Source organism: Nicotiana sylvestris, chromosome 6 (assembly GCF_000393655.2).
Source record: "Nicotiana sylvestris chromosome 6, ASM39365v2, whole genome shotgun sequence".
In the NCBI taxonomy this organism is placed as follows: Eukaryota; Viridiplantae; Streptophyta; class Magnoliopsida; order Solanales; family Solanaceae; genus Nicotiana; species Nicotiana sylvestris.
Window position 1 is genome coordinate 208511819 of NC_091062.1, and position 72089 is coordinate 208583907.

The following is a 72089-nucleotide window of genomic DNA, read 5'->3' on the forward strand; positions in this document are numbered from 1 at the left end:
CAGCATTAGGGCTCCAATCCCTGAGTTGAGCATTTTTCCCTTTAGCCAGCATTAGGGCTCCAATCCCTGAGTTGCGCGTCTTTCCTTTAGCCGACATTAGGGCTCCAATCCCTGAGTTGAGCGTTTTTCCTTTAGCCAGCATTAGGGCTCCAACCCCTGAGTTGAGCGACTTTCTTTTAGCCAACATCAGGGCTCCAATCCCTGAGTTGAGCGATTTTCCTTTAGCCAGCATTAGGGCCCCAATCCCTGAGTTGAGCAACCTTCCTTTAGCCGACATTAGGGCTCCAATCCCTGAGTTGTGCATTTTTACCTTTTGCGATATTAGGGCTCCAATCCCTGAGTAGCGCTTTGTAGACTAGAGTTTTTTTTTTACAATCCCCTCATCAGTGCTGTATATTTTCATGACAATTAACTCACGAAATTTGCCTAGTTGAAACTGGGGCAGAAAGTTTCGTTCATTTGTTTTGTTGTCTCAGCAGGTCTGACCTCGAGACGCATGGATCGAGATGACCTACGGGATGAGTCTCAATCCAGAATAAAGAAAAGAAGAAAAGAACAAAAAGAAGATGTTCCCAAATATTGGAACAAACAAAGGGCAGGTCGCTCAAAATTTGATCAAATTCCCGAGCTCCGTCAATCCCCTTTCACTCAATACTGCAGAAATAAACAAGCGCCTACAACTTGCGAGCATCAAGATTCGGATCGAAGTCTACAAGCAGAATCAGCTAAGACCCAAGATCAAGTTGCAAAAGAATTATAGATAGGAATCTTGTAACTAGCGATTGACAGACATAAGTAGTTAGTTCAGTTTCAATTTCCTTTGGTTGTAATAAGGAGGTCAGTAAAGCAGTAGTGGCAACAGCGACAGCAGTAACAGCAAGCATTGCAATCCCATGGTAGTCCCAGCTACCAAAATTTCCCGAACTACATTGACATGATTCCTGTTTAGCCCAGGATATGTAGGAAATCTTTGAAGCAAAGATTCGGTCAAATCTTTCAAAAATGTGATTCACACGGAGTATTCCAACAGGCAAAAATCGCTCATATCCGCTCACTTTATCTTTGCACGAAAACCCTTCGTGTTTTCGAACAAAGAGGGGCAGCTGTGAGCACGTGATTTTTGTTTACACGACAATTACTCCAAAAGAAATCGAAAAAAAATAATAAATTATATTTGTGTATGATTTTGTGAATTTGCGTGGCATTTTGTTAGTTATTTGTAGTTTTTATCTGTGATTGTTTAGTTTTATCAATTAAAAAATACAAAATATATGTCGCGTGTTAAAATTAGGATTTTATTCTACTATTAGGAATTAATTAAATCGTATTTGTTTTTTTTTAAAATGAATGAAAATCACAAAAAATATTATTTTTTGGTAATTTTGTCATTTTATTGTTTAATGGCGTGATTTTATTTTAATTAAATGTTTAATGTGAGTGATAATTGTCATTTAAGTATTAATTAGTATTTATATGGTTTTATTTTGATTTTACAATTTAGTTAGGAATTTTATTTAAATTAAAAATTAAAAGAAGGAAAAGAAATGAGTTAAATTAGATGAAATCGGAATTGGGCCATTTAAATTGGACCCAAAATCAGGCCCAAAAGCACTGCTTTGCCCGGTCCAGATCAGTTGGCCTCAGGGACGTCCAAACGATGTCGTCTTGATCATGTTTGATCTGGGCCGTTGATCTCAGAATGATCAACGGCCAAGATCACATCTCCATACCCACGTTTAAACCCGACCCGTCTCACCCAGAGACCCACCGGTCTCACCTAAACCCATACGGCGTCGTTTCCATTTAAGCTGGTTAATCCAGGCCATCGATTGTTGATGATCTAACGGCCTAGATTAATTTCCCCCCTAACTATATAAGCCCAAACCATTACCACACGCCCCCATCCGAACACCCCCCCTTTCATCATCCCAAACCCAAACCCTAGCCGCTCTTGTGCACTTTCACCGTGAACCCGGCGGTAACGATGTCGGTGACCACCAAAGTAACACCCCTGATGCACCTCACCACCCTGAACACGGATCTGTTACCCCTTTGTCTCGAATCATTCCCCATCGCCTCGAATCTTCGTTTGAAGGTTCGAGCAAAACCCCGATCTACACCAACCCACCTCAGATTCACACCAGCCATTACCCTAGCCTCACTCGTGACCAAACCAAACTTGGTTTGGTCCGAATCTACCCACAAATCCCAAAACGCCAAATCTGACTGTTCGAACCCTAGAACACAAGAATTTTTGGAATCTAGTTAGATTAAACGGAAGGTTGGGGTCTAATAGACCTTAATCGAAGTGTTCTCGGTCGAGAACACCTCGATTAAGATCTGTTCGACCTCAAATGGGCAAATCCAGCTCGGGCCTGGGTCGTCTGTGTTTAATCTTTTCAGAGTAAGTTCACTTTTCCTTTTTTGTTGTTTGTTTTAGTTTAGTTTCGTTTATCGGCATGGTTAATTAGTTTGTTTGCTTATTTCTGGGATTTTGATGTCAGTTGTTCTCCATCTCCATAAGACCTTTTATTCGGTCGATTGTTATTCTGTTTATGGTTGAATACGTATAGTGATATACATATTTCAATTTGATTAATATCGTCGAATCGATAATGCCCGTGGTTTCCCTGTGTCGTGCAAAATTGTCAAAGACAGTTGATGCCCTATTTTGTGTTGTTTGTTTGATCGATTGTTTGTTCTATGTTATAATTAGTATAGTCGATTCGATACATGTCGTCAATTAGTCTCAGCTTGGGATGATAGTAATCTGACTCATGCTGTTTAATTTTACTAAGGCATTGTTTGAGTTAGCTAAGAATTGATTTTAACTGCTCGTGGTCTGTTAGCTGAATCAAAAATCATTTAAGGATTGGTTTATAGCTGCAGTTTAATATGGATTTCAGAGTTTAGTTTGAATTGATGGCATGTTCACTCATTTTAGATCTTGGACAGCATGTGCATTGTAGTTCTTTATTGAATTAAAGCAAATTTGACAGCATGTGCTGTCAGGGCATATTCAGGCTGCCCATACTTGCTAATTAGAATAAGGGACATGCCACTTTAGCAATAAAAAAGGGGGCTGTCAGGGGAATCTCATGGGAATACTTTGCTTTTGAATTTTTTTAGTGGAAAAACAGAAGATTCACATGGGAGGGGATCAATATTTTATTGGACTAGTTGCTCTAACAGCTGGGGGGGAGGTCTGTGTGTAGGTATAAAAGGGAGAGGATCAGGAAAGAGGAGGGGGACTTTTCGAAAACTCAAGAGTCTTTCAACCATCAAAAACCTCCCTAAAAATCTATCTTTTTTTGGAGTTTTCAGAACATAAAGAATCAGAAAAGGAGATAGAATAGGGATATCATTTGAGACTTAAAAGAGTTGGTTTCTTAAAAAAGAATTGGCATCCAAAACAACAGAGAGACTCTTCCATTGAATTTTTCTATTCAGTTTCGAGTTTAGTAGTTGAAGTTGACATCCCAATTTGGTTTTCAATTTGCTGGAACTTCTTCCGAGATCTATTGGTCCAGTTTTGGCATAATTCAAAGTTCAGTTGAGTCTTTTGGGTGTTGATTTTTGCTTTTGGGTTTACAAATCATTTCGGGTCTTGTTGGAGTGTTGTTTCTGTTTTTGGAATTGGTATTGCTTTGGGTTCGTTACTACTGCTGTTGCCGCTGCCATTCTCTTGTTGCTGCTGCTGACTTCTCTGCATTCTTCTTCTTCTTTTGCGTTTCAATATCCAGGTACACACTAGAATTTCGCATTGATGTAACAGTGAAAGCATGAAATGAAAGATGCGAAGGAGTTTAATCATTTGCTGCTGTAATTATAGCTTTATAAATGTTGTTAGATTTGTGTAATTTGTTAGTTTGTAACTCAATAGAGAATACATGAGGTAGCTTGTACTTAATTGAAACCTTAGTTTGTTTACACTGTTGATTTAGTTGTTTGAGTTGACTGTATGACGTAGAGTGCACATGTGTTTAGTATATTGATAGTTAAATCTCATCTCTATTCTTATTTTAAACGCGTAAGGCAGGTTGCTTCTAATTTGGTAAAAGACGCAACATAGTTTTAAATCATTTAAACTAACTCTATCAAATTGGATTTCATTAGGCAGTCTATAGAACCATGTTCGAGTCCCATTAGTAGCAGTTTCTAGTAGTTAATTCCATTAATCTAGTTTAAATAAGTTAGTTTAAATTCAAACTCGAAGAATGTTTAGCGTGAGTTTAGCATTTTATTAATCTTATATACAATTTTCTTTATTAAAATTAGCAAATTAAAAGCATGTTCACCCATGGGATAAGGCACGAAACAATTCCCGCCTCGTAAATAATTAATCAGATAATTAGCAAGAATCCGGAGTCGGCCAAGCATGTAATTTAATTAGCATGTATTTTCTTTCTTCCATTTTTAGAGACGAATATAATAGAAAAATGTAGTCATTATAGGTTTATCCTTTCAAAAATGAGACGAGCCTCGCCAGATACATTTGCAAATTGCGGGGCCCTCAATAACTGGTCACAATAAAATACTTAGAATTTGGGATGGACTGTTTAATGAATTTCACTGCCTTCCCCAAAGACAATAAACGCGTTAGACTCTTTAGGCGCGACTTAAGTAAATTACATTCTTAAATTCGGGTGCGCATTTATGTGACCCAAATTCAAATCTCAACGGAGTCGGAATGTATTAACAACCACGGGTGCGTTGATTGTGACGTGGTTCGAGATTCATTTCCACGACGTTGCAATTCCATAAAAAAAATAATAATAAAAGCGGTTTAAACTTAATAAAAGCATACAAGTTATAACATGTATTAAATCAGATATTTAGCCATTATAACAATTTAAGCGACCGTGCTAGAACCACGGGATTCGAGGGTGCCTAACACCTTCCCTCGGGTCAACAGAATTCCTTAGAATTTCTGGTTCGCAAACTTCATTTGGAAAGTCGAATATTTTCCTCGATTTGGGATTCAAGATAAACTGGTGACTTGGGACACCAAAAGCCAAACCTTTCCCAAGTGGCGACTCTGAATTAAATAAATAATCTCATTTCGAATATTGTCACTTAAATTGGAAAAACTCCCTCGCGCATTTTATCCTTCGGGGCGGGCGCGCAAAAAGGAGGTATGACAAGTACAATATTGGCGGCCATTATTTGCTTCAGAAGTTGGCCAGTTTGGAAAAACTCCAGCACTGCCTTTGCTACATCCTTTCCTACTATACTCTATGCTGCTCTGAAAAAATCACTTCCATAACCATCCGGCCTAGGACCCTTATTGATGTCAATACTAAAGACAACCTTCTTAGCATCCTCTTCAGTGAAAGGCTTGAGTATATTCAATTGATGCTCCTCTGTTAGTATTGGACCATTTCTTAGAAAACCTCTGAAGGCTCTGATTCTTTCCTCATGTTGTTTCCCCAGAAGATCCGTATAATAGTGAACAAACAATCTAGCTATATCAGCTTGTTCTGTTTGCCAGTTGCCTTGATTATCCTTGAGGTGAACTATGGCTTGCTTCAGTTTCCTATGCTTTATCACAGAGTAAAAATAACTGGTATTGTCATCCCCTAGTTTAATCAATTAGCCCTGCTTCTTTGCTGCAAGAACACCTCTGCTAAAAGATTATTGCCTTAGTTTTTGGTGTTTCTCCCTTTCTATCTGCTGCAATATCATGTTCCCAGGATCCTTATTGAGTTGTTCCTGTATAACCTTCAGTGTTGCCCTGTCCTCTTGTGCTTCACTGACTACATTCTTGCAGTATTGTGTATTGAGCTTCCTAAGCTCTCTTTTCAGAAGCTTCATCTTCCTTACAACCTGAAACATTTTATATCCTTCCACCTGTATTTCCCAGCTTGTTTCAATCACTCACAGGAACTGAGTGTGCTTGGACCATACATTACAGTACTTGAAGGTTCTTCTCTGCTTAATATTGTTGTCTTCCATTGTGATCTTTATTGGGCAGTGATCACTAATTCCCTCTGCCAAATATACTACTTTAAATGTAGGCATGCTATGCAGCCATTCATTATTGATAAACATCCAATCTATTTTTGAGTATACCCTTTGACCTTCCCTTTTATCATTCCATATAAATTTCTGGCCATTATGAGCTAACTCCATAAAACCACTCTTATCTACGCAGGTTTTAAAGTCGACTATCTCTGCCCATAGGACTGGGTTCCCTCTCCCACTTTATCTTTACTACTTAATACTGAATTGAAGTCACTAACCATAAGCCAAGCCTTTGTGCTCCTACTGCTTAGTGTTATTATCTCTTGCCAGAGGGTTCTTCTTTCTTCTTTTGTATTGAAAGCATATACAAAGGATATCATATAGGTCAGCCGTGAGGGAATATGTAGCACCTCACAAGTCACTATTTGTGCCTCATCATTGACATGAACTATCTTATAGTAGTTTGGCCTCCAAGCAATCAAAACTCTACCATTATAGTGTGTTTCTAGATTAGTAATATATTTTTACCCTGTAAACATGCTTTTTGTTATTTCTTCAACTTTAATTCTCTTTATTATTATTTTTCTGGCAATCCTACTAGCCCTACATCCTCATTTTTGCAGAGTAGTTTAGCCTCCCTCTGCTTATTTGGGGCATTTAGCCCCCTCACATTCCAGCAGAGTAATCTAACAATTCCCTAAAATGGGAATAGATCAACCACCCTCATTTTCCCTTTGGCCTTTATTTGTACTACTTCCAGTCCTTCGGGGCACTTAAAATGGATTGTTTCCTTCCATTTGCTGTTGTTCTTTGTTCTGTTGCCTCCCTACTCTCATAGGAGTGATCCACCTAGTAGAATGGGGCTGATTCTCTTTATTTTTTCCATCCTGACCTTTGCCTTCTTGTTGTTTACTAGCCTGTGCTTGCACATTCCCCTGCTTCTCCTGTAATATTTCTTTTCCATCAGTTGTTTGCTTTTCTACTGGAACCCCTTTTATGCTTCTCCTGTACTTGTTGACCCCTTTTATCACTTCTCTTCCTGCAATCTGCAATATCGCCAATATTAGTGGTAGAATTTACATAGGGTAGGTCTCCAGTCATATACCACCTTTTGCTCAATCATGTGACCTTTTCCATTCCTAAAGATCACACTGTCAAGCAATTTAGTGTCCAGACCTACCTCCACCAAAAGCCTAGCAAAATTCAATCCAAATTTTTTTTCTGTATTTTGGTCTACCATAAGTGGCTTCCCAACTAAACTTCCTATCTTGCTCAATCCCTTAGGGCTCCAATACTTTAAGTCTAGTCCCGGTAGTTTGATCCATATTGGGACCATTTGTATTTCTTCCTTTGAAAACTCCATATCAGGGTTCCATGCTTTAACAATAAAACGTTTATTGTCAAAATGGAAAATGCTTCCCTGTAATACTTCATTTTTTGCAGCCTTTGTTTCAAACCTTACCAGAATAATGCCATTTTTTAGCATCGTAATTTGGCTTATTCCATATTTTGTCTACACCCTTTGAATGTATCCTTTGATCACTGCAAACGAAGGATGGCCTCCTAACACATAGCACATAACAGCTGCATTCCAATACTAAATTTCTGAGGTTATGTCCTCTAATTCAATTGCAGTGATAGAGGTCTCACCTTGCACAACGGGAGCAACATATTCCAGTTTAAATCCAGCTTTGTTAATCTTTACAACAACAACAACAACAACGTACCAGTATAATCCCACAAGTGGGGTCTGGGCTGTTTCCAGGAGACCCTCAGCTCAAAAAAAGCAACAGGAGCCGATATATTAGTACCAGCTTTGTTAATCTTTGTAATGTCAAATTTATCCTATATGGACTCTTTTGGAAGTCGGGATTGCAGTTCCTCCTCAACTTCATCAGCCCAGTTTCTGACCTTTATCCCCAATTCCAGCTTCAATTTGGTCTCCCCCCTGGCCCCTGCTGATGGAGTAACACCTGAATTCCCAGCAATTTTTCTAAGACTGATTTCTTCAATCTTCGATGTTGATGCAGTCACATTGAGTTGTGATGAAATGCTCTGAACTTCCTTCGCTTTTGACAAATCTAGGGTTACTGTTCCATTGGTTCCTTCCTCTTCTTATTCTCCCTTGCTCGCTCTCCACTAGAACTTTGCATTCCTTTTGATCCACGTTGAGCTATGCCTTTTACCGCATCCGCTTGTGCCATTAGTGCTTTTTGAGATGGAATTCGAGCTCTCTTTCCTATGGCTAGGCGCACGTTAGTTAAACTGCGCCAAGAGAGAAGATACCAACAACAACAACAACCCAGTGTGTACGCAGAACCTTACCCCTACCCTAAGGTAGAGAGTCTGTTTTCAAATAGACTCCCGACCCCTACCCTGACCCTAAGGTAGAGAGGCTGTTTCCAAATAGACCCCCGACCCCTACCCTGAGGCAGAGAGGCTGTTTCCAAATAGACCCCGGTATTCTTCCTTCCAAGAACTTCCCACCGTACTTTTGGGGAGACTCAAACTCACAACCTCTTGTTGAAAGTGGAGGTTGCTTACCATCATCAGAGCAACCCCTCTTGTCAATGTTGAACATACCATCTCCTGCAAAAGGCTCGGTCAATGTTGTAATCGTATTTATATTTATTTTTTATTTACATCAAAGAATTTTTACGAATATCTTAAACATAATTTCATTCTCGAAAATATAATTTTTCCTTTTTAATCGTGTTTAGGTACGTTTTTAGGAGTGAAAGACAAGCTAACTTCTTCTTGAAAATGTATTAAACATTTTTATTTTACACTAGTCTTAGTGTATGCGTGTTACGCGTGTTCTTCGTGTTAATGATAACAAATTTTTTTAAATAACAAATAATATTTATCGGTTACAAAAAGTGAACAATAAAACTAACCGTCTATTTGTGTAAAATCCCTATTTTTTAATCAAAACTATGTTTTACACGCACTTTTTTATGTGCCTTAGCTAAAATAATTGAATTATATTTATTGCGTTCTAATTGAACTATGTTTTTTTTAACGTCCTAACTGTTAACTATAATTGAACTATCGTTAACAATTTAAATAAGAAAATGACTTATGTAAATAAAAAATTTCTTGATTTTGTATTCCTAAATATTAGAAGTTCCTACATAATTTAAATAAGGAAAAAAAATAGTTGATTTCAAAGTCCTAAAAATTAGAAAAATTATTTAATTACGATTTTGTTTAGTGTAAAATCTATTTTAAGACCATTTCAAAGTTTTTGTCTTAGTGTACGCACTTTGCACATGTACCCATAGCAAAATATACAACTTTAAAAAATTACATTATTACTTTATAATAATATATTTAAGTTATAAAATTAAAAGTAAAGAAAAAAGTGTAAGCTCCAAAAGAATTGATAAGTGATTATGTAAAGTTTAAAATTGACTATCGTTGATTTACTACTATTTATAACATATGACTTAATACTTTATAGTTAATCACAAATGAAAAGGAAGAGAAGTAGAAAAGCATACCTAAAAGGGCTGATGGATGTATGTGTTTCAAACGTGATGAATCCTCTTTTAATCCAAACTAATATTACTATCCGCGCGATGCACGGACTTTATTAAAGAATATTAATCATATCAAACATTTATGATCTGATTTGTTTGTATACATTTTAACAAAATTGTAGTTATTCGTCTTATCTCAATGTAAATACCCTTATAATAAAAATATATGTAACTAAATTAAATAAATCATATAATCATCGAATAACTCTTGGATGATACTAAAATATCATACTCCTTTCTTTTCAATTTATCTGGCAGTATTCAAGTTAGTAAAAAATAAGAAAGACTTTTAAAACTTGTGGTCTAAAATAAACCATAAATATTTATATGCCTACAAATCAATTCATTAAGGGGTAAAGTATACATTCTACTAACAAAATTATTTCTAAGTAAGGAAATGTGACATTCTTTTTTAGACTGACTAAAAAGGAAAAAGTGCCGCATAATTAAAACGGGTGAAATAATTATATAGTTTGTGCTCCACATAATCTAAAAATATAACACGATTCTACACAGATTAGAATATATTATAATTTAATGAATCTAAAAAATGCTTGATTTTCTATTTTTATAACTTTATTTGTTATTTGATCATCATTGTCATCATAATCATCGTTAGAACCTTTAATTTTGTCCTCGTAATGAAGATCATAAAGTTTTTCTTTTGTAAAGAGATGTATATTTAGAGCCTTGGGGTTTGCTCCCTTTCAAGGTCTCAAGTTCGAAACTCACTGGGTGTAAATAATTTCTGAGAGCCATCGGACTGAGTAAAACCTGAATTAACTGTGGTGCACTTGCGGGAAACTCCTTGCCGAGGGCCTGTGCACCCCCGGAATTAGTCGGGGCTCGAAGAGACTCGGACACCCGGTGCAAATAAAAAAAAAATAGTCTCATATGAGAAAAATAATGTTATGTCTTTTAATAATTAAAAAATAATGTGAAAATTATTTTTGACTGAATTAGAAGGTATTTTCAACTTATTTTTTTGATAGATTCTTAATTCAGTAACTCGATTTATTGGTCTTACTTATTTAGTTATTTTATGAAATCTTATAGCTCTCAATTAGCTATGTGGATTGTAAACAGTGATGTTATATTCTTACTTTTATGTGTGTGTATATATATATAGATTCAAAAATTTATCTTTGAATACAATTTTAATTTATTACATAGTCTAACATATATTATCTTAAAATTATCAAGTGCCTTTTTATTAGCTTGCCACTTGGCATAATCTCAAACTACTCAATTCAAAATATCTATTAAAAATTCTTAGTAAATTTTGTGCTAATTTCTATTATATTTTATTCTTAATATTATTAGACTTTATCCTAAATCTTATTAGATTTTGTCCTAAAAGTCCCACATGGCTTAATATCGTTGTCAACTACTCTATTTATTGATATATCAACAATATTTTTAAGTATTATTTGTTTACTTAATTTTATCAAATAAATTTAAATTGTGAATATAGTCATATTATATCTATTCTCCTCTTTATAAATTAGCTTATGTTCATCAAAATTTTAATTTTTTTCGCATTTAGTATTTATGTATAATACAAATATTATTGTATTGTTTTTCTAAATGGATGGGCTTGAATTAATTCAAAGAGTAAGCATAGAAGTTGTTTTTATTATTTATTGTATATTATAAATCTACTAATAATCATCATAGTTATTATTTTGTATTATTTTTTATGAGCAATTAAATTAAATTCTCCTTCCCCTTTGTATTCTTATCCTTTTATTATATATCTACACTAAATTTAGAGGGAAAGAATGTCATCTATTTATCAGTTTTATCAATATTATTAGGAAATGACATAAGTTTGCACCGTTGAATTGAAGTAGACTCTTCCTAATGAAGGTCCAATTGGATGAAAATTTTGAGATTGTATTTCTTTTAATTTGTTCCGCAAGTAGAAGTAGTTTCTTAGCAATTAGCGCAATGGTAAAAATAGCAGTGTAGAGGATTTCTGCCAAAGGTCTTGAATGAATTAGCCCAAAGAAGAAAAAGAAGAAGATCCAAAAAAGTTGCTACTATTAAACTCAATAGAATGAGAAGAATAATACCCAAATTGGATTAATAAAGGAAAAATAGGCAAAATAAAACTTACCTTACTACTGAATAAAACTCCTTTGATGTAATAAGGAATCCTGGCGAGTACGGATCAACTATAATAGGAACACTCCGACGTCGAACTCCAATAACAATAGCTAATCGGCTGATTCAAACTTTTCATTCTCTACACTATTTTTTTTTTTTTGAAAACTATATTAGCAAATTGCAGAAAATATGAAGAAGAGAAGATCTGGAAATTTCTCTCAAAGTTCACTGTCTCAAAGAAATTCTTTTCACTCCCAAAAATCAAAATCCCCCCCCCCCCCCAAAAAAAACCTCCTTTTCTCAACGTGATATCTCCCTTTTATAGAGGAGTATATGTGGTGGTATGTGATCATATGCCAAAAGAGTTGGAGTGGGAGAATATGGGATTGAGGGGATATAGCGGTTGGGACGTGGGATAAAAGAGAAAAGTGCAGGTTTGTGCCGTGTGACGTGGGTGAGATCGTGTGTAGTGGAGGTAATTTGTGAAAGAGTAAATTTTTACAAAGTGATGTGATGGAAAGGGAATTGTTAAGGGATGATGGCTGATGTTTTATATATACTAGTATTAGTACTCGCGCGATGCGCGGATAATTAAAAAGAACGATCTACACCATAAAGTTTAATATGTTAGTGTTAATACCATCTTTACAACCAAGCATTAAAAATATTTTAAGACTCCAGTAAAGCTTTCATTCCATCTCCTAATAAATGTTCCATAAAAAATAATGATACTATACAATTTGTTTGATATGAATGTTCCACAAAAAATAATGATGCTATACAATTTGCTTGATATGTAGCACATGCCTAAGGGAACATTTTTATAGCAAATGCTCATTACATATTGCAGTGCATTTTTCAGAAGTTGTCCTCTATATTGAGGTTTATCACTACAAAAAAATATGGGTAAAAACTCAAGAATTTCTGGTAAACCCCTGTCACTAACATTTTGAAAAATTGAAAACCTAATTATGCGTAAGACACTTTACATTTCCTAATGCTTGTATTGAAAGTACGAAAATCCCAATAGTTGCATGAATTCGATCTCCTTAAAATAAAAAATTTGAAAAGAAATTTAAGTTAGTAAGGCGCATAAGTTGAAGAAAATACATCACAACTCAAAAAAAATAACATGTAAAAGAGTATATACCTTTTCATCTTGAATAATTAATTCGATTAAATTAGAATTTTCTAGTTTCTCGCGATCTGGAATGTGTCATAATCTAACAACACGACCCTTTAAATTCCAACTCATTTTGGACATTAATATTTCGCTGATATAGTTATAGTTTGGAGCTATACTTTGCAGAAGTTTGTGTGGAAGCTAAACCCTAAGTAATGTAGAGAAGCCAAACATAAGCAAAAGTTGTTTAAATAAAGATTCCTAAGGAAAGACAATCTAGTAAATCAATTTTTAAGTATATGAAATCCTAATTTTTAAAAAGGTATGTGTAAATCAATTTGTATGAGTGAGTGCGCAAAAAATGATATGGATCTTCATTTTTTAGCTTTTGGCTTATTTTAATTTTCAACATTTTTTTTGTGGTTAATTAAAATTTGTTAACCACCAAGCCTTAATTTTTCTTGTCTTTTTCCTTTGTCCTCTTGTTCATTTTTCAATATTATTTCCTTTAATATAATATAGATGTAAGATACAAAATGTTTATTTAATTATTTATCTCTTAAAAAAGAATACCTACAATAACTGAATTATACACAAAATTTAATTAAAAATATCTATAATAATGTATATTGTTCGTAAATAAGGTTAGATACAAAGCTTGTACTAAATATAGAATTATTATTTCAACTTAAAATTAATGTGTAAGATTCAAAACGAAATTTTAATTGATTCTTTCTAAAAAAAGGATACCTACCATAACTGAATTATACACAAAATTTAATTAAAGATACCTATAATTATAGTATATTGGTCTGCTTAATGAAAATTGTGTCTTTTTTTTGTGTGTACGACCAACAGATTCTACTTTGGTCATTAAAAAGAGAACATTTTAGTTTAATTAATTCTTTCTTAAAATTTTCAGTCTATTTTTAGCATAATATAGACGTAAGACAAAATATTTATTTAATTAATTCTTTCTTGAAAAAGAATACGTACCATAATTGAATTATACACAGAATTTAATTAAAGATACTTATAGTAATGTATATGATACCTATATTAATATATATATTGCTCGCAAATAAAGTCAGATACAAAACTTGTACTAAATATAGATTTATTATTTCAACTTAAAATTAATGTGTAAGATCCAAAATAAAATTATAATTGATTCTTTCTCGAAAAAGGATGTCTACCATAAAAGAAATATTTAATAGTATTAGAAATCGATGATCCTGTAATTTTGTATGGCAAGTGTGAGTAATCATATATTGCCATGTCACAATGATCTTTTTCTTTTACTTATTTTTGGACTTTGGTCCATAACACGTTTTTGGAAAGAATTTTTTCTTTCTATTTTTATGTCAGCAAAATATTTCATACCTTTTTCTCTTACCCATATTAACTCAAAGTATTAATTTCATATTTCAACAGAATATTTGTCATATGTAATATTACTCCAAATATGGTTATATATATTCACGGACAACTCTATTTCATATTTCATTCCCACCAAAAAATTTTTTTTAATTAGATACAAAAGAACATCAAATAATAATTTTTTTACGGAAACCATGCACTTATATATAATATAATCTAGATATGGTAATATATGTTCACGGATAGCTCGATTTCATCTTTCTTTCCCAACAGATTTTTTATCCAATTAATAATTAGATACAAAAGAATATCGAATAATATTTTTTTAATGTTATATAAATAGAATCCAACAAATAGATTTCATAAAAGTGCTAAGTGGCTTTTTCTCAATACGCCACTTGGCTTAACTTCATGCTTCATTACTCTCCTTTTAATATAATATAGATAGATTGAGTAAGATCTTATTTTGCTGCTTGACTTTATTTAATTTTTATACTCAATAAATTTTTAATATCATAAATAAATTTTAATTTTATTTTATATTTTAACATACTCCAAAATATAAATAGTCATAGATTATCTCAATTTACGTATTTCTGTATTTTTTATTTTTTTCTATTATAGTTTTTTAATGTTTAATTAATTTTTCACTTCCATATTTCTAGCTAATATAGAATAAAAGCTATGAGTGGATCAATATATAGATATAAATATAGATACAAATATACATGTATAGATTAGATTTGTCTAATATCTATTTAGATTATGTATAAGATTCATTAAACTACTTCCATTAATTATATTTTTATTTATAATTTTTAATAATTAATGTTGTCTTAAAATTGCCAAGTGGCTTCATTTTAGCTTGCCACTTGGCTTAATCACATGCTTCACTACTCTCCTTTTAATATAACTAGTATTAGTACCCGCGCGATGCGCGGACACAAATCATGTCGGATTGTGATTTGGATTATTTGAACTATGTATAAATAACTTTAAAATACAAACCTTCTAGATAAAATTTATAGATAATCATTAGATATTAATTAAGAAGCAAGACATGAAACCATTTCGCAAATCTCATATTGGATAACCTGTTTTCTTTTTCTATATTTATATAATCCAATAGGTTAATTTTAGTACTTGAATTTCATTTCGTTATCAATATTAAAAATTACTAACTATGTCATGTGGTGATTTGTCTCGTTTAAACATATTAAATTATATTATTTTAATAAAATTCTCAGTATTAGTTTATTTTTTTTGTCTAAAGCTTAAATAAGTCTTATTCTTTTAAATTTTACACAATTGTTTTTGTTCTTTGCTTATAATTATTAAATTATTTATTATTTAATATTATTATATTTTCATTTGAGTTTTTTGGCTCACTAATTGACTTAATATTTTGCTTATTATCCTTTTAATAATTATCGATAAATATTATTTTTTTATTCTTGAAATTTAAAATATTTTACGCTTTTATCCTCTTACTCGAAACTATTTTACTATTTAAATCTATAAATAATATTTTGGAATATTATTCAATTATTTAATTTATTTTATTTTAAATTAATTTAATATATTCTCACGTTATATCTATTTTATTTTCTTTATACAGTCTCTTCCCTACTAAGAAATTTTTAATTAATATTTTACATGTAATCAAAATAATATCATATTTGACTTTAAGTTGTAACTTTGATTAGTATAAAATATTAATATATAAGTTCCTTGATTATTATATTCCAAATCGATTAAGTTTTTTTATATTTATTTTTTGTATTACATGCAATAAAAAAATCTCTTTTAGTTTCAAGATACAAAATTTGACTTTTAATTTTAGTCAATAAAATTACTTATATTAGATATTTATTTTATATTTTTAAAATTTTAATTCTTATCTAGTAAGACTTTAATTTTTGGTGGTCATATCCATAGTTTGAGCATTCTCATCATCAATTTAAGAACTTTCTAATATTAAGCAAAATAGTCTTTTCCTTTCATTTCTAATATTTAATTTTTAATTATTTTTTTACTTTTGCTATTATGTTATCAAATATATGATATTATCACAGTTTTATACGACTTTTAATTAATTTGCCACTTTATTTAGTATTATTATCAATTACTATCCTTTAATATAATATAGATAAATTTAGAAATATTTTAATCTTAAAATAAATATCTATTTTATTTTAAAAATATTGCTTGAATTCTTAATTTTTTTAAATTTATCAATAGTATTTTTAAGTATTTTATTTCACTTTATTTTATTTTCTAAACTAATTCTTAGCATAAATATTCTCACACTATTTTTAACATTTTAAGTTCTTATTTTATCTGTTAGACATAAGTTGTGTGGTATTATCTACAATATCATCTTTCTTATCTTAATAGATAAATAACAACTTTCTCATCTCAAATTTAAATAATTTTTATCATTTTTCTTTATGATGAAAGTTTTGATTAATTTCTCTCTATTTATTCCTTATTTTTGCTATTCTATTATTCAATACATAATATTATTACATTGTTATGTGGCTTTCATTAGCTTGTTTAATTTAATATCTATTTCTACTACACTCATTTTATTATTAATCATAAAAGTTAATTTCTTATTTGTTTGAACACATTATATCTAATGATAATATTTTCACTATCATTTTATTTCTCCATGTACTATTTCTAAAAATAATAAAATTATGAAATGAAAGAAAGCAGATCAAGTGGTTAGTTAATAATTATATTTGGAAAGCTATCAAAATTTATTTAGTATAAGAATGTGAGTCAATTTTAATTGATTTCTACCATAAATTAAATTTGATCAAATTTAAGTTGTTTTAATCCTTATTAAATTTGTCTAAAAATACTAAGTAAAAATATTTCTATTTAGATTATTTCTCTATGTACTATTTCTAAGTGACATTTTCTGAATATGCCACTTGGCTTAATGTCATGCCTCACGATATTCCTTTTAATATAATATAATATAATATAATATAATATAATATATATATATATATATATATATATATATATATATATATATATATATATATAATATTTAAGTATTTTCTTATCTTATAAATAAATTTATACTTTACGTAAGATTTTATTTTACTGCTAGAATTTTTTTAATTTTTGAAGTCAATTAATCTTTAATATCTTAAGTAAGTTTTATTTTATATTTAAACTTACTTCAAAGTATAAATAGTCATAGGTTATCTCAATTTACGTCTTTCTATATTTTTTATTTTTTTCTATTTTAGTTTTTTAATTAATTTTTTACCTCCATATTTCTAGCTAATTTAGAAGAAAATCTATGAGTGGATCAATATATATATATATATATGTGTGTGTGTGTGTGTGTGTGTGTGGGTGTGTGTGTGTGTGTGTGTGTGTATGTATATATATATATATATATATATGTATGTATGTATGTATGTATAAAGAGAGAGAGAGATTAGATTTGTCTAAGATATATTTGGATTATGTATAAGATTCACTAAACTATTTTCTTTAATTATGTTTTCATTTATAATTTCTAATAATTAATGTTGTCCTACAATTGCCAAGTGGCTTCATTTTAGCTTGCCACTTGGCTTAACCACAATGCATACTACTCTCCTTTTAATATAATATAGATTTTTTTAATTTTTGAAGTCAATAAATCTTTAATATCTTAAGTAAGTTTTATTTTATATTTAAACTTACTTCAAAGTATAAATAGTCATAAGTTATCTCAATTTACGTCTTTCTATATTTTTTATTTTTTTCTATTTCAGTTTTTAATTAATTTTTTACCTCCATATTTCTAGCTAATTTAGAAGAAAATCTATGAGTGGATCAATATATATATATATATATAAAGAGAGAGAGATTAAATTTGTCTAAGATCTATTTAGATTAAGTATAAGATTTATTAACTACTTCCATTAATTATGTTTCCATTTATGATTCAAATTTTTAATGTTGTCTTTAAATTGCCAAGTGACTTCTTTTTAGCTTGCCACTTGGTTTAACGTCATGCTTCACTACTCTCCTTTTAATGTAATATAGATATAGATGCATACTACTCTCCTTTTAATATAATATAGATTTTTTTAATTTTTGAAGTCAATAAATCTTTAATATCTTAAGTAAGTTTTATTTTATATTTAAACTTACTTCAAAGTATAAATAGTCATAAGTTATCTCAATTTACGTCTTTCTATATTTTTTATTTTTTTCTATTTCTGTTTTTTAATTAATTTTTTACCTCCATATTTCTAGCTAATTTAGAAGAAAATTTATGAGTGGATCAATATATATATATATATAAAGAGAGAGAGAGAGATTAGATTTGTCTAAGATATATTTGGATTATGTATAAGATTCATTAAACTACTTCCTTTAATTATGTTTCCATTTATAATTTCTAATAATTAATGTTGTCCTACAATTGCCAAGTGACTTTATTTTAGCTTGCCACTTGGCTTAACCACAATGCATACTACTCTCCTTTTAATATAATATAGATATAGATAAAAATAAGAAAACTGAAGAGAAGGTGGAGCGGTTTACTCATGAACGGTTTGAAGGCTACTCCAAATATTGTACTTCCTAATAATGTGGAGCAATGTCTTAAAGTGCCAAGTGTATTTTTAGGAATCTGCCACTTGGCTTCATGAGGGGCTTTTGTCTTTGGCTTTTAATTATAGATAGATTCTCAAATAGCTTAATCTTTTGTCTAAAAGAAAATTGAACACAATATAATAAGAAAACGAAAATACATTAGCCTAAATTTTGAAAGATGCTATTCGATAAGAAAGGAAAACTGAATATTAGACACAAATCTTAACCAATATAATTTTTTTTTTCTTAAAGAAATTGAATTGGATGGTCAATCAAGAAAAAAAAAGGCTTAAATGGAAAATAATTCTTCCAAAGCAATATAAAAGCATCAAAAACAAAAATAACAACAAACTAAAATAACAGAAGACTACCAAAACTTACAATATTATTCTAAAGAACGACAAAGAAAAGCTTAATGAATTCATCTGCTAAGGAGCAATTCATACCTCGTCAAGCAAATTGCCAGAAATCAACATGTCTTTTTATATTATTTAGTAAAACAATATAGAAGGAATTATAATTAAGATTATATAATATAAATAAGGAACAAATTTATGTAAGTAAAATCTTGTGTATATATAGTTCAAATACAAAGAAAAATTTATTAAAAATAAAGACTCCCAAATTGAAAGGGAGTTCAAGTGCTCGTTCACCTGATCTGAAATCCAATATCCTAATATATTTTTATAAAAAATTAATATATAAAAGTTCATTAATCAAAAAAATCCTCCTGAAAAAGGACTATAAAGTGGTCGAAACATAATGTGAATTGAAAAGTGTAGGAATTTAGAATGGCAAGGAACTTAAAAGTCAAATCCTAAATATTAGGAAAATAATTAAATGAGTATTTCTAAATATAGGATAAATTACCAAATGACTATTTTGTCCAATGTGAACTCAATTTTAAAAGGGTAAAAAAGACGAATGATATTTCGCTAAGGGCCTTCGTGCTTTTAATATAGTATATAGATAGTTATAGATATAGATTACAGATTTTTGAAATTGAAAATAATTTGATTTCCATCTTGAAATATTTACTTTTCAATTTATTTACGTTACAACTTGTTTGGACGGTTATTACCTATTGCATTGTATCATATTGTTACTTTAAATACAATATTTTTTTTGATTGTTTCTTAAATTTTATTGTATCGTATCGTTAAATCCGTCGTTACGTAACGACGAAAAGTGCCACTTTATGTAACGACAGATTTGGTGTGGTGGCGTCATTACCTTACTTTTTTTATCTCATCTTGCCCTTATTATTAAATAATCATATTTTATTCTTTACTCTACTTTTTTATATAATAATTCTATTCCATATCCTATTTTTTCTTAGTAATGTTGCTAATTTAATCTTCATATTGTTAGTGAGTGACATCATGAAACGACGGTAAACGATACAATTTGTCCAAACATTGTATTCATCAAGCAATACAATACAATACGATACATTACAAAATGATAAGTAACAACCATCCAAACAAGTTAAATCTAAGAATTAGAGGATCTGATTCTTTTTGATTGCATATCTAAGTGCAATGATGTGATTTCCGCGCGCGCACACACACACAGAAAAAAAAAGCAACCAAAAAAAAAGGTAGAACAAAAACAATATCATTGCAAACAAATGTTGCCCCACATGAGTTTTCCCATCAGTAAAACAGGCCATGAGCAAATTTATTCAACACATAACAATAGCTAGTCGCAAATACACAGAAGGAACCATGGAAACTTATTACAGTACATCTAGTGAAATGAAGTATAAATGCTGTGTCCTGTTGGATCTTCAATTATCTCCAACGTACTATTTGTATTTGTGAGAAAGTAGTTTCTCAACTCCTTCAGCTCCATACATTTAAAGTTCTGCAATTTAACTTTCTTTAACTCATGCCTCCAACATTTCCAGGGTAGAGATCAGTGTTTTGGATAGCGTGCGGCGACAAATAGCCCGCTTCACTAAGGCGAGAGGCGCGCAGCGAAGCGCTCGCCTTTTTGATGTGAAGCGACAATTTATACAAAAACATAAAATATTATATACATATAACTAAAAACTCAATAACAATAATATATTAATAAATAAATCATTCAAAAATTAAAGACTCAATAGATAGTAATAACTCATAGTAGATTTGAGAAAAAGATTCAACGCTGATTTATAGAAAAAAAATTCATTTGAGTTCAAAATGCAATTAATTCTACTCTATAAGACTACAACAACAACAACGACTCAGTATAATCCCACAAGTGGGGTCTGGGGAGGGTAATATGTACGCAGACCTTACCCCTACCCCGAAGGGTAGAGAGGCTGTTTCCAGGAGACCCTCGGCTCAAAAAAAGCAATAGGAGATAATAGAAGAGATAGGAGATAATATATTAGTACCATAAAAATGCGTAATAAAAATAAGAACAATATATAAGAGATACGAAATATGAAATAAATCTACTCTATAAGACTATAAATCTATAATTGAAAAAGCAGAGCAACAAAGTAAATAAAGCTATTGCCTCTGCTCGAATTTGAAAAACAGAGCAACAACAACCAAAAAAAAGGCTGCAACAAAAAAAATAAAGCTACTGAACAAAAGATAAACAAAGCTGGGCTGAAAGAGAAAGAAAAAAGAAGAAAGAAGAAAAAAAAGAACTGGAGAAGGGGTCAACCAGAAGAATGAAGAAAAAGAAAAAAGAACTGGACAAGAAGGGTCGACGTCGACCAGAATAAGAAGAAAGGAGAAGAAGAAGAAGAAAAGAAGAACTGGAGAAGAAGGGGTCGACGCCGACCAGAAGAAGAAGAAAGAAACATACCTGGGTCCAGTGGCGAGCTAGAAATTTTTCTAAGGGTATTCAAATTTGAAAGAAGTGAAAAAAATTTCGAACAAAGGGTGTTCAATATATGTTATATACCTCTAAAACGTAATATTTTACCTACATACACAATACAATTTTTCGGCCACCCTTGTGATCATGTGGCTTCGCCACTGCCTTGGTCGCTGATGGCTGACGAAGACGATGGCAGAAGAAGCTTGTTCAAAGAAGCTCTGTGTCAATCTCAAGCCCTAATCGCTGTTAAGTGCCTTTTTTCTCCCTTCTCGCCTCACTGTCGCCTCTCGCGACACAAGCAGAGGCGAGTCAATCGCAACGCAACATGCTCTCTGTAGCGACACACGCTCCCCTCGCATCGTTACACGCTTTTAGCGCTGTAGCGAGCGCTATTTATAACACTGGTAGAGATGCACAACAAGGTTTCTCATCTTTACCATCAGCTTCATCTTTATCTCTGTATGTAAACTACAAAACCCAGAAACAAGTGTATATGTCATGTATCCCCGTGTAGAATCTTTGTCCCTACTTTTCCATTATTATAAATTAAATCCTTGTGGTTAATACTGTTTCCTGAAGTTGATCAAGCACAAAACAACAACAATAACAATTTACTAGTGCCTCAATACCAAGCAAGGTGCTATCAACTATATGAATATTCACTGACCATGCCCCTCCAATTAGTTCATTTTAGACCCATCATAATCATACACCTGATTGAAGCCATGTGCAGGAGAGTTTTATGGACTGGGGGGCAATGAGATGACTAAGAAAGCACTATTAGTTTGGGAAAGAGTTTGATATCCTAAATCAGCCGGAGGTTTTTATGTTATTGATATTTGCATCTGGAACAAGGCAGCAGTGATTAAGCATTCCTGAAACCCGTTCAAGAAGGATAGTTTGAATTGTGCTTTGTTAATGAATTCGAGGCGTTGTAATTAATTGAATTTCTGTGTTCATGCTAGATTATCAATATATAGTAATTTCTGGAATAGACTTCTGATTCATACTGAATGATGTATTTTGATTATTCAAATCATCGTGTATTTTGATGCAATTTCATGATGTAATATTTTCTTGAAACCTTTCTGCTACTGCCAACGGTCATATTCGCGGACTTCTCAAATCTCGCTGCCGACGAGCTTCCGTCAGAAATCGGTTTGCTTCTTCTCCTAATCTTTCCTATTTATTTTTAGTCTTTTTCCTTTTCTTCCATTTCTTATTTTCTCCTTCATACTGCTTCGTGAATTAACCTAACACTTACTCTAATTGTTTTAAGAAATCTGTAATTACTCATTCTTTGATTTGGTATTTTCAAGAGTTTAGTCGTCGTTACCGGATATTGCCGAAAACCTCACCGGAGAATAATAAGCAAAATCTCCGTGCTTTTGGCTACAACAGTTTCGTAAATTCTTTGTCGTTTATCCTATGCTTTTGTTGGGTTTCAAAATATTTAAGCTTAAGTCTCAGTAACTTGTTGTACTTCCACTTAGCTAATCTATTTTGGCATTTTTCACATAAAACTATTATTCTTGGCTCTTGCTATTGTTGATCTATTTTCCAGACACCACTCAATTGAGCTACGCCCTTGGTTTTTCATCTTCTGGGTTTAAATTTGCTGAAAAGCTTTGCTCAATTAGATCTCGTTTTCAAGTGACTTGTGGAGCTCGGTGATCTAGGTCCATCATTTCCTTTTCATGCTTGGTCTTCACGGTAAAAGCCAGATCTGACCATTATTGGTCCGAAGAATACTAACTCATTCTCTATTAGTGACTTTCGGGGCTACACCAGTAGTAGCGGTGACGACCCTTTTTGGTTTTTGGGTTGTGGTATTTTTCTGTGTTTTCAAAGAAATTCTCGAAGTTGTTGGAGACAAGTTGGGCACACGAGCACTAGCAAAGGAGAGCAACCTGGATGAGCGTCAACAAAGGGCGGTGGGAAGCGGTGCGTGAGCTTGCAAGTATATCGAGTACTGCAAATCAACACAGGTTTGGTTCTCGGGAATTGGTACCTCCCGTTCTATTGTTTCCCTTTTGGTGTTAGCTAAATTGATGTTACTTTAGTTCACAATAGTTAAATCATTCAACTAGTGTACTGGTAGTCACTTATTTCCTTCTAGTTTGATTCGTTGTCCATTGTGCTCTAGCGAGTCTTCTTTAGATTTGTCGTAGGTGTAGTGGCTGCAGTCTGGGATGATAGATTAAAGGCATGTCCTCGGGTGGGGTAGAGTGCGGGGCAAAGGGTGGGGCCGGGGTCAGGGTGTGGGTCGGGAGGCAGGGGAGGTAGAGGGGGCAAGGGAGCCTATAGATTGAGAATCGGGTCATGGAACATAGGTTCGCTAACGAGTAAGTCTATAGAGTTGGTGAAGATCCTTCAGAAGAGGAAGATTAATATAGCGTGTGTCCAGGAGACTAGGTGGGTCGGATCGAGGGCGAAAAACGTGGATGGGTATAAGTTGTGGTACTCTGGTGTCCTGAGGGGTAAGAATGGAGTGGGTATCCTGGTAGATAGCCATCTTAGAGAGTCCGTGGTAGAGGTCAGGCGGGTGAATGATAGACTAATGACTATTAAATTGGTGGTGGGTGAGTGTACTTTAAATGTCGTTAGCACGTACGCGCCGCAAGTAGGCTTGGATGAGGAGATTAAAAGGCATTTTTGGGAGGGCTTGGATGATATCGTTCGTAGTATTCCGCCTTCCGAGTGGTTATTCATAGGAGGGGATTTCAATGGTCATATTGGGTTGTCTGCAGGTGGTTATACTGAGGTGCATAGCGGCTTTGGTTTCGGGGAACGGAACGGAGGGGGCACTTCGCTACTAAATTTTGCCAAGGCATTCGATCTAGTGATTGCGAACTCAAGTTTTCCGAAGCGGGAGGAGCATTTGGTTCCTTACCAAAGTTCGGTGGCGAGGACTCAGCTTGACTATCTCCTCATCAGGAGATGCGACAGAAGGTTATGCGAGGATTGCAAAGTTATCCCAGGTGATACCCTTGCAACGCAACATAGGTTTTTGGTGATGGACATTAGTATTATGATAAGGAGGAAACAGAGGTCAGTAGGATTAGGTGGGGTGCCTTGACTAAGGATAAAGCTCAGGAGTTGGAAGGAAGGTTGTCGGCAATGAGAACTTGGAGAAGTAGTGGGGACGCAAACACTATGTGGTCGATGATGACGGACTATATAAGGAAGGCGGCGAGAGAGGCGTTAGGGATATCTTCGGGCCGCACCGGTGGCCACAAAGGAGACTGGTGGTGGAATGCATTTGTCCAAGGTAAAGTAGAAGCAAAGAAGGTGGCTTACCTGCGGTTAGTAGGGAGCATTGGCGAGGAGGAGAAGAGAGCGAACATTGCGAGATATAAGGTAGCTAGGAAGGAGGCGAAGATGGCAGTGATGGAGGCTAAGATGACAGCTTTTGCTTGTTTATATGAGGAATTAGGGAACAAAGGCGGGGAGAAGAAGTTACTCTGACTCGCTAAGGTGAGAGATAGGACGACTCGGGATCTGGACCAAGTGAGGTGCATAAAAGATGATGACGGCAAAGTTTTGATGGGGGATGACCAGATTAAGAGGAGATGACAGACCTACTTTCATAAACTTCTAAATGAGGAAGGGGATCAGGATATTGTACTAGGTGAATTGAGGAATACCGACCCCCATAAATTAAGTGATTGTAGGGACATTGAGGTCGATGAGGTCATAGAGGCAATGCGTAAGATAAGAAGGGGTAGAGCTACCGGGCCAGATGAAATTCTGGTTGAACTTTGGAGGTATGTGGGTAGAGCAGGCTTGGAATGGCTTACTAGGTTGTTTAATGTTATATTCAAGACTAATAGGATGCCTGAAGAGTGGAGGTGGAGTACAATGGTTCCGTTGTATAAGAACAAAGGCGATATCCAGAGCTGTAATAACTATAAGGGTATCAAATTACTAAGTCATACCATGAAAGTCTGGGAGAGAGTGGTAGAAATGAGAGTGCGAAGGACGGTGTCTATTTCAGACAACCAGTTTGGGTTCATGCCGGGGCGATCTACCACAGAAGCTATCCACCTTATTAGGATGATGGTGGAACAATACAGGGATAAGAAGAAGGATCTCCACGTGGTGTTTATCGATCTAGAGAAAGCGTGCGATAGGGTTCCTAGGGAGGTCTTATAGAGATGCTTAGAGGCTAAAGGGCTCCCGGTTGCCTACATTAGAGTGATTAAGGACATGTATGATGGAGCTAAGACTCGGGTTAGGACAGCAGGAGGCTACTTCGAGCATTTTTCGGTTGTTACAAGGTTGCACCAAGGGTCTACGTTCAGCCCTTTCCTATTTGCCCTGGTGATGGATGCCATAACGCATCATATTCAAGGGGAGGTGCCATGGTGCATGCTATTTGTTGATGACATAGTCCTAATTGACGAGACACGACGCGGCTTCAGCGAGAGGCTAGAGGTTTGGAGACATGCCCTTGAGTCAAAAGGTTTCAGGTTAAGCAGGACGAAGACGGAATACCTCGAGTGCAAATTTGGGTCCGAGCCGACGGAAGCGGGAGTGGAAGTGAGGCTTGATTCTCAAGTCATCCCTAAGAGGGGTAGTTTCAAGTACTTTGGGTCTGTTATTCAGGGGACCGGGGAGATCGATGAGGATGTCACACACCGTATAGGGGTGGGGTGGATGAAGTAGAGGTTAGCGACGGGAGTCCTATGTGACAAGAAAGTGTCACCGTTACTAAAAGGTAAATTTTATAGAGCAGTGGTTAGGCCTACCATGTTGTATGAGATCGAGTGTTTGCCGGTTAAGAACTCACACATCCAGAAGATGAAAGTTGCAGAGATGAGGATGTTGAGGTGGATATGCGGGCATACAAGGAGGGATAAGATTAGGAATAAAGATATTCGAGAAAAGGTGGGTGTGGCCCCCATGGAGGACAAGATGCGGGAAGCAAGACTCGGATGGTTCAGGCACATTCAGAGGAGGAACACTGATGCACCGGTGAGGAGGTGTGAGCGACTGGCTGTGGTGGGTACAAGGAGAGGTAGAGAGAGACCTAAGAAGTATTGGGGAGAGGTGATCAGGCAGGACATGGCGCGACTTAGGGTTACTGAGGACATGACCCTTAACAGGGAATTGTGGAGGTCGAGTATTAAGGTTGTAGGTTAGGGGGAAATTATGAATATTTCTACAGCGCACTAGAGTGAGACTAGCTAGTTAGGAGTTAGTCTTAGAATGCTACTGATCAGCTACTGATGATGGGCTTTATCTGTTGGTTATTAGTATACTTTATATCTTTCTCATATTTCCTATATTTCTTATATTGCTGTTATTTTGTTATTTTATGGTATTTTATGTTATGTTATGGATTTTATGTTATTTTATTATGAGTCTATTGATAGTACTAATATAACGTCTCTTGTTGCTTTCATGAGCCGAGGGTCTCCTGAAACAACCTCTCTGCCCCTCGGGGTAGAGGTAAGGTCTGCGCACATATTACCCTCCCCAGACCCCACTTGTGGGATTATACTGGGTTGTTGTTATTGTTGTTGTTGCAAATCATCATGTAAAAATAAGTAATTATACTAGATAATAATATATGCTTTGGTATAACTATATATGTAAAATTGATTTAAATCTTTAATATGTTTGTTTACTTTATGTTTTATAATTTAATTAAATAAAATAAAAAATAATAAAAGTATCTTATGATAAATATTTGAGTTCATTTTTCTCTTTAAAAGAAATATAAGACCTTGGTACTATTCTTTTTGGTAATTTGACACTCAAAAGTACTTTTAGAAAGATTGGTCAAACATAATTTGTTTACCAAATATTGCAAAAAGTACTTCTTAATTGGCCAAACACAAACTTTTTTTTTTTTCAAAAGTACTTTTGAAAACAGATTTTGACAGCCTGGCCAAACGAGCTCTTGAGCTTCTTGTTCACAAAATGGGAACATTTACTACATATTACGTTACTGGGATAAAGAGCTTATGATCATGTAATTTTCTCCCTTCTCGGTCATCAAAAGTTCAAGCAAGAGAATTTCTACTTTCGCCCCTTCAAGTTTGAGGCATATCTCTATGAATTTAAATTATATATATACCGTCAGTGCAAAAAAATAATTACACATCAGGTCATTTTATATTATTATAGTTAATTTATCTTATTTTCAAGATTATTCATATTTTCTATAAATATCTTGTGTGTAAACTGATACTAGTAAACATAATTTCTTACACCGATAGTGAATATAATTTAAATCCTATTTCTACCAGGCTTATTGTACAAACCTTGAAAATTTCGTAGTAGGTCAGGAAAAAAAAGGTAAAATTTAAGTTATATATACAAATATAGGGGTGTACAAAGAAAATCGACAAATTGCACTAACCCGATAATCCGAGTCAAACCGAGAAAAAAAACCCGATTATAGTTTGGTTTGATTTGGTTTGGTGTTGGAAAAAAAAATCCGACCATAATTGGGTTGGTTTGGTTTTAACTAAAGAGAGTTAAACCGAAATCAAACCAACCCGACATTACATATATAGAAATTTTAGATATATTTATTATATAAATACTTTTCAAAATAAGCAGATTTAACACAAACTGTTTTTTTTCAAAAGTACTTTTGAAAACAGATTTTGACAGCCTGGCCAAACGAGCTCTTGAGCTTCTTGTTCACAAAATGGGAACATTTACTACATATTACCTTACCGGGATAAAGAGCTTATGATCATGTAATTTTCTCCCTTCTCGGTCATCAAAAGTTCAAGCAAGAGAATTTCTACTTTCGCCCCTTCAAGTTTGAGGCATATCTCTAAGAATTTAAATTATATATATACCGTCAGTGCAAAAAAAATAAAATTACACGTCAGGTCATTTTATATTATGATAGTTAATTTGTCTTATTTTCAAGATTATTCATATTTTCTATAAATATCTTGTGTGTAAACTGATACTAGTATACATAATTTCTTACACCGACAGTGAATATAATTTAAATCCTATTTCTACCAGGCTTATTGTACAAACCTTGAAAATTTCGTAGTAGGTCAGGAAAAAAAGGTAAAATTTAAGTTATATATACGGATGTAGGGGTGTACAAAGAAAACCGACAAATTGCACTAGCCCGATAATCCGAGTCAAACCGAGAAAAAAAAACCCGATTATAGTTTGGTTTGATTTGGTTTGGTGTTGGAAAAAAAAACCCGACCATAATTGGGTTGGTTTGGTTTTACTAAAGAGAGTTAAACCGAAATCAAACCCACCCGACATTACATATATAGAAATTTTAGATATATTTATTATATAAATATACCTATTGTGATGTAATTTATAAATATTTCTTAAAAAAATTCATAATTTTATCTTTTAAGGTATTATTTCAAGGTTGGACTTAGAACTTTTGAATGCTCCAATAAGTTTTATAGCCATTAATATTAGTAAATTAAAGGGGGATTTGCAGTCGTACACTATTTTTATGCCACCTTTTAACCTATACCCTGTTTTTAAAAACTATTGATTTCCTAACCAACTAACAAAAAATCCGTAATAATATGACAATTATAACCCTTCCAAAACATATAAGAGTCCGTCTCTCCTCCGTATTCCCAGATTCAAATTCCAGATCTCCTCCGTAGCTCCTCCATCAGTCCGTCTCTCCTGAGAACGCGTCTCGCATTCAAATTCAAATTCAAATACATTGTAAGTATTCAAATTCATCTCCAGAATTCAAAATAGTTTTTGAATTATATGTTTTTTGATTGATTGATTGAAGTTGTTTGACAAACTTCACTGATATCCTGAAGTTGCAATTCTAAATCTATTTGACGATGAATTCTAACATTCTAACCTGAAGTTATTTAGTTAACGAGCTAGCAAATAACACAACGAAGAAGAAATTTTATTAAATTTTATATGATTGTTTTGTTGCTGAAGTTTTCTTGTCAATAATTAAAAGCTGAAGTTTTCCTCGTACACTGGGTAAAAGATCATAAAACATAAGTTAAAATTTCATATTGCACCAAAAAAACTTCGGCCTAGGTGCTGAATTTTTTTAGTTATTACTTAAAAACTTAAACAGGAGGGCTGAAGTTTTCCTCCTACACTGGCTAAATTAAAAAATCATATTGCACCAAAAAAACTTCGGCCTAGGTGCTGAAGTTTTTTAGTTATTACTTAAAAGCTTAAGCAGTAGGGCTGAAGTTTTCATCCCACACTGGCCAAATTTAAAAATCATATTGCACCAAAAAAACTTCGGCCTAGGTGCTGAAGTATTTTAGTTATTACTTAAAAACTTAAGCAGGAGGGCTGAAGTTTTCCTCCTACACTGGCCAAATTAAAAAATCATATTGTACCAAAAAAACTTCGGCCTAGTGCTGAAGTTTTTTAGTTATTACTTAAAAACTTAAGTAGGAGGGCTAAAGTTTTTCTCCCACACTGGCTAAATTTAAAAATCATATTGCACCAAAAAAACTTCGGCCTAGGTGCTGAAGTATTTTAGTTATTACTTAAAAACTTAAGCAGGAGGGCTGAAGTTTTCCTCCTACACTGGCCAATTTAAAAAATCGTATTGCACCAAAAAAACTTCGGCCTACGTGCTGAAATTTTTTCCCCTGCATTGATGAATTAAAAAAACTTCAGCTAATATGCTGAAGTTATTAAGCTTATCTCTAAAAACTTTAGCACTTATAAGTTGAAGTTTTCTTTGCAGGATTCATTAATTATGTCATACATCTTTTTCCAAAAAAAAATTCAGCAGAAGATGCCTAAGTGACTTAGTTTATTTGTAAAAACTTTAGCACAAACAACCTAAAAATTCTTTTGTTCACTTTCCTAATACTTGCCACTAAATATGAATCTGCAGGATGAGTTCGATTTGTATTGTTATAACTTTCAATGGGAGTTGGACTCCTGATTTCAAATACTTGGATCATGATACAAAACTTGTTCTACTTAATAAGGGCATATTATTCAATACTTTCCTGAAGAAAATTAGTAAAGTTGCAAATATTGATTCAACCAGATATGCATTAAAAGTATGGTTTGATATCAAACTAAATACAAGCAAAGGAATGCTTGTAACTTCAGATGAAGAACTCAGTACATGTATACATTTGCTTACAACTGATTCAGCCTACAAGAATTGCTATTTCGTCATCGAAAAAATACAACCTTCAGAATCAGCAGCATTCAACTAATCTCATGCATATGCGATAGATTCAGAACCTTTTGTTGACTATCAACATGAAGTACGACTGCTAATAATGGAAGCAGACAACATGCAACAACCTTCTAACATTACAGCTGCTTCAGAATACATAGTGTTGCAACAATTACCCCTACTTCATTAAAATTCATACCAGTTTGTCGATGACCAAGAAGAAGAAGAACAACTAATAATGCAAATTGACAACCAACGCACAATCCAACTAAGCTTTTTTTCACCTTCTGCAATGATAAACAACAATGAAGATGAAGTAAACATGGAGCTTATACCGATAACATCACATAGAATTGAAGAAATTGCTGAAAGTTTTTGTGCTTCTCAGAAATCAAGAAAAAGAGTGAGGAGAAAGGTGAAAGAATCTCCACCATGTAAAATACTTAGGCACGATGCATTGCCTGAGGAAGTCAGAGTTGGATCAATCTTTGAAAACAAACAAAACATGACTAAATTTTTCTGCAGCTTGGAGATAAATCAAAAAGTTGAATTCACTGTTGTTAGATCATGTTCCAAGAGATACGAGCTGAAATGCATCGTGGATAAATGTGGTTGGAATGTACGTGCTACCAGAATAAAAAATTCCACACTGTTCAGGGTGATAAAGTATCATAACATCCATGAATGCTCAGTTGATGCAAGAAAATCAGATCAGAAGCATGCTACATCAAATTTTATAAGTGAACAAATTATAGAACATGTTCGAGACAAAAAGATAGAGGTTACACCAGCCTTTGTAGAAAATGAAATGAAAAAGAAATTTGGAATTGACATTGGTTATCACAAGGCATGGCGTGCTATTCAAAAAGCTATTGCTTGCATAAGGGGAACACCTGAAGAGAACTACCAGATTCTTCCTTCATACCTACACATGATGGTGGCCAAAAACCCAGGAACATACACAAGTATAAAAAGAGATGCGCAGAATAGGTAAGCAAAACAATACTAACCATCAGCCTGAAGTTTCAAATGTTACTATTTGAAAAACTTCACACCTTATGATTTGTTTTTTTGTGTTTCAATGTACAGATTTGCTTACTTGTTCTTCACTCCTGTGGCATCAGTAGCTGGTTGGTCCTACTGTCGACCCGTTATTGCAGTAAATGCAACGTTTTTGAAGTCAAAATATCGTGGTGTTCTATTTGTTGCTGTATCAAAGGATGCAAACAATCAAATCTTTCCTCTATGTTTTGGTGTAGCAGATTCAGAAAACAATGAGGCATACATTTGGTTCTTCGGGGAAATGAGAAAAGCAATTCAAGTCCATCGTGAACTAGTTTTCTTGTCAAATAGAAATCAATCGATCGCAAATGGTATTAGAAAAGTTTTTCTTGAAGCTCACCATGGTATCTGCCTCTATCACTTTGAGAAAAATTTAAAGCAAAGACATGCAAAGGCCACGGTAATAAATCTTTTTCAAAGTGCTGCAAGGTCATACAAACGTGAAGATTTTAATCAGTTAATATCCCAACTCAAAAGTATTGACAAGAAAACATACAATTACATAATGGAAGAGCTTCCTGAGAGATGGGCTTGATCGTGGTTCCCACGGCGACGTTATGATATGCTAACAACAAACATGGTAGAATCAATGAATTCCGTTTTACTAAAAGGGAGAGAAATGCCTATTTTAAGAATGTTAGATTTCATCCAAGAAAAGCTGGGAGAGTGGTTTTATGAACGGAGAAAAAAGACAAATGAAACTTTTCACAGAGTATCAATATGGGCAGAAGAAGAGATGACTAAGAAGATGGACTTGGCTTGCAAAATGTTTGTGAGTATATTTATTGACTTCAGCTTTTTATATCTGTTGCAGTGATTTACTGCTTACATTTTAAAAAATTCATACTTTTTCTTTTTGAAGCAAAAATACACTAATATAATTTGTCTTAATTTTTTATTCCTTGTTAGGTGTTCAACCTTGACTAAATATTGTTTAGAATAAATAGTGAAGGAATTGAATTCATTGTGGACTTAAAGAAGAGAATTTGTGACTGCCTGGAATTCCAACTTGATGAATTGCCTTGTCCACATGCAATTGCTGCTATTAATAAGAGATATTTGCAGAAATCTGATTACTGCTCAAATTGGTATTCAAGGGAAACATGGTTGAAAACATATGAAGGACATGTGAATACTGTGGGAGATCAAAAATCATGAGAAATACCACAAAATATACAATCTGAGATCACAAAACCTCCCGATGTAGAGATTTTACAAGGAAGAAGACAAAAGAAGAGGCATATACCTGCGACTGAATCATCAGTACCATTCAAGTCTATCAAATGCAGTCGATGTAAACAAGTTGGGCATAACAGAACAACTTGCTTGTCTTCTCCAGCACCTCATCCATATTCCAAGAAACACACTGAAAAATACTCCAAGCTTCAATAATCCTTGGTCTGAATTTAGACTTTCTTTATTGTATGACATAATTCAAATGTAATTTTTTTCATAGGAATAAAAAAAGAAGCTCTTGGGCTGAAGTAAACAAAAAGCATAGCATTGAAAACATAAAAAAAGGATTACAAACACTAACAATCATCACCATCATCATCGTCATCATCACAGTACTCCTCAATTTCTCTAAATATCTCATCATCATCACTATCTGAGATAACTATAGGGTAGTCGGGCAAAAGACCACTAAATCCAAGAAGATCAATCTTTAACTTGTTGAATTGATCACGCAACTGACTTTGTTCGACGATTACTCTATCCATAAGAGAAAGAAGAGTCTTCAGGTTGTTTTGCAGCTTGGAATAGTCGTTCCAGCTGGGAAACTGAAAACTATCAAACTGTTGCCCAACCTTGTCGATCAAGGTTGAATAACTTCCACAACTACGTTCCATGTTAAGTATGTTCTGGAATGATTGATTGGCAAAAAACTGTGGTTTGATTCTCTCCCAATCAACCTTAATTTGATCTCACAAAAGCATAACTTAAACATCGGTTTGTTATTATACCACTCACACTTCAAACTCTCCCACTTCTGCATAATTTCATCCATATTAGGTTCCCACTTCCGCTTGCACCAGACATTTTTTCTTTAAACAAAAGCTGAAAGACTAAGGATGAATACAAATTTAAAGAAATATGATAGAACTCTATGAATGACTATGAAATTTTCAAGTGAAGAGATTGTTAATATAGACAAAGAGTTCAACTAATCAATTTAATATCTATAAATGTAAAAGTAACTTTTCAGCTGTTTTTACTGTTTTACGTTCAGAGAAATTGAATGAAACAAGATAAGTAGGTGGTAAAAACAAGTATGTTGTAAAACAAAAAGAAATGTAACTTCAGCCCTAGTAAAACCCACAGTTTTTCTATAGTAAAAAAATAACTTCAGCCTGAAAAATAACTTTTCAGATCATTTACTATATGGTCAAACAAATTTAAATGAAAGATGAAGTAGTTGACAAAAGACAAAAAGTAGATAGTAAATGGAAAAAAGATAAGTATCAACTTTAAAAAAAATACCAAAACATGCTAAAGTTTTTGTCCTAAAGCTATTTCGAAAAACTTCGGCCCAATGTGCTGAAGCCGAAGTTTTTTAGTATATTTCCAAAAACTTCAGCACTTGATCAGCCTAAGTTTTTTGTTGGATTCATTAGTTTTTGTCCTAAAGCTTTTTCAAAAAACTTCGACCCTATAAGCTGAAGTTTTTTAGTATATTTCCAAAAACTTCGGCACTTGATCAGCTGAAGTTTTTTGCTGGATTCAATAGTTTTTGTCCTAAAGCTTTTACAAAAAACTTCGGCCCAATGTGCTGAAGTTTTTTAGTATATTTCCAAAAACTTCAGCACTTTATCAGCCTAAGTTTTTTGTTGGATTCATTAGTTTTTGTCCTAAAGCTTTTTCAAGAAACTTCGGCCCTATGGGCTGAAGTTTTTTAGTATATTTCCAAAAATTTCGGCACCTGATAAGCTGACGTTTTTCTATTGGATTCAATTGTTTGTGTCTTAAGCTTTTTCAAGAAACTTCGGCCTTATAAGCTGAAGCTTTTTAGTATATTTCCAAACACTTCGGCACTTGGTCAGCTGAATTTTTTGTTGGATTCAATAGTTTTTCTCCTAAAGCTTTTTTCGAAAAACTTCGGCCCAATGTGCTGAAGTTTTTTAGTATATTTCCAAAAACTTTCGCACTTGATCAGCCTAAGTTTTTTGTTGGATTCATTAGTTTTAGTCCTAAAGCTTTTTCGAAAAACTTCGGCCCATTGTGCTGAATTTGTTTAGTATATTTCCAAAAACTTCAGTACTTGATCAGCCTAAGTTTTTCTGTTGGATTCAATAGTTTTTGTCATAAAGCTTTTTCAAAAAACTTCGGCCCAATGTGCTGAAATTTTTTAGTATATTTCCAAAAACTTCAGCACCTGATAAGCAGAAGTTTTTGTGTCGGATTCAATAGTTTTCTTATGACTTTTAAACAAAATTTCAGCTCAAAAAGCAGAAGTCATGCTTAAGTTTTTTCAAACAAAAAATGTACTTAAAATTCATTATAAAATACACAAATATATTTGTATGACAAAAAAGTGAACTAAAAATAATTAATGTATATTCACAAAATCCAAATTATGTACAACCAATCCTCTAATCAAAAAATTCACACAGAGTCTCTTCAAAATCTCCATAATCATGTCCTTCTCGTTCTGCTGGAGTTTCATAGCCGCTATCTTTTTTCCACTTTCCATGAGCCCAAAGATTGGCAGCCAATTCTCTCCTGAATGCCAATGTTTGATTTTGATCGAAATTGAAGACATCTTCTCTCTTCAACCGGATATCAATAAACTTAAGAGCAAATATACCACAATCAACACTGCAAAAGATACATGAAAAAAGAAATTAAAGAATAGTTAACACAAGGGCAAAAAATAATAAACATAAGTTGCATGGTAAAACATTAGTGAAACACGTACTTGGTAGTCTGTTTCGGTGTGTTCATCCACTTAATTTGAAATTTTTCCACAGGACTGTCCCCATAAAATTTATTATGTTCCCCAAAATTCAAGCATTTGAGACAGTGTGGAATCAACCGTGCATAAAGTTTTACATGTTCAAGTGCACGCTCGTATGTTGCATCGCCCATGGAATCATACACATATATAAATTTGTCTTCAAAGTCTAGAATTTCAAAAAAGTAGTGCGTAGATATCTGGCCCTCCCTTGGCTTAAGTCGAAATGGAAAGAATACTTTTTTGGCAGATGACCATGAGATACCACAGGAAAGGTCGAGGCCTTTTACGTAGTTGGCCACATTTTCATTCGTTGATTTTTCCTCATACCAACAAAAGTCCGTAAGTGGCTTAATAACCGCTTCTTCTTCTTCTTCTTTTTCAATCTGTTCTTCGAATATCTTCTTTCTCTTTGATTTTCTCTTAAGAACCGCCATTCTCTTTTACTTCCTTTTCTCAATTATCTTCAACTTTTCTTCTGAAGGATGAATACTATCCAGGATAGTCATATACTGATCGAAAAGTAAATCTGTTACTGCACATCTTGATTTTGTATAATGTGGAAGGTGATAGCAATATTTTTTGCGCAAGTAATATACGCCCACATCAATATGCTGCAAATGGACAACGATAAATAAGCTAAAAAACTTCAGCAGTTTACTATGAATAAAGCTATACTATAAAAAATAAGCTGAACTTTTGGGAAATACAGTTAAAAACCAATTCAAAAAACAAACTTAATAACTTACTTCATCCGCAAGATCAGAGTCAGGATCCATAAGTTCGGTACAGAATGATTTTTGAATATCAAGTCCAGCTAATCTGAATGGATTGGAATCATATTCAGTGGCATCCATCTCCAACCACTCTTTAAATCTTTGCATCAATCCACTGTCTTGATTAACATAATGGAAGGGACACCTTCTTCTATTCTTTCCTACTATCCAATCTTGCCCCCTTTGCTTTTTCTTATAAACTACATAAGGAGATCTCAACTAAATACTCTCCATACGCATCCTTTTCCCTTTTTTATATTGTTTTCCTTTTGCTTGCTCTTCCTGTTGTTCCGTCACAACTAAATGTTGTTGTTCAGCAGCAGGGGGGAAACTACAGCCATCGTGGCAGATGCTTGACAGCTTCCCTGCTGTTCACGACGTTCTTTAGTCTCTTCACGAATAAGAACAGCAACAGAATTACCTTCTGAATCAGCCCCTTGTGTACTACTACCAAGTGAAAATGAACATAAATTGAAGTTGGGGATATCACTGGTATCACACATAGGAGAACTAGAAATCTTCCTTCTTTTAGGTTTTGGAAGCAGTTCTGATGCATCAGATGAGATCTGCAAAAGCAAGGAAAATATAAACATAAATAAAACTAATAGAGAACACACATTAGGCAATAAAACAGCTAGTAATCGAATTGCAGAAAATAATTACCTAGTCTAAGTGTTGCGACACAGATGGTGTTTGCATTCCAACAAATCTTGTATCTTCATGCAAAAAATAAATAAATAAATAATACTGACTAAATTTTATAAAATAATACCAACACACTTCACACCTGTCTGTAAGTCAACAGTTGTGAATATATGTATTTCTCCTTTTTCATATTGTTGCAGAATCTCACCCAATTCTTTTCGAGCTGCCTCCAGTCTTTCTGAAAAATTATTCAAAAACATAAAAAAGAAAATAAAATATGTAAAATTTCAAAATGTAAAAAATATACTTCGATCAAATATAATAAATTCATGATCTATAGAATACCTTTACGTTTGTCTTCCGCTGTGGTTTCCCCAGGCTGCATGCCTTTCTCAATATCAGCATTTCCAGCATCATTCAATTGTGAACCAACGTCGACGACCATTGCAGTATTCTCTGTAAGGTTTTTCTCAACTCTACCTTCATTCAATTGAGCATCATCAGAGAGTTTTTGAGTTGTGGCAATTGAACCACGACTAGTTTCAACTTGCACTGCATATTCATAAAAGAGGGGGAATAGATCAACTAGTTTTTCTATATATAAAACATAGAAAAAATTTATACCTGTAGTGAAAATTTCACTACAGGATATTATAAAAAAATAGTTAAAACTTCAACTCTAAGAAGACTGAAGTTAGCCAATCACAAACAAAAACTTTGACAGTTATAGAGTTGAAGTTCGGCAGTTACAAAAAAAACTTCATCTCTAGAGCTGAAGTTCGACAGTTATAAAAAATGAACTTCAGCTCTATAGCTGAAAGTTCACCAGTTACAAACCAAAACATTCACCAAAAAACATGTTGTAGTTTTTACAAAAAAACACAAACACATAAAAACAAAACTTCAGCTCCTATCTAAGATATAATTAAAATATTATAAACTTCACACTTTGTACCTGTAATAACAACTTCCTGTGTATCACCACCTAGAAGTTCATTGCAAATCGCTATTACTCCTGCATAACGATCGTCTTTCAGATTTAAAGTACCAACAGGTGCTTGATTTCCAATATCACTTTCCAAAGCACAACTCGATGCATATTTTTCAGTGCCAACAACTTGATCATCTGCACCTTTCTCTCCACCTTTACTCTGTCTACAGATATTGGATTGTTCCTCTCCGCCTTGTTGTTGAACATGTTCAACGCCTTCAACAGCCGCTTCATTATGTGTAGCATTATCATCTGCGACTTTACGCAATGCATCATGAGCAGTATGTTCTTCAGTCTCAACAACTTGATTATGTGCACCTTGCTTGCTTCCAATATTCTCAGTTGATAAATGTGCTTCATCATTTACATCTCTGCTCAATCTATCTGCACTGGAACTGTGCTCTTCAACTTGTTCTTGAACATGTTGATCGCCTTCAAAAGCCGATGGATCTTTGTAACAGTCGTTCCTCCTGTCATATTCTCGATGCTTACTCAAATCAAAATTGCCATCGTCCATTCCATTTGATTTGTTGACAATCATAAACAACTGTTCAAACTTCTTATCGAAATATTCCTAGAAAAAAAATTACTAACAATGATTAATCTGAAATAAAATTAGCACAAATAAAAAGACTTCTCTATAAATTAGCTTACCTTCACTTTTACAAAAACCGTATCCACAATAGCAGTCCGCTCCTTCTTTTTAAGCTTATCAAAAACTTCATTCACGATCGTGTTTCTTTCTTTTTCTGCATGCCTTTGAACCTTCGTCGTTAACCTCTACAATAAATACACAACAAAAATTCAGATATAGAAGAAAACATTAGCTCAAAAAACATGTTGTACTTTAACAAAAACAAACCCAAAAAACTTCAGATCAAAACTTACAGAGCATATTGTATCAAGTAATTCATCGTCATCAAAGTCAGATGTAGATGAGGTAGAACGACTCTTGGTACGAGATGCTTCGCCAATAAAAGGAGTTCGATTCGGTTCTTTTGGTTGATTCTGACTACGTGGTGATTCACCAATGTCATGAGTTTGATTCGCTTCTTTTGATCAACTCTTTGTAGGTGGTGATTTACCAATGACAGGAGTTCGATTCAATTTTCTTGATCGACTCAAAGTACGTGGTGATTTACCAGTTGAAGGAACTGCATTAACTACATTTGAACGAATCCGGCTGCACGGTAATTTCCCAATTAAAGGCATTAAATTCAATTCCTCTTCTGTAGGAATTATATCCAATACCCTAAAGTCGCGATATCTCTGTTTAATACAAAAAGTATATTATGAGGAGAAAAAAACTAATACATCAGCATATTGACACAAATACAAAAAAAAAAGTAATTTACTTCATGAGTTTTGAACATATAATAAAGTTCGGGATATTTAGGCTCTCCCACGCATACATAACGTAATATCCTGGGGACCTGAGGCATATCAAGGTACTCATCCTCTGCCACATACTTCTTCCGAACATCTGGGAAGCGCTCATAGAACCAAACACATAACGAATATGAAAATCCAGTAAGTTTATACTCAGTTGCATGATGTATGTTCTGCTTGTCCAATTCATGTTTCAATGAATAAATGAGCTTCTCATAAGCCACATTACCCCAAGGATATTCAACACAAAGCTTCTCGTCTTCAATAATAGATGCATACTCCTCAATCACACATGACTCGGTATTTTTCCCAAACAGAATAGACTCTACAATAAGAATTTCCATAAGCTTAACTGCATCATCATCACTCTCGCATACGTGTGCATGATTCACAACATTCTTTGGAATTACATTGCGAGTCATAAAACTTTGAATATCCTTCAAACTCATACCCTTGGACTTACCAAAATAGTGCTTCAGAATAGTGCTCTCCCGATTAAATGGTTTTTCAATATTATGTGTTGTGATCCGCAAATCACACATAATGTGAAAGTCTTCAAGGGTGAAAGAAACATCATGACCAAAAATCTTGAAACTAATGGAGTCTCGATCATTCGTGAATATTCGAGAAAGACACAGACAATGAACCAATTTCATGCTGCATTTGAAATTCTCCATAGCAATAATGTATCAAAATGAACCATTATTAAGCTTATCCCTTTATGTAGGAGTCAAGAAATTTGCAATTAAACTCTTCAAATCATGGTTCCCCTTCCAGTAACCCTTAGAGTTAAATCATTCTGTAAACTCAAAATATTTTTGTCATGGTACTGTAGGTGGAGGCTCAAGGACATAAGGACCTGGTGCTACTATAGGTAGTCTAGGTTTTTTAGGTGCTTTGCCTTCTTTAGCTACTTTAGGATCTTTAGGTGCTTTAGGAGCCATCTGTCCAAAAAATAAAAGATACAAATAATAATATCAGGACATTATCAAAATGATCATTTAAAACTTCAACACCTAAGAAGGCTTAAGTTCGACAAGTATAAAACAAAAACTTCAGCTCTAGAGCTGAAGTTCGACAGGTATAAAACAAAAACTTCAGTTCTAGAGCTGAAGTTCGACAGTTACAAAAAAAACTTCAGCTCTAGAGCTGAAGTTCGAAAGGTATAAAAAAAACTTCAGCTCTATAACTGAAGTTCACCGGTAACAAACACAAAAACTTCATCTCCTAAAGCTGGACTTCACCAGTTACAAACACAAAAAACTTCAGCTCCTAAAGATGGAATTCACCAGTTACAAACACAAAAACTTAATTCTGGTTCTCCATACAAGCACAAAACATTCAGCAAAAAAACAAAACACAAATTCAAAATAAAAAATAATGCCAAAACATGAAAAAAAACTTCAGCTCCTATCTAAGGTATCATTATCATCTGTTTAACTCTGAATTGTTTTAAAAATTTGAACGTCTAATCACAAAAGAATTTATAGAATTTTCATTAACAACATAAAAACTCGTTCAAAAACCCTACAAATACAAACGTAAAAGTAACACTAATGAACTTATCAAACTAAACCCTATCATAAATATATGACTATCAAACCCATAACCAGAAATTAAATCGTAAAATAAAACCCAAAAAGTTAATGCAATGTACCTGTGATTAAATCGTAATGTGGGAACAACGACGACTAGCAGTTGAAAATTCGAAACAACGATGAAAACTCTTTGATTTCAGAGAAGAGCAAATCAAAAAAACACGAATAGCGGGAGAGAGAGACAGAGACAGTAGAGGACTAGCGTATACTTGGAGAGAAAGTAGTCTTTTAATAAAGAAGGGCAAAATAGTCTTTTCAAATGGCTTTTAACAAAAAAACGGGTACGGGTACAAACAGAAAGACAAAGCGGCTACAGGTTAAAAAGGGGCGCCCAAATAGGGCACCCCGTGCAATTTTTACTAAATTAAATAATGCTAACAAAAGCCCAAACCAAAATCAAATCAATACTAATGCTAACTAAAGACATTCAATTCAATATTACGAACGGGAATGTATTGAATATGTATTTTTTGTTTTGCAATAATTTAGATAAAAATGTATAACCTATTTTTTTTTTTAGCGTTTAGTCATATAATTAATGCTCCCTTATTAGTCTATTTATTTTAGCATGAATTAGTACTTTTTGATTATGTTATTTTTATTATGGCTTTTTAATTAGCAATATTTATATTACATAATTTTATTGTTTTTATTGTTGAATATTTTAGGATAATGTCATGACACATCTCATATTTTATATTATGTTCTTGGAAAGTACTTTGTATAGTTGTATCTTACTAGGATCAAAAAAATATTTTGAGCATACGTTATATGTTTTGTTCTACGAAGATTTTCCCGAAAAAAACCTGAATAACCCGAAAACCAGAAAAAAATTGAGATTGAAAACTCCGAGTTTTATTGATTTGGTTTGGTCTTTAGATTTATTAACCCGACACAATTGGTTTGGTTTGGTAATTGTAAAATTCGAACCAACCCGACCTATGTACAACCCTATACGGATGTAACGAAGTTTTTGTTCCAAATGTCAAGTAGTACACCATAAACGTGTTGTGACCACTTATAACACATTGGTGGTATACAGCTTTGGCCCAAGGACATATTATGATCTGATCTCTTCAAGAGCTGAAAGTCAACCCAATTATCCTATCAGTCGCAAAAGAGATCGCTATCACTGCTTTCTTCAAAATGAGAAACAATTTGATGAAACCACATGCATTTATTGGCATCAGAAGCTAAAGTCAGATGAAGGCTGCAAATTTGGGTGGCAAACAAAGACTAAACACCATACTACGTACGAGGGTGAAGTCAAGGATTCAGTAGCTAATGTTAGACCATTTGGTTACACACATTCATTCCAAGACTTCATGAATCATTAGTCACTCGTAACTGAAATCTATATCCAGCTTTTGTCATCGACACACAACCAATAATGTCACACACACTTGCACATATATGGCATTTGTTAAACCTTATTATATAGGCAAAATATCTTAAATCATCCCTAAACTTGGTTCAGATTATTAGTATCCTCCCTGAACTATGCCCGATTTTAGTTACCCCCTCAACTTAGCCTTTTGAGAAACATTAACCCCCTCGACGCTGATGTGGCAAAAAGTGTGGGTGCACTCGTCTGTCACGTGAATTTTTCTGTATATGCAGCATTTTTTTTGAAAAATAAAATATATTTTTACGGTTTTAAGAATATTACTTTTTTAGATAATGTTTTTTCGAATACAATTAATAATAAAAATAATGTATTGATGCAATGACTATTTATTTTAGATGTCTTGACTATTTATTTCAATTGTATAAATCTTTATTTTCAGGTCAAATTCAAAAAAAAAATTAACTAAAACTTTATTATTTTTGGCCAAATAAAAATATTTAGCCTAAATAATGTTGTTCTATCCAAGTTTTATTATAAATAAATTCTCTTTATTTATTTATAATAAATAAATAAATATATTTATTTCTCTTTTATCCACATCAGCATCTAGGGGGTTTTTCTCTCAAAAGGCCAAGTTGAGGGGGTAATTAAGATCAGGCATAGTTCAGGGAGAATACTAATAATCTGAACCAAATTTAGGGATGGTTTAAGGTATTTTGCCTATTATATAACAAAGGGGGGTCAAGACAGGGAGCGTGAGAATTGAACACACACTTATGTCCGAGGATGAAGCCTAACATGTTGCCCACGGTTCGATCGAATCTAATAGCTTTGGTTTAAACTTTGTATTTGTCTTAAAAAAAATTATTGAATATGTACAAATTATAAAATTAGAATCTAATAACTTAAAAGAATTACAATCTTAAACCCATAAATTTCAAATGCTAGCTATGCTTCTGCTTATGTCGCTAGGTTGATGGTACATTCTTTCAAGATAGATGCAAAATTTTAGCTCAAGCGACTAAGAGCCCGTTTGTCCATAAAAAAAATATTTATTTTTTATTTTTTTCTGGAATCAGTGTTTCGCCGTGAAATTTTTAAATTTCATTATAAGTTGAATTTTGAAATTTTTCGAAAATTTAAAAAACTCTTAAATTTTTACTTTAAATCACTCACAAAAATTCAAAATCAGCTCCAAATAGTATTCGTGTCCAAACACAACTCTAATTTTTAAATATCATTTTTACTTTTTTTTCACTTTTTTTGAAATTTCACAATCCTTTTGTCCAAACGCTCATTAAGAGGTCCACTCATGTGGGTTAGTTTAAGATGGAAATCAAATAAATTGAATAAATTCCCCAGAGTGGTCCATATATAGGAGTTGTACATCATGGTTTGGGGGCCTTTGTGGCCATTTTAAAAGATGGACTTGATCGAAATGCTTAATGTTGATAATTTTAGCTGATAATCATCACATCACATTCTGACAAACATGTTGGTTTTCCCACCCTCTACCTACTACCACATCAAGCTTCGAGTTCGGAACTCAATTGTAATTCTTTTCGACTCAAAATACATAAATAGGTGGAGAAAAAAAGGGTGACATTTTTATGTATAGCGCCACAATACTTAGCGCTATACAGTAACGTTAACTATATCGTTACTGTATAGCGCCAAGTATTGTGGCGCTATACTGGAAAAGCTGACACGCCCGGGTTTAGCGCCACAATACCTGACGCTATACATAAGTTTTATATATAGCCTCTGGTATTTTGGCGCTATACTCCTTTTTCCTGGCCCACCAACAATTCCTGACTTCAATAATTCAAAAGCATATAGTGTCAACTTTTTGGGCACTATATATATATATATAAAAAATCCGGCTAGCCATTTCCTATATAAAGAGGTTAGAATTGTATAGAAATTCATTCAAAAAAGTTTTTAACTCTTGTTGAAACGTTTATTGTTATTAAATTCTCCAACATTTTTCATTATGTCTGAAGAGCGTAGAATAAGAGTTTCATTATATTGGGGGGGATTGGGGGGTGAGGTTGTGATGGAGAATAACTCTGTGGGCTACAGTTTACCTGCTCAGTGTCATGTTAAATTGTCACTTACAATAGAGTACGATAAATTGATATCGTTGTTATGCAAAAAAATGAGTGTGAGGAAACGTTCAGTGATACTTAAAGTAACTGGAAGATATCCGTATTCTGTCACTCCGCAAGGGGTTGCTTTTTACTCGGAGTTTAACATCGACGATGATGAAACTTTGAGTGATTTTCTGAGGACTCTGGATGAATGCCGGAAATTTCTTGTAATCACAATGTTGGAGATGTACGTGAAGGTTGAAGTCGTTCCAAAAAATGAGGTTGTGCGTAGTAGAGATAACCCCCAGTCATCGGGTGGTTATTCTGGAGCAATTTTTGCCGGACAGGTTCTGGATGAAAGAGTTTTCCTTGATTTAAACTTATCACCGCCGGCGAATGAGTAGCGAGAAAATAATTTATACCGTGCTTTCCATAAATCACAAGACGAGTGGTAAACTTCAATTTTCATTTGTGTTAATTATGTATATTTTTGGCGTATTGAATTTGTATTAACGCTTATATATTTAATAGGGGTACCATTCGGATATGAATTTTACAAGTAGCCCATCCGTAGTCATCACCTAATTGAAAACGTCCATCATGGAATTTCATCACATTAAGACTTGTAAGTGAAGTGATATAGCCATATGGAAAGCATTTATTAATTCAGTAGCTTATATTTTTGTTGGTTGTGCAGTGAAAACGAGCAAGTTGAACCACCCATACTCAACTCAATTGACCGAAAACGACGTATTACATGAGGATCTGGCAGGTGCACAGAGTGAGGAATAGAACAGTGATTACGATAACAATGTCGATGAATCCGGAGATGAGACACCCTTTTTTGTGAGGATGGTGATGAGTAGGATGAGGAGGAAGGACCTGATTTGAAAAGAGACCCCCCTAGACGAAGAGTGTACGAGTCCGAAGTGCCGTTTCATTCAAGGGAGATTCCTTACATTGATAACTTGCCAACTGTGCCAGATGTGGAAGCTCTCACAAGGGATTTTGATGAAATCCGAACAGCAATGTGGGATGAGTCTAGACCAACGGTGCTTGCAAAGGGGATGCTTTTTCCTGATAAAGCGCGTTTAAGCAAGACTTGTAAAATGAACAACGTAAAAGAGTGTCGTGAGATGCAGGTATGGGAGTCAAGTCCGATGGTATACAAGGTTGTTTGCCGCAGGTGGTTTTGGCCATGTAATTGGATGTTGCGTGCGACCAAGAAGAAGACAGGTATGTGAAAAGTGGGTAAATACATTCCCACCCACACATGCGAAATGGACACATTCAACGGGAATCACTTCAACTTGGATATTGACTTGATTTCTCTTGTACTTATTCCGCACCTCGAAGCGTCCATAAGGTATACAATCAAAGAGTGCATTACATCAGTCCACCAGGAATATGGCCATACCATTACGAAAAGAAAGGCATTTCTCGGGCGCAAACGAGCGTTTGAAATTGTGTATGGTAATTAGGATAAGTCATTTGCATCTCTGCCAAAGTACATGGCTGCACTGCAGTACTTTAACCCCGGGACAGTTGTTGAATGGAAGCTTGAACAGAGTTCGGGAACACCAGAATACATATTCAATTACGTGTTCTGGGTGTTTAAGCCAGCAATTGATGGTTTTTCACATTGCCGGCCCGTAATATCCATAGACGGAACTCATGTCTATGGAAAATACGATATCAAGATATTGATAGCCGTGGCAGTGGATGCTAATGGACAGATATTTCCTCTAGCTTTTGCTGTTTGTGCCAATGAAAGCACATAAACATGGACACTATTTTTGAACCACCTGAAAGAGCACGTTGTCAAATAGCGTTTAGGTATTTGTCTAATATCTAATCGGCACGGTGGTATATTAAGTTCTGTGGAGAACTTGCCTGCATAGCAAGAACCTTATGCATACCACCGTTACTGTGTGAGGCACTTTAAGGCCAATTTCCAGAAGGCACATCCCAACAAGGATTTACATGATTTTATGTGGATGGTAGCAACACAGCACCAACAACATAAATTTCGGAGGCATATGGATTCTATCAGGTAAGAAGACGAGGCAGCCTATCGTTGGTTAATGCGACATGACCCTGAAAAGTGGACGTTGCATGCGGATGGTGGCAGACGATGGGGAATTCTTACTACAAATGTGTCAGAGTCCTTCAACGGGTTATTGAAGTCGGCAAGAGGATTGCCCGTCACAGCCATGGTGCGGATGTCGTTCAAGCAGATAGCCGAGAGGTTTGTTGAACGATCTGCAGATGCAACGGAATTGATGGAGAGGGGTGTTGAATTTATGCCAGTGCCGATGCAGAGATTTGAGAAATACAGACGGTGAGCACATTGGCATTCATTTTTGCAGTATGATAACGAAAGAGGTGTTTTTGAAGTTCGCACCGCTATCCATTGTCACACCTCCTTTTTCACCTACACCCCCCGCTAAGGGGCGTAAAAGGAGTTTTTCCAATTAAGGGACAATCGAAACGGGATTTTATTTAAAGATTCAGAGTCGCCACTTGGGAGATTTGTGGTGTCCCAAGTCACCGGTTGAATTCCGAATCGAGGAAAAGAATAACTCTGTATTACAGTCCGCACGCCAGAAATCCGAGTAAGGAATTCTGTTAACCCGGGAGAAGGTGTTAGGCATTCTCGAGTTCCGTGGTTCTAGCACGGTCCCTCAACTGTCATCTTTGGCGTAAATTATCTGATTTTAACAATTATGAGTCTATGTGCAAATTTTATCTTTTAGCCGCTTTTATTGTTGTTATTTTAAAAGAGAATTGCAACGTCGTAAAAACATGTCTCGAATCACGTCGCATAAATGCACCCGTGGTTGTTGACACATTTCGACTTCATTGGGATTTGGATTTAGGTCACATAAATGTGCACCTGAGTTTGAGGAGATAAATTTAAAGGTGTGCCCTAAAGAGACTAATGCATTATTATTTTGGGAAAGGCCGTGAAATTCACTAAAACAGCCCATCCCGAAGTCTAAAAATATTTATTGAGGGCCCCGCAATTTATAGTTTATTCGGCGAGGCTCATCTCATTTTTATTTTAAAGGTCGTCCTATAATGACTATGTTTTCTATTTCGTTTGTCACTAAAGTAAATGAAGAAAAAGGTCCTACTTTATTTACATACTTACGAGTTACCATAGTTGATGTAAGCACGTGATTTTTGCCCTATATGAGAATTACTCCAAAAAAATAAAACAATTTTTTGTTTGTTTGCAATTGTTGTGAGTTTGTGTTATTTTTCTTGTATTGTTTGCATTTGTCTGTGCATGTTTATTTACTAAATTAATAAAAAAATACAAAAATACGTCGCATTTGCGTTTAGGATTTAAGTTTACAATTATAAGTAATTAAGTTTGTTTTACAAGAATGAAAATTACAAAAATAGGCATCTTTTGCATTTTTAGCCTTTAATGTCTAAATTGTGTGATTTTATTTTTATTGATGTTTAATTTTGGGTGATAATTATTATTAGGAGTTAATTAGTATTTTAAGATAATTTTAGATTTTATAATTTAATCTTAGCATTTTTTTAGCTTTATTAATTAGGAAATTGAATAAATAGAAAAGAACAAAAATATAAGAAATCAGATTGGGCCTTCTCTTCAAATTTTAAACCAAATGCCCAGTCTTCCCCTACGACCCGGTCCATTTCAAACCGGGTCAACCCAGTCCATAACCCCAACACCCCTATCTCTCTATCTTTCATTTCACAAAACAAACCCTAAACCTAAAAAAAACCGTCCCCCCCCCCCTCTTTCTTTTCTTCTTCAAGCTTCCAAAAGACCCCTTCCATGGCTGCCCGATGACCTCCCTTCCTCTTCAGATCACTCCAAACAGCCTCCTCCCTCGTCTGCCATTGATGAGCTCGTCGAGCTCCCATGGCTGCGCGTCTTCTTCTTCTTCGACCAGCTGCTGCCCAAGCTTCGTCTTCATCGACGAACAACATCCGCCATTGACGAGCTCGTCAAGCTCCCATGGTTGCGCGTCTTCTTCTTCTTCACAACAGCCCCACGACCAGCTCCCTCTCGTCGACTCCATCTCCGAGCAGCCATGAACGAGCGACGCAACAACAGTCAGTCCGTCGAGTTGCAAAAACTAAACGAACCAGCGTGTTTCGTCTAGTTTCTCTCGTCGTCACGTCCAAACGAGCATCTTCGCCTCCATCGCCCGCCACCAGTTGAGTAGCGTCGCTGCTGCTGCTCATCGACCACCTCCGATGTTTCTTCTTCTTTGTTCAACATCCATGGCTGCCGCTGCTCAACCACAAACAACCTGCTGCTCGTCAATCTTCAGTTTCAATCCGTCGAGGTCGTCGTTTGTCATTTTGAGTTCGTCGAGGTTAAAAGGAAGGTGGGTTTTCGTTGTTCGTCGATATCCGGTATGTCGAGGTTGTTTGTTCGAGTTGTCCGTTTCCGTTCGAGCTCGTCGTTGTTCATTTCCGGTTAGTTGGTTTAAGTTTCATTTCTTCCGCATTTTGTTTGATATTTTCGGATTTGAAATCAGTATATGTTTGATTCTTTTCTTGTTCATTGTTTATCATTTCTTGATTATTCCTTCATTTTGGTTTTTATTCATTTGTTTTGGTTTAGTCTTAATATAGAAGAATGTTAGTTTGATCGCTTGAATCATCCATCTTTGTTGTTTAATTTAGATTTAATTCGTGTTCATTTTTGTTTGAAGTTCATTTTTAATCCGGTAATTTAATGTGAGTTTATGTTTTGGTTTTTAATTTTTTTATTTAGTTTGAGTCATTCATCTTTGTTGTAATGTTGTTGGATTTAATTTGAAGTTCAAGTGATTATTGAATTTAGAAATTTGAATCTACTTGTTTGTTATGTTCAATTTGTTATTGTTGTTGAATCTGAAAGTAGATTTGTTGTTTAGAAATATTGTTCAGTCAAAATAATTCCAGTTGTTTCTTTGATGTTCTTCATTTAGTTTGAATTTGTTGATTGAATTTGATTAGGAATTGGTTATAGCTGCTGTATTTTGGTTAAAATTGATTAGTTGAATTGGTTATACCTGATGGGGTAGAATGGTATGTTGCAGTATTTTCAGGGGTAGAATGGTAATTTCAGTAATTTCAGAGGGGTATTTTTGGAATTGAAAATCTGAACAATTATTTATTTTTGAGTGCTCTGTCCAATAAACTAATAATATTAAAATAATGTATAAAATAATTCGTAGTGGGAGACAAAACATAATGGTGGGGAATAATGCATTTGTTTAATCAATAATGGGGGACAAGACATAATTGTGGGGAATAATGCATTTGTTTAATCAATCATGGGGAACAAGACATAGTGTGATTGCGGGGCTCAAGAAAAGTTGATTAAAAAATAATAATTGCATTTTTTTATGTAGTAGTGGGTTTGGTAAGAGAAAGTGGATGATTTTATTATTTGACTAATTGATTAAGGGGTCTGTTTTGAGACATAAATAGAGCAGACTTTGACAGAATTTAAAAGGGAGAATAAGCTGAAAATAGAGAGAAAAAATTCGAAAAATATTAAAAGATTTTTAGGGATTCGAATTTGAAGAGAGTTTAAAAGAAAGAATTTTCTGAACATTAAGAGAGAATTAAGGGTTAAACATTAACTGGTCTTTCAATTTTATTTTTTTTAAAAAGAAGTTCATTTTGTTATTGCCTGTTGATTATTGGTGTTTCTGGATTTTCATGTGGTTTGTTTCTCGAGTTTAATTGGTTATTTGCTACTACTTTACTGGTTATTGTTGGATTTTGTTCGGTTTTCAAATCTGTCACTGTGGGTTCCGTTTGTTGGATATTGCTGGTTATTTGTTGCTGCTGCTGTTGTTGTGTTACGTACTACTTTGCTGATCCTATTCTTCCTTTCCTTGTATTCAAATACCAGGTACACTAGTCTGAATCATTTTGACATATGCATTGAAGTTGAAATGAAATGGCAGAAGATTTATACTTCTAATTATAGAATATTCATATTTTAGTTAGATATTCATTATGTGTTTCATGTTATATGAATGGTAGAATTGTGTATAATGTGAAGCGTTAAATTGCGGAACTATTGGATGGGTGTCGGTATGAATACCATAAGTATTAGTTTCGGCTTTTGTTAATTTTTTAGTTTGAGATCACATTCAAATCAAATTGGATAAATAGTCAATATGGGAAATCGACTTAATTTTGGGGGGAAGGGTTAGTAAAAAACTAGATTTGAATTTGCAAATATCGGAATAGAAGTAATTTTTTTTATCTTTGAATCTTGTTAGGAACTAAGATCCGCAAATATTAGGCCAATAATTTCGTAGAATCAGCAGGCTTGATGCTTTTAATGTTGACTCAACGTAGCAAGGCTAAGAAAATTAATCCATTAGATGCGAGCTTGAGCAAGATGAGTCAACGTTTAAGTTTAATAAACTTTCTAATAAGCTTTAGTAATTATGGTTAAATCTAGTTTCAAATGGTTGTGAATAATTAATTCTAATAGTTTTTTTAACAATGCGAGCTTTTAATCTAGCTATAATTGATTTCTTTTGAATATTAGTTGGCGAATTTCGTATTTTATTTACAATTTCGAATTTTTTTAAAAAATTCCTTTCCATTAATATTTGTCTTAATCTGGCAAGTAGTATGTTACGTTTTTTTATTTTTTTTTAGCTCGTAATTAATTAGGATTTTTATTTTATTTTTAGAAACTAATTTAAATAGAAATGTAGTTACTTTAGGATATCCTTAAAATAAAGGAGGTGTGTCTTGCCACAATAAATCATAAATTGCGGGGCCCTCAATAAAAGGACTCAATAACCGGATAGACTCTGGAGTTGGCCGTCTAATGAATTTTCGCTGCCTCCTCCCAAAACGACAATACGCTAGACGCTTTAGGCGCGTCTTTAATAAATTATTTTCTTAAATACGGGTGTGCATTCATGTGACCCAAATCCAAATCTCAACGGAGTCGAAATGTGTCAATAACCACGGGTGCATTGACTGTGACGTGGTTCGAGATATGTTTTTACAACGTTGCAATTCTCCGTAAAATAATAACAATAATAAAAAAATTGATAAAAGCGGCTCAAAGTTAAAATTTGCATGTAATTTCTTAATTGTTAAAAATCAGATAAATAAGCCGAATATAACAGTTGAGCGACCGTGCTAGAACCACGGAACTCGGGAATGCCTAATACCTTCTCCCGGGTTAACAGAATTCCTTATCCAGATTTCTGGTTCGCGGACTGTTAAACAGAGTCAATCCTTTCCTCGATTCGGGATTCGACCGGTGACTTGGGACACCATAAATCTCCCAAGTGGCGACTCTGACTTAACTAAACAAACCCCGTTTCGATTGTCCTTTAATTGGAAAAACTCCCTTATACCCTTACGGGGCGAAAAAGGAGGTGTGACAGTTGAGTTTAGAACATGATTCGTTAAATCTAAAATGAACGTAGTAAGAGCAATCTATTTGACAGTTATGGGCCCAGGTCCGACATATAAGGGGTAAAATCGGACCTGGGCCATACTACTTCAAATTGGGCTTAGTTACTGGTTTCTATACATATTCATAATTTGCCAAACTAAAAATGGTGTCATTTTTGTTAACAAATTTCTACCAATTTAAAGTGATATTCTACTGGAATGAATGAACCTGAAAAATCTGATTTTTATCATAGACCACTTAGATGCTAAAATAAACCAATTGAACTTGTTCTTACGAAATTAGATAAGTAATTTGTTAACTGAAATAATTTAAACTATTGAATAATCAACCTATGGCCTGATGTGTGTTTGGAGCATGCTTTTAACAAAATAGACTGAAATGACAAAACATTACTACTACATCATTAGTCTTTATTAACTAAAAACATACAGAAAAGGGGGGGAGGGGGAATTTTACAACTAAATTACTATAGAATAGGTATGTCTAGTTATACATAAACAAACACCTACATGACTCTAATGAAAGAAAGGTATTCTAATGTTCATACAAACAAAATAGACAACTATATTGAATTTTAAAACTTCAACTCCTCATTTCTTTGTATTCATGCTTCAAGTTTCAACCTACAAGAACCAGTGTATCAAATTTATGTACCTGGTATTTGGAAAGCAAAGAGAAAAAGAGGAAGATCAGTGCAGCAAAACAACAGTAGCATTCACAGTAACACAGCAGTACAACAACAACCAGTAGACCAGTAGCCAATAGTAACAGTAGCAGAAATCCCAGGAAATTCCAAATTCAAACCAAACAATACCACAAAGCAATTACAGTCAAAACAGAAAATAGGCAGATGTAAGAAAACTGCCTTTCTGATTGTGAACCCTCAAAGAAGAAAGCAAGCTTAAGCTCTTTAACGTAAGCTTAGCCCTTAAACATTTACTCTATTCCTTACTTAGTAAGATAACATAGCCTATATGCACTCTCCTCTTTGGTTCTGAAATTTCTCCCAATTTTCAGCTCTTTTTTCTCTCTGTCCCCAACCCTTCTTATACAACCTGCCCTTTTTTCCCACTTACTGCCCGACCCCCTCCTCTTTCTATTTTAAAATAGAATTTGCACTAAAATCTGATTTTTTTTTTCACTTTTAATCCCACTAAGGCCAACTTTTCCTGATTATCAGCCCCTCCACTCCCTTTGGTTCCCCATTAGGGTATTAATTAATACCCTAGTAACAAAGCACTAACAATCAAATATAATCCTAACTATTTCATTCCTAAATCATCCCTGAAACCCCTTAATATTACTGCCTAGCAAATGTATTAAAACTCTTAATTCTGCAATTTGTTCCAGCTAACAAAGATTTGAAAACTAAATCTGACTAACAGCTATAACCAAACTTATTGACAGCTAAATGACTAAGGTCGAATCCCAATTGAAACAAACTGAACTGAATTTACAGAACTTAACAGAATCATTTAAACTGAAATTGAAACATTGAATCAATATGCACATGAATGCAGGTAACATGAATGCAGGTTCATTGTCAGCCTAATGACAATGCCCTGAAACTAAGTGGCCACAGATCAAACATACACAACAACATTTGACGAACTTATTGATTTAACAAACAAGAACGAATTAATCGACGAAAAGTAATTAACTGATTACCTACAACAAATGATAACAATCAATCTAAAAATAGATAATCAGACAGTTTCAATCAGCATTAACAGGAACAGGGTTTATAATAAAACAACTAATCGACGAACTTAGTCGAATCGATTACACACATTGTAACTCATAACAATTATAGCAAACAGAAGCAGTGCCAGAATTGGACCAAATAAAAAGGTCTATTGAAGATGAAACAAAATTAATTAAAAGAAAAGTATAAAAATCACATAAATTACTAAAACAGGCAACGAGATACACATAGAATACATGAACAAAAAAGAAAGAAAGGAAAAATACCTCTGAATCTTAAAGAAAAAAAATGTCCCAGTCTTCAACCGGATTTGACCTCTTTGAGGTCGAACGGACTTTAATCGAAGTATTCTCAATTAAAATACCACGATTAAGGTCTATTAGACCCCAACCCTTCAGTTAATCGGACAGATTCCATGATTTGGAATTTTAGGGTTTCATTTTTTTCGGATTTAGGGTTTGAACATTTCTAGGCAGATTCGAACCAAACCAAGCTTGGTTTGGTTACGAGTGAGGTCAAGGGAGTAACTGGTATGATTTTGGGGTAGGTTGGGGTAGGTTTAGGTTTTGCTCGAATCTTCGATTGAAGATTCGAGAAGTTGTAGGATGATTCGAAGTAAAAGGTTAACAGATCCATGATGAGGGTGGTCAGGGGATGTTGTGGTGTTAATTTGGTGGTCATCGGAATAGGTGGAGTTTTAGACGAACTCTTCGATTGAAGATTCGAGAAGATTGGTGATGATTCGAAGGAAACTAACACCAGATCTGGAAAGGGGATGTCATGGGGAAGCTATGGTGTAATTTTGGGGTTGTTTGGACCATCGAAACTACCGTGAGGCGATTTCCAGTGGGTGGTCAACGGTGGTAAGGGGCGGAGGGTCATCTGGTCTCTAAAGGTTAGAGACGAAGGTGATATGGGGTGTTTTGGCTTATGGGGTGGGGTAAGGATTTGGCCTTTATATACGGAGGGGTTATTTCGATCCTAGCCGTTAGATCAATTAAGATCAACGGTCAAGATCAAAGGGGTTAAACCACACGATGTCGTTTGGTTTAAATAGGGGGGGTCGGGCTTAACCGGGTAATGGGTCAGGGGTCGGGTTCAGTCACAGCTTTGGGACCATTTGATCATCTGAGATAAATGGTCCAGATTGAGATGCTTGAAACGGCGTCGTTTGATAGAGGCTGGAGACGGGTTGGATTGGACCTGGGCATGGGGTGTGATTTTGGGCCTGACTTTCTTTTAAAAACTGGCCCAGTCCGAATTTCTTCACGTTTTTGAACCCTTTTCCTTTTCCTTCTTTAATTTTCTAATTTAAACACAATCCCTAATTAATTTGTAAAATAAAAAAAATAAAAAAAATAAATATAACCACACAAATATTAATTGACACTTACAATAATTAACACACAAATTAAAACTTTAAAATAAAATCACAAAATGACAACAAATAGAATAAAACGCATATATATTATTTTTTTGTGATTTTCCTTTTAGAGCCAAATGACGGTTTAATTAATTCCTAAATGCATAATTAAATCCTAAAAATGCACGCAACACGTATTTTTGTATTTTCCGATTAACTACAACAAGGTAGACATTTACGGACAATAACACAAATAATTATCAAAAACTGCCACGCAAATCCTAAAAATTGTACACCAAGAGAATTTTGTTTTATTCCGATTTCTTTTGGAGTAGTTTTCGTGAAGCAAAAATCACGTGCTCACATCCATAATAATCGGGGTAATAATGTACATATCCTAAATGAATCAGCAAGGTTATACTCCTGTGAGAAATGATCCATCTACCACATGCCTTGCTCACATGACATCAAGTGTTATCAACGTGTTGGTTATGCGGAGACCAACTATGTTGATCAACAATATAGTGTTTCCAACTACCTAAACACATATAGTGGTCAGTTGCAGTCAGTGGGTGCTGAGCATTATTGGCCTCCGGAACCATTTAAAATGGTGTGTAACAAGTCCTATTTGCGTAAAAGACAGGTGTAGAAGAGAACGCGTATACGGAACCAAATGGATGTTAGTGACACCGTTTATGCGCGCAAATGTGGTATATGCTTGCAAACAGGACACGACCGTCATAAATGTCCTTCAGCTGGTTTGGGTGGCAAAACTAATCAAGCTCGTGGTGGGTGTTCTTCTAGTGTACCTAACTACCCATGAGTTGATGTTGTAATAATTAGTTGTTATGTCTATGTTGCAAGATTTATGAAATAAAATTATGCTTGTTAACTATGATTTGTACTTTCCCATTTTACCTATTTAAATAATAATTTAATAAAATTATCTGTATATTTATTATGTGTGTGTTGTCTTGTCGAACTAAAAAAGCTGACCAGCTGACATAAATTTGTCTTGTCAATATCATGATATTTAACACGCAAAGTATAGCGCCATTAGATAGTACGTTATGTGTGTGTTGTCTTGTTGAACTGAAAAAGCTAATCAGCTAACATAAAGTTGTCTTTTCAACATCATGATATTTAACACGCAAAGTATAGCGCCATTAGATAGTACGTTATGTGTGTGTTGTCTTGTCGAACTGAAAAAGCTGACCAGCTAACATAAAGTTGTCTTGTCAACATCATGATATTTAACACGCAAAGTATAGCGTCATTAGATAGTACGTTATGTGTGTGTTGTCTTGCCTATAAATAACGGGCTCATTGTAGTTATTTTGTGTGCTCAAAATTTAGTAAAAGCAAATATTTTATTAAAAGTAAGGTTTTTTTTTTACTAAAAGCAAATATTTCACAAATGGCTTAACCTCTTCGTACACCAAAGTGCAATTGTGGAAAAGCATGCTTGATGCAAAATTATTGGGATGGTGGTGAAGTTGGACGCCGCTACTGGCACTGTATGAACCAATTTTACAAGGTTCCCGGCGAACCTATTTGGGATTTTGTGGAATGGGTTGATGAACCATGTTATCAGGAATGTTACAGAGAACAACTGCAGTTTCTTCATAATATGTGTTTAAGAAAATGGGAACATGAAAAAGAAAGCAATAGAATTATTGCAGACTTGAGGACGAACCTGAAGGAGGTGGGAGAAGAAAAATTGAAAACACAATGGAATTGTGAAGCACAAAAGGAAAGTAAAAAAATATATAAACTGAAACTTGCGGAGGTGAAGGCGAAACTGAAAGAGGTAGAAGAAGAAAAAGAACAACTGGAAGAACGATTTAAGTGGTTGGAGCGAAAAATAAATAACAACCGGGGCTAAACATTGGCATGTATGTCTTTAGTGTATTTTTCATATTTCATATATTTTTATTATGTTGGCCTGCTATGTTTGTGTTTGTGCTTGTATTTGTGCTGTAGTAATGTTTTCCTTGTTTGTTGTACTAAATTTTATTTTAATTGAAGTAGAAGTTAAGTTTAAGTGCTTGTGTTGTACTAAATTTTATTTTAATTAAAGTGGAAGTTAAGTTTAAGTGCTTGTATTGTACTAAATTTTATTTTAATTGAAGTGGAAGTTAAGTTTAAGTGCTTGTGTTGTTCTAAATTTTATTTTATGAAACTATCAAACGAATGGAGAACTAAAAAAAGTAATGGGCATATTTGATTAAACATTGTTGTTAATGTATACAAAAATATTATTTACACCATGTCAATGTGTCCCGCATCCGGTGTGTCTCAATGCAGCCGCTGGCCTGAGGCGCATCCCCTCCCGCCCGGGTATGCTATCAGGATCATCATAATCAAGTCGTCTCCTTATAGCCGGATGCGGCGCAGGATGACATGTATCGGTGGTGTTGTCAGCTCCAGTAGAAGGCTACATAATAATATGAAACTTAGTATAGAAAACTACATAACAATTCACAACAATTTATACTGTCTTACCATCATCGTCTCTAGATCCTGAATGTAGTCATCTGTCACTGCATCGCATGAAGCCTTAAAAAGGAAATTAATAAAGTTAAAGAAAATAAATAAGTTACAGTTTAAACAAATTCAAATTCAATACTAATAAACTCATACCTGCGCATGTGATGTGGAGCCATAACTCAGTCGGTGCCCACTATAAAAATCCTGGGTCGGTCCATCCTCAACAGTGGTATACGGGCATGGGAAGTATCTACCCCAATCCACTCCTTGAATATCCGAGCTCGTGATCAATAATTGACCCGATGGGGTCACCTGCGATGGCACTGGAGTGCGATAAATTCCAAGGCTGTAAAACGGCATGTCCGTCTCATGCATGCCACCTGCCATATCAGTAAAAACATCATCAGCAGGAGCCTCAACGCCGCCTTGCTAGGGACCACCTCCTCTCCGCCCACGACCACGTCGTCCGGCACCACCAGCTCGTCGAGCACCACCTGTTCGTGGGATACCACGACCTCGATGGTACTGCGCTGGGTCCATATAATTAGCCATGTGTGCCAAACGCTGATCCGATCGGGCTCGCTGCAGTGTCTGGGCAGCCACATCCATGAATCGATGACTATACTCCGGTATGGCCATGAGATCGTGGACATAACTCTGAATCTGCTGCCCCATATGATAGACAGTATGCAATCTAATCGCCTGCACAAAGTAAAAAATATAAACTACATATTTGGCACTAAATTATAGGTATATAACTAATAATAACAGAAAACATACCAGGGCCTCGTGTCTCCCGGCGTATGGGACGTACCGACCGTGTGCCTGATGAACTGAGTTCCCGATAAAAAGTCGGGAAGCAGTGCGGTACCATGCCATATAACGTTGAATAGGAAAGTGTTGCGGAGGTGGGGTCAAGTCCCCTCGCCTGTCCCAAGTACCCAACTGCTCGTTAAGCTATGCCATAAATGTGTCGTCCGCCCTGGACCGATCATCCCTCTTATAATGTAAAGCATGCCATGCAGGCGGAGTCGATATAGGCTGCGGCAGGCCAAACTGACGAAATACCCGCTCGGAGGCATGGTGCTCGACAATATCGAGGCATATGAGCGGGACAGAAGCCCTCCAAATATGTCGGCCGAACGTGCAATACGCTGGCAGGGTACCTATCACCTCATCGTTGTACGGCGTCCAGATGAACTATCAAATAAGAACACAAACCGTTAGTATGCACAATGTAGAGTCAAGCTTTTCCTCGATTCGGGATTCAACCGGTGACCTGGGACACCATAAATTATCCCAAGTGGCGACTCTGAATTTTTAATAAATAATTCCGTTTCTATTATCACTTTAAGTTGGAAAAGACTCCCTTATATACTCCCTTTACAGGGGTGTAGGAAAAAGGAGGCGTGACACACAACACTAAGTTAATCTATAACAGGTAAGTTTAGTTAGATATTCACCTGTGCGTCCTCCAGCAGATCCAACACATCCCTGCAGAGGGGGAGATTATGATGGGAATCATACTCTCGTGCAAGAGTACGACGCATAACCCACCTACAGGCTAGAGGGAGTTGCGGAATTTCTACATTAGCCGGTAGCTGTGGTAGAGGTGGCTGAAACTGCAGAAATCGCTCCCAGACCCAAACCTAACATATAAAGTTGACGTAAAGTATAAGATTAACTATAACTAGGTAGAATTGTAACTAATGGACATATTATTTGAATATGTTGTCACCTGTAGAAGCGGCAGAAAGACACCAACGTCTCTCTGTGTGTCGATGCAAGCCCGGCACATCTGCCTGTACAGATATGAGATGATAGCACCACCCCAGCTGTAGATGGTTGTATCCTCGAACCGGGCAATATGATGCAGAAAATGGAGGCTCACTAGGTTCTCCGAAGTGTACGGGAACAAACCCCCCCCCCAAATAGAAGGAGTAACAGCAGCCTCGTATATCGATGTATATCCACCTCCGCTGACTCGTCGGTGATAGTATGGTGGATCTGCACCAGGTGGTCTCTAATGGGGACCAACTGTATACGACTGGACCCAGACGCTACCTCCTCATCCTCCGGCATGAAACCCGTGAGCATATGCAGTATATCCCAATATGCCTACCGCGAATAATATCTCATGGTCGCAGGTAGTAAAACTGGCAAGCCATCAGCGGACAGGCCATATAAAATCTCAGCGTCCTGGAGTGTGATGGTGGCTTCGCCGATGGGCAAATGGAAAGTGTGCGTCTCCGGTCGCCACCGCTCAATCAAGGCGGTGATCAAAGCATAGTCGAGCTGTATCCGGCCAATCCTAATAATCCTATATAATCCCATCTCCTCCAGATAATGAACCACGCGAGGATGTAGAACGCGGGGAGGACCCAAAAACTCCCACAATAGATCCACTCTCCTAGGCCGGAAAGTCTGCGTAAGCAACTATCCGTCCCATATATACTCAGATCTATGTTGGGGATGTAGGGCTAATAGATCCAACGTCCGAGGGCCGGGATGTATAGTCACGTCCTTGTCGTCAACTGTAAATTCATATTTTTTTAATAACATAATTGTACAAATTATATATATATATATATATATATATATATATATATATATATATATATATATATGTATATATATGTATATATATATGGGTTCAGGGCTCGATATTTTGAGGATCAGTGACACCAAACTATCATTAATAATTATGTATTTTTATTATAATTTAAATTCATATTTTTTAATAACTTAATTGTACAAATTATATATATATATATATATATTATATATATATATATATATATGGGTTCAGGGCTCGATATTTTGAGGACCAGTGACACCAAACTATCATTAATAATTATGTGTTTTTATTATAATTTAAATTCATATTTTTTAATAACTTAATTGTACAAATTATATATATATATATATATATATATATATATATATATATATATGGGTTCAGGGCTCGATATTTTGAGGACCAGTGACACCAAACTATCATTAATAATTATGTATTTTTATTATAATTTAAATTCATATTTTTTAATAACTTAATTGTACAAATTATATATATATATATATATATATATATATATATATATATATATATATATATATATATATATATATATATGGGTTCAGGGCTCGATATTTTGAGGACCAGTGACACCAAACTATCATTAATAATTATGTGTTTTTATTATAATTTAAATTCATATTTTTTAATAACTTAATTGTACAAATTATATATATATATATATATATATATATATATATATATATATATATATATATATGGGTTCAGGGCTCGATATTTTGAGGACCAGTGACACCAAACTATCATTAATAATTATGTATTTTTATTATAATTTAAATTCATATTTTTTAATAACTTAATTGTACAAATTATATATATATATATATATGGGTTCAGGGCTCGATATTTTGAGGACCAGTGACACCAAACTATCATTAATAATTATGTGTTTTTATTATAATTTAAATTCATATTTTTTAATAACTTAATTGTACAAATTATATATATATATATATATATATATATAGGTTCAGGGTTCGATATTTTGAGGACCAGTGACACCAAACTATCATTAATAATTATGTGTCTTTTTATAGTTTAAATTCATATTTTTAATAACTTAATTGTACAAATTACTAATTATGTGTGTTGATACAATTATTAACTTAATTGTACAAAGTTTGCATTTTCAACAACCAGTATAAGATACTTAAACAAAAGGAATTCTAAGCTAAAATACTACACATTACTACGCTACAAGGCTCTAAATTTTACTACGCTAAAAGGGTCTACGTTTTACTACGCTAAAAAGGTCTAGATTTTACTACGCTAAAAAATAATCTAAACTAAACATAAACAACAAATAAATTTAATTGCAAATAAAACACAAAACGGCATGAAAACACATATATATAAATCGGGATATTAACAGACAAATTTATTTTACAAATTTATATTTTTTAAGAAAACATTAATATTAAATCCATATAAATTTAACATGCTAGTTTCGAAAAAAAACACAAATCGAAATAGAACACATACAAATCAAATAATATGCATTATTATAAATGTTTCAACTTAAAATAAATCGAAATACCTCGATTTAGAATTTCCGGAAAGCAAAAAGATTAAAATTTTGACTACGGAAGTGTGAATCAACAATAACACGAAGCTCTACTCGAATGTGGGACCTACGTTCTTCAAGTTTTATGTGTCGGGGGGACCCAATTTTTTATTTTTTTTAAAAAGGAGGGCAGAAGCGGGTATGGGGTGGGGGACCAAAAAGAGAGGAGAGGTTAAAAAATGGAGGATGAATCGATGAAGAAGACGGAAGGGATTTAAAAAATGTATGTATAGCGCAAGGTATTGTGGCGCTATACCTGTGTCGTGTCAGTTTTTACAGTATAGCGCCACAATACCTGGCGCTATACATTAACGGTGTCGTTACTGTTAATGTATAGCGCCAGATATTGTGGCGTTATATATAAAAATGTAACTTTTTTTTACCACCTATTTGTGTACTTTGAGTCCAAAAGAACCACATTTTGGTTCCGGACTCTCAAGCTTCTATGTGTGTTAGGAGAGGTTGTGTATACTAATATTGGTAAAGGTAGTGAACTGGCCCATAGACGAGCAAAGGTACTAAGTCGGTCCTTACGCTATCACTTTACCATTTCCATATTGTTTCGCCAAACCCTTGACTTTGATATTAGTTGTCCAAAGATACTATTAACATAGTGTGATAGTGTCCGTTTTCAGGGGCGGACCTAGAGTATAGAATTCGGGTTCCTAGGAACCCAGTAACTTTTGCATAGATCCTGTATTTATATTAAGAAATTCACTAAATATTTGTAAATATCTAACTGTGGACCCAATTATTATTGCATATTAATCTAAAATTACGATAGGAACTCATAAGCCTCAAATCCTGGATCCGCCTTTGTCCGTTTTAGACCAAGTCCGCACAATTTTCCTCAAAATTAAAGGTCTTACACCATTAAGAGAATTTAACTCTTTATACGTAGCTTATTTTTCTTTTACTTTGTTCACACACTCCCAACCGTAAAAGAAGACGTGAAAAGGGAAAATATTTGGCGTGATTTAAGTTTTTGTTAATTTGAAGGATTCAACCATTGGGATGGTAGATTCAGTTTTATCAGTAAGTGGAAGAACATCACTATACCTATTACTCTTGTGTGATACTAATAGATTGTATAAAAACGTACTAAATATATATATATATATTTATAAATTTTAAAGTAATGAATACGCTCAAAATTATTGGAGTCTATGGAGATCAAACACTTGATAGAGTGGGGCTGGTGAAGAATACTGTAGATTAATTGTTGCAGGGGCGGATGCAGTGTAATTCCAACGGGTTCAATTGAACCTATGACTTTTGACGCCGCGCATAAGTTTATGCATAAAAATTTACTAAAACTGCAACAACAAGTGAATATTAACCTATAACTTTAAAAATATAATAGGTTCAATATTAAAAATCTTAAAGGCTGAACCCATAAAATTTTAAATTTTAAATTCGCCTCTAAATTGTTTCAAGCGAAACGGACCAAAAAGGGGAGACAAAAAAGGTAAGATAAGAATATACCAATAAGGCAAAAGTTGGTGTCCTGTCTAGCCTTTCTAAGACATTGCATCAAGCATCGAACTCTTTAATATTTAATTTGGGATCTCTAATGTCTTTTCCCATAAACTATCCCAATCATCTCGTAGATTTATTTTAAACACAAACAATAAGAAAAAAACAAGGAAGAAATTAACAGTCAAGATTATATGGTTGTATCCAACTATTATTGTCCACATGATTTGTTATATCCTAAAGGGAATTACTTGAAACCTTCAACTGCTCTTCAAAGTTGCGATTGATGAATCTTTGACTAGGTTGTTACCAAGTTAAGGTGAAGATACTGAAATTAAGAGATCAAATATTTAATTTTAATTCTACTTATACGTAAATATTTTTCTCATTTACACATGCTCTCATATAAATGAATTGCTTGTCCAAAAAAAAGTAACTTATCGTTCTACATTTACTGCTTGTGTTAAATACCGTTTTTTTTTTGAATTTTTTCTTGAATTGAGGGTCCATTGGAAACAATCATTTTATTCTCATCAGGTAGGAGTAAGATCTGCATATACTACCCTCTCCAGATCCCCATTTGTAGGATTTCACTAGATTGATGTTATTGTTGTTGTTGTATATACAGATCTAGTATTGCACGACCAGTGTATACTAATTTTAGACAATAATCCAATACGTAGTCATATAAAGCATCAACATCTGCCATTACGTACGTACTACACCTAATACAATGTATGTATTTGCCTATATTATTGGAGCTAAGGACAAATCTTGGATAATCGCTAGTAATACATCAAAAACTATCTAAGATGAAAAGAAAGTCACGAATGGAATTCCGTTAGAAATGAGATGGAGAAAATAACAACAACAACAACAACCCAGTGTAATCCCACAAGTGGGGTCTGGGGAGGGTAATATGTACGCAGACCTTACCTCTACCCCGAGGGGACAGAGAGGCTGTTTCCAGGAGACCCTCGGCTCAAAGAGGCAATTCGGTGCACGAACCATGCCGCCCCAAGAAGATGTGATGGGGTAATACAAGCATCAATGACTATTTCCACGGCTCAAACTCGTGATGACCTATAGGTCACACGTAGATAATTTTATCCTTTTCGTCCGAACAACACATACATAATGAAGTTTTCGTGACTTATATGTCACACGCAGACAACATTTACTGTTTCCGTCGGAACAACACATACATGAAGTCTCAAAGCACACACAATTATGTACGTATTAATTAAGCATTACACAAACAAAGCTAGTGTTATGGGCCTGACACCTAATTTCCAGAGATAAAATATATACTACTACTAATATGCAATCAGCAACACTTCCCAAAAATATGCAACAGAAAAAGTTTTAAAAGTAATAAACACTAAGTAAATATAACATATATGCTTATCTCAACTAATTCTGGATTAAGGCATAATTGTTTATACTTTAAGCAAAAGATCAATGCTTTTCCTTAATTACTAGTAGCGCTACAAGTTCTAATCATCTTTAGGCATTTCTAATTACTGAAAGCTTGAACCTGGAGCACTGTAAATAGCAAGATCAGTCCAACCATTACAACAGTTAGAATCTTCACCGCTCTGAACAGGAAACAAGTATTCATCTGTATTGTTATTCTCACTTTGAGCTGCTGCATCTGAGCCCGAAACAAAGCCCGAATCGGACACATTAGGTTTCAAAGCTTCAAACAAATTCCCAATTTCCGGCCCGTTTGATGTCAAAAGCGAACTAAAAGGCCCGTGAATTGAACTATTCTGATCAAAAACTGCAACATTAGGTATAGGAAAAGGCTCTGACTTTGGTTGTGCTGCTGAAGATGAAGATAAATACGACGTCGTTGAGGAGCGTTTACTATTTGAAGAAGAAGAAGAACGTTTAGTGTTTTTGCGAGAGGCGCCACCAACAGGTATGTTTCGTAAAGTTCCTCCTTTAGTCCAATACCTTTTACAATTCTTACAAAAATGGCGTGGCTGAGAAAGGTTGTAATTGTTATAGTAACAGAATTTTGTATTAATTGAATCACATCTAGGACATTTCAAGATTTCTTGTTCTGGAAATTGAGGATTGATCTCTGAATATACTGATGAGTATTGCATATTCATTGATTCGGCTAATAAAAGGATATTAGCGAACCAATTAAGTTAAGGGAAATTTTGTTGTATTATTTTCAGTTGCAAAATATCCAGAAAAGAAACAAGAAGAAATGAATAAATAAAGAAAAGAAGGAAGGAAGAAATTATATAGATTATGAGAAAGTGAGTAGAAAATATAGTTTATGAAGATCTGGAGAATTCCAAATTCTCACCAAATCAGTGACTTTCTACAGATATTAAAATCTCAATGATGGTAGCAGATAAATGGATGTCAGTTGAATGAATAATGTGAATGAACTAAGCAATTCCGCGTGAAAGTGACGACCAAATTTCATGTATACACACAAAATTGATATATATATATATTCTCTTCTCTTTGGTTTGTTAGGCTTATGGAAATTGGAATTGGGAGTACAGATTACAGAGTGTTATTGCAGCATTTTTTAAAAGTTGGATTTGGAGTAGATAAAGGGCAAATTTCCCTTTATCCCCTCGATAACATTTTTTAATAATTTGTAATACAACGTAGGGATGTTCATTCGGATCGGATATTCGAAATCCGAACTGATCCATTCAATTTTGGATTTCGGATTGGATCGGTTTCGGATTGTGTTTATTAAAATTTCGAATTTCGGATCAGATTCGGATTAGTATATTTTATTCGATCCGAAATTCGAAATTATTAGGCAATGTATAAATACTACACTTTTAATTTCGGATGGTCAGTACTTCCTTTACATCTTCCTCCAAGTTATTATCTTTACAATTGTTAGATTTAGCTATATTGGCACCATAGTACTCTCATAATTGCATAAAAATGAATTTTTCTTAATGTATTGCCTCTTTTACAAAGAAAATATACATATTAGTTTGCAACTTTGAGGCATAATAATACGATCTGAAATCCGATCCGACCCAAACTTTAAAATCCGATATGATCCGATATAATTCGGATTAGATTCGGATTGCATTTTCTAGAATCCGAAATCTGAATCTGAAATGTGCTAAATCCGATCTGTGCACAGCCCTAATACAACAACAACAATAACAACAACAACAACAACAACCCAGTATAATCTCACTAGTGGGGTCTGGGAAGGGTAGTGTGTATGTGGACCCTACCTCTACTTTGGGATAGAGAGGTCGTTTCCGATAAACACTCGGCATCCCTCCCTCCAAGAATTCCCCACCTTGCTTTTGGGGTGACTCGAACTCACAACCCTCTTTGGTCAAACTTTTTTCGGTTGCAAAAGAATGTTATGATGTCAAATTGAACAAAATGATACTGAATTAATCAGGTAAAATAGCAATAACATACTCAATATAATTTCACAAGTAAAATTTAGGAAGGATAATACATACGCAAATTTCACCCCTGCCTTGAGAATGTAGCTCAAGAAGATTTAACGAGGTAGTATCTTTAACTTAGCACCATTGAAAAAATTGAATCAAAATGATGAAAATGCCTTATAAAGAAAAACAACAGATTATTTCGTTTGCGATTTTACCCTACAAAGAAGGTTAATAAGAAAATAAGTATATAATTTAACCAGACAAGTTAATTAAAATATATATAAATTGTAGGTTACTTTGAATTTGTTTTAATTTCTCTTTATTTCAAGTCCCTTTTTTAATCTTGAGAAGAACTGTAATTATTCTGTGCAATCATAACATTTTTGCATTCTCTTCCTTTTTTATTTGTAGCTACAGTTAAAAGTTGTAGCTCTCTAAGTTGAAGATTACTCATTTTGTGCAATCGCCAGTGGATTATTTTATTGTAATTTTTCTCCAAATATGTTTGGTTGGGGAGTTTATCCCCATAGAAAGTTTTGGAGGTACGATGTCTTCGGGCTACTTCCAACTTCTAAAACTCGCGCCGAAATCTATTAAATCAATTCGAAATGATATCAAATTTTACAGACAAGTTTCAAATGACATAACGGAGTTATTCCAACTCTTAGAATCGCATTCCAACCCCAATATTAAAGTTCAAATGATAAATTTAAATTTACTTGAAAAAAATGACCCTAAGCAAAACTTTAGAATAATTACATTCTTCCACTCTTGGCAAGAGAAAAGCAACAGCCAATCTGTCAACGAAATTAACGTTATTAAATTTCAAACAAAGAGACAAAAGGTCAATTCTTGTCATCAATATGTTTACGAACCTCAAACAAGTGATCATATTAGGCCTGCTCTCTTAAAAAAAAAGTACTCCAAGTCTCCAACTAAAAGATTTCAGTGTATCGTATCACTCAATTCATCGTTATGTAACGATGAAAAAACGATGAAAAATATCATTTTATGGAACGACAAATTCAATATGGTGGTGTCGTTACCTTACTTTTTTTTCTTTGCCCTTTCTTATTATTAAATAATCATATTTTATCGTTTACCCTACTTTTTTATATAATAATTTTACACCGTATTCTATTTTTCTTAGTAATATTGCAAGTTTTTTCTTCATGTTGTTGGTGCAAGACATTATGAAGCAACAGTAAATGATACAATCTATCCAAACGTTGTATTCATCAAACAATACAATACAATATAATGCAGTGCAATACAATACGATACATTATGAAATGACATGTAACAACAATCCAAACTAGCTGCGAAGGAAATTTATATTTTTGTTACCGGGCTATAATGCCACTCTAATTTTTTCCTTTCTAATGGAAAGTATGACGATTGACGGTCGATGCTAAAATATTAAATTTCTGCTTCTTCCTTTTCTTCTCCTTTATCATAAACAGGGTCCTAGCCTCCATATTAGCCTGTTTCTTAGGGTGTTTTTGGTACGAAGGAATATATTTTTTTAGAAAATATTTTATGAAAAATGAGTGGTTTTATTTTTTATTTTCTCTTATTTAATTGGTGAGTGAAAAAAATATTTCAAAAAATAATTTTCTAGTGTTTGGTTAGAGAGTAGAAAATACTCTATTTTTTAGAAAAATAATTTTTTATTTTACTCTCCCCACACCTTCTCCCAAGTCAAGGGGATGGTGAATAGGATGAGAAGTAGGGGTATACAAAGAAAACCGACAAACCACACCAACCCGATAACTCGAGTCAAATCGAGAAAAAAAAATCCGACGATGGTTTGGTTTGATTTGGTTTGGTGTTGGAAAAAAAACCCCGACCATAATTGGTTTGGTTTGGCTTTAACTAAAGAAAGTCAAACCGAAACCAAACCAACCCGACATTACATATATAGAAATTTTAGATATATTTAATATATAAATATACTTATTGTGATGTAATTTATAAATATTTCTTAAAAAATTTCATAATTTTATCTTTTAAGGTATTATTTCAAGGTTGGACTTAGAACTTTTGAATGTTCCAATAAGTTTTATAGCCAGTAATATTAGTAAATTAAATAATGCTAACAAAAACCCAAACCAAAAGAAAATCAATACTAATGCTAACAAAAGACATTCAATTCAATACTACGAACAGGAATATATTGAAATCTATTTTTGGTTTTGTAATAATTTAGATAAAAATGCATAACCTATTTTTATTTTTTCTTTAATGTTTAGTCATGTAAATAATACTCCCTTATTAGTCTACTTATTTTAGCATGACTTAGTACTTTTAGATTATGCTTATTTTTATTATGTCTTTTTAATTAGCAATATTCATATTACATAATTTTATTGTCTTTATTGTAGAATATTTTAGGATAATGTCATGATATATCTCATATTTCGTATTATTTTTTTGGAAAATACTTTATATAGTTGTATCTTATTAGGGTTAAAGAAATATTTTGAGTACAATTTATATGTTTTGTTCTACGAAGATTTTACCGGGGAAAAAAATCCGAAAAAACCGAATAACCTGAAAACCCGAGAAAATCCGAGAGTGAAAACCCCGAATTTTATTTATTTGGTTTGGTCTTTAGATTTAAAAACCCGACAAAATTGGTTTGGTTTGGTAATTGTAAAATCCAAATCAACCCGACTTATGTACACCCCTAATGGGAAGGTTGAAAAAGAGTTTTGGAAAGTGTTTTCCCTTCTCTTGATAAAGCAACCAAAAATTGGGGAAAAAAATCCGGAAAATATTTTTCTTCGTACCAAACACACCCTTATTCTCCTTTTTTTTTCTTTCTGAGTTGTATTATTATTTTAACAGATTACCATAGTAGAGAACTCCAAAAAAATAAAATTATTTAGTTCTAGAAGAAAATAGATCTGATTGGTCACATACTCACATACAACAACAACAACAACAACAACAACAACAACAACAACAACAACAACAACAACAACCAGTATAATCCCACTTAGTGGGGTCTGGGAAGGGTAGTGTATACGCAGACTTTACCCCTACCCCGGGGTAGAGAGGCTGTTTCCAAATAGACCCTCGACATCCTTCCCTCCAAGAACTTCCCACCTTGCTCTTGGGTAGACTCGAACTCACAACCTCTTGGTTGGAAGTGGAGGTTGCTTACCATCAGAACAACCCCTCTTGTCTAAAAAAAATAATTAATTTTCCGCGATTGACATCAACCCCTCTTCCCACATACTCACATAAGTATAAAAAAATAATTAATTTAAAACTGAGATGTCATTGATTGATCGATTGACATCAATTCAAGCATCAAAATTTGGAGGGGATGGCAAAAATAGGGGTGAATAACATGCGTAAAGCATAGTGCTTAATATTCAATGAATAATCCTTCTAGGAAGGGGAGAAAATACAAAGGGCATCTTGAAAATATGTTCGCCATCATTTGTGTCATTTTGTCGTACAAGAGATGTCAAGGAATTGTTGTTGGTCACGTAAGATACGATGAGCACGACTCCTCGCTGCTAAAATAATCTAGACATTAAACAACTAGAGAGCGTTGTTTCACGTTTGATTCTATATGTTCATACAATGGTATGCAGATTTTACTTTTGCAGCTCACAAAGACAGAATGTGTTTTTAACTTTTTATCGCGGAAGAAGCAGCAAAGTAAAGACTGAATAAAATCATGGTGTAGCATTGGGTAGATTGAGCTATGGGCAGATCTAACCTTTGGATAATGGATTCATGTGAAATTTCACTAAATGTCGACAAATATTAAATCTGAACTCATAATTTAAAAATATAATAAGTTAAATACTAAAAGTCTTAAAGGTCAAACTCATTAAATTAAATTGCGTTGAATTACTTGTTAAATATAGCTTTAGTGTAACTGGTGAAGTTATTGTCATGTGACCAGAATGTCACAAAGCCGTGAAAACGTCTTGCAGAAATGCAGGATAAGGCTGCATAAAATAGACCCTTGTGATCTGACGCTCAGTACGCCGGGTTGCCCTTTTTGTACTTGTTAATAAATGTGTATGGTAAGAAGAAGAAAGTGAGAAATAATGGAGTGCAGCGGTCATGTCAAGGGTCAGTTTCAAATCCGCGTGCAACACGCCTCAGTTAGCGTTGCCTTGGCCAATTTGCACAAGTCCACAACCATGAATGAAATCATTTCTGACAAAATGCTTGCATGCTGATTGACAAGAGGGATTGCTCTGATGGTAAACTACCTCCACTTCCAAGGAAACATGTTGATCAACTTTTTTCTCTGCATCAGCTATATATAGTATGCTGCTACTCAGTCACACGTAATTTCATTCCATAAAGAACGCATATATCATCACTTATCTCAATCACATTGTGCCAACATATTTATAAGAATAGCCATATCAAGAAAGAACAAGTCAAAATTCTCTGTTGCTCTTCCTACGAGGACAAACATGCGTGCACACAAGACATTAACCATCATAAGCACAAGTAACCTAAATCTTCACTGACGACCGAAGAACTGCTTGCAGGAGAACCACAATGGCCTCTCCTTATGCATTAAAGAATGTTAGCATAAGGGAGTAGTACAATGGTATCGTTTTCAGAGAGAAGATGAGGCATCCAGCTGTGGGGAAGCGTTATATGGTTGCCATACACAGCAGTGTGAAAAATGTTAGCTAGATCATGCAGGTTTAGTTCCATTACATGGCTCCAGCAGCAGAATAAAAGTACCAAAAAAAAAAGCACCAACCTCAACCTAATAAAATGCACAAGTAACCTAATAGAAAAGTTGGCAGTGCCAGCTTCGCTTTACCAAAGAAAAAAATACAGGGAAATAAATGCCAGTGCCCTTGAACTTCTTTTACAGGAAAAAAAAAGAAAAAAGAAAAAGAGAACTACTTTAGTCAATAACCTATAACAAAAAGCCATTAAATTATCCTACAAAAAATAATTCTATCCAATAAAGTTAGTTTAACTCTCTGCAAGTTAGCCAGCAGGTCCTTTCCAGCAAGATTTCGAGCAAAACTGCATTTACCTAAGATCTAGTGACAATTTTTTCACATCCATCAGTTTTGCTTGTGGGGGAACTACAATGAGATCTCTCCTGATGTCAACCCAATGAATAGGAAATTTAGAGAAGGGTGAAGCAGAAAATGGGAAGAAGAGAGCAAGAATGCATGGCTATTGACAAATAAGTTGCTAGATTGTCCATTCTTTGAGCAGTGGACCTTAACATTAAGAGCATGTAATATACGTCGGCATTGATTCTGGAAGTGCGAAATGGCAGAACCTCAAGTTGATTCGAAATAAAGCCTTCTGAAAAAGCAACTCCAGGAAACTGCAACCTCATTTTATGCATAGTACATATACAAGCTGTTTGCAGCAGCACATGCAATTGAATTTTCAGATGGATGCCATGCGAGATGGAGCAGTTTGGTTGTGAAATCAAATGAGTTTCCATTAGCATCAACTGCTGGACTTTCTGCTCCTGGAATGCATATCATA

The 72089-nt window shown here is 34.3% G+C and overlaps 6 protein-coding genes across 8 annotated transcripts in view; 3 read left to right on the forward strand and 3 right to left on the reverse strand.

The window, feature by feature from the left end:
- Positions 1–5235: 5235 nt before the first annotated feature.
- LOC138871991 (uncharacterized) lies at positions 5236–6132 on the reverse strand. Its single transcript, XM_070149922.1, has 3 exons — positions 5908–6132; positions 5642–5850; positions 5236–5536 (listed from the first exon to the last, which is right to left on the reverse strand). The coding sequence occupies exons 1-3, from the start codon at positions 6130–6132 to the stop codon at positions 5236–5238; spliced, it is 735 nt and encodes a 244-aa protein (XP_070006023.1).
- A 17980-nt stretch (positions 6133–24112) lies between these two features.
- LOC138871992 (uncharacterized) lies at positions 24113–24631 on the forward strand. Its single transcript, XM_070149924.1, has one exon. The coding sequence runs from the start codon at positions 24113–24115 to the stop codon at positions 24629–24631; it is 519 nt and encodes a 172-aa protein (XP_070006025.1).
- Positions 24632–30986: 6355 nt separating this feature from the next.
- LOC138871993 (uncharacterized) lies at positions 30987–32291 on the forward strand. The gene is made up of 2 exons (XM_070149925.1): positions 30987–31684; positions 31784–32291. The coding sequence occupies exons 1-2, from the start codon at positions 30987–30989 to the stop codon at positions 32289–32291; spliced, it is 1206 nt and encodes a 401-aa protein (XP_070006026.1).
- A 42-nt stretch (positions 32292–32333) lies between these two features.
- On the forward strand, positions 32334–32914 carry LOC138871994 (uncharacterized). Its single transcript, XM_070149926.1, has 2 exons — positions 32334–32524; positions 32695–32914. Exons 1-2 carry the CDS (start codon positions 32334–32336, stop codon positions 32912–32914), a joined length of 411 nt encoding a protein of 136 aa, XP_070006027.1.
- A 31786-nt stretch (positions 32915–64700) lies between these two features.
- Positions 64701–65300, reverse strand: LOC104210756 (dof zinc finger protein DOF3.1-like). The gene has a single exon (XM_009759717.2). It carries the CDS (start codon positions 65298–65300, stop codon positions 64701–64703), a length of 600 nt encoding a protein of 199 aa, XP_009758019.1.
- A 5947-nt stretch (positions 65301–71247) lies between these two features.
- LOC104210757 (serine/threonine protein phosphatase 2A 55 kDa regulatory subunit B beta isoform-like) overlaps positions 71248–72089 on the reverse strand; it is a 10985-nt gene continuing 10143 nt past the window's right edge. For all 3 annotated transcript variants that reach the window (XM_009759720.2, XM_009759718.2, XM_009759719.2), the window contains exon 14: positions 71248–72072. In XM_009759720.2, the coding sequence (XP_009758022.1) occupies positions 71936–72072 (137 nt within the window). In that variant the 3' untranslated portion in view covers positions 71248–71935. The remainder of the gene's footprint in view (positions 72073–72089) is intronic.

Excerpts from the sequence above, each read along its gene's own strand:
- LOC138871991 (XM_070149922.1), bottom strand. The coding sequence starts at position 6,132 with ATGGAGTTAGCTCATAATGGCCAGAAATTTATATGGAATGATAAAAGG. Across the intron at positions 5,851-5,907 it reads GAACCTTCAAGTACTGTAAT|GTGGAAGGATATAAAATGTT; the intron begins GTATGGTCCAAG and ends TGGGAAATACAG. Across the intron at positions 5,537-5,641 it reads GAGAAACACCAAAAACTAAG|GAAACTGAAGCAAGCCATAG; the intron begins GCAATAATCTTT and ends GATAAAGCATAG.
- LOC138871992 (XM_070149924.1), top strand. The coding sequence starts at position 24,113 with ATGACTATTAAATTGGTGGTGGGTGAGTGTACTTTAAATGTCGTTAGC.
- LOC138871993 (XM_070149925.1), top strand. The coding sequence starts at position 30,987 with ATGATAAACAACAATGAAGATGAAGTAAACATGGAGCTTATACCGATA. Across the intron at positions 31,685-31,783 it reads AAAAGAGATGCGCAGAATAG|ATTTGCTTACTTGTTCTTCA; the intron begins GTAAGCAAAACA and ends TTCAATGTACAG.
- LOC138871994 (XM_070149926.1), top strand. The coding sequence starts at position 32,334 with ATGGTAGAATCAATGAATTCCGTTTTACTAAAAGGGAGAGAAATGCCT. Across the intron at positions 32,525-32,694 it reads ATGGACTTGGCTTGCAAAAT|AATAAATAGTGAAGGAATTG; the intron begins GTTTGTGAGTAT and ends AATATTGTTTAG.
- LOC104210756 (XM_009759717.2), bottom strand. The coding sequence starts at position 65,300 with ATGAATATGCAATACTCATCAGTATATTCAGAGATCAATCCTCAATTT.